Source organism: Prorops nasuta, unplaced genomic scaffold, assembly GCF_024137725.1.
Source record: "Prorops nasuta isolate Cenicafe-Biocafe unplaced genomic scaffold, Cenicafe_Pnas_1.2 PNAS00013, whole genome shotgun sequence".
Lineage (NCBI taxonomy): Eukaryota > Metazoa > Arthropoda > Insecta > Hymenoptera > Bethylidae > Prorops > Prorops nasuta.
The window spans coordinates 5,724,374-5,796,462 of record NW_027116810.1 but is presented as its reverse complement, the minus strand read 5'-3'; the positions used below and the strand labels follow the sequence as shown (position 1 = coordinate 5,796,462).

The following is a 72,089-nucleotide window of genomic DNA, read 5'->3' as shown; positions in this document are numbered from 1 at the left end:
ATTCCACCATTACTTCCCTATTCTTTGATATGATTTCTTATTGAATTCGAAAATGGAGGCAGAGGAATGCTTAGTTTATTCTATGATGTGAAAATTCATCAATGGGATTGAAGTGCCCCTTGAATACAATGTAAGTCTCCACATTTGATAATCCCATTATGGAAACTGTAAGTAAAACCAATTTCTATTTCTTTCTTAAGGACGATTGTAATTCCAAATAAAGCCTCTAAGATTTTCGTACACCCATCTCTCTCGTTGGTTATCATAACTGAGTACGAATTACATAAAGTCTATTTTAGATATCTGTTAGTCAATTGGATGTCTAAAGATGTCTGTAAGATAACTTTTAGTCAAGTGTACTGTTTGGCGCCTTAAATATCACAACTTAACAAGCCTCCTTATTAGTGTTTATCACTTATACAAATTGTTCTAACGGAATTGATCAAATCGATTAACTACATTTTTGGGTTAACATAGATTATACATTTTATGCTGGCCAAAAAGTTGTAAATTAAAGTAAAAGGACTTAGGTTCATTACAATTAAACACAGTTCATTGTTAGAGTGAATAGAATGCTATAGATTCCATCATTAACTCCCTATTCCTTGATATCATTTCTTATTGAATTCGAAAATGGAAGCAGAGGAATGCTTAGTTTATTCTTTGATGCGATATTTCATCATTGTGATTAAAGTGTCCCTTGAATACAATGTAAGTCTCCACATTCGATAATACCATTATGGAAACTGTGAGTAAAACCAATATCTATTTCTTTCTTAAGGACGATTTTAATTCCAAAAAAAACCTCTAAGTGTTTCGTACACCCATCTCTCTCGTTGGTCATCCCAATTGAGTACGAAAGACATAAAGTCTATTTTAGATATCAGTTAGTCAATTAGATGTCTAAAGATGTCTGTAAGATAACTTTTAGTCAAGTTTACTGTATGGGGCATTAAATATCACAACTTAAGAAGCCTCCTTATTACTGTTTTTCACTTATACAAATAGTTGAAACGGAATTGATCAAATCGATTAACAAAATTTTTGGGTTAAGCAGAGAATATACCTTTCATGCTGATCAAAAAGTTGTAAATTAAAGTAAAAGGATTTATGTTCCTTCCTATTCAAAAAAGTTCATTGTTAGATTGCAAAGAATGCTCTAGATTCCACGATTAAGTCCATATTCTTTTATATAATTTCTAAATGAATTCGAAAATGAAAGCAGAGCAGTGCTGAGTTATTCTATGATGTGAAAATTCATCAATGTGATTGAAGTGCCCCTTGAATACAATGTAAGTCTCCACATTCGATAATCCCATTATGGAAAGTGTAAGTAAATCCAATTTCTATTTATTTCTTAAGGACGATTGTAATTCCAAATAATGTCTCTAAGATTTTCGTACACCCTGTAATGGATTCTTCTACCACGATGGGCTGATCGTGATAGTTATCTTCCTATTACCTTCGGCCGTCCTTACATTCGGTACTTTCAGGGCGCCAGTTGGTCGTGTGGGTGACCAACAACCCAGCGTTAACATAGGGGTCTTACCCCGCCATTCCAATCGTATGCATTTTCCAATGGGCTGATTGGTAGTGCACAGAGGAGAGTACGGAAGCCTGGTTTGCTCATGTGCTAGGTCGTGGAGAGAGGGGAGGGTCCCTTACAGGTAGCCCGAGCCTCGCGACAATAGACACATTCTCCCACCCACCCACTCACACATGTGAGGGGAGGTGAGGAGACGAGAACATTATCGAGATCTTTTCTCATAGGGGACTGTCAGGGTGGTGCATCCACGCAATGCCCAAGTCCGCGGTGCCATGCGCGTTGCCATGGACTTAGCGGCGGCACCCGGCATGCAGCAGAAATCGATCATACCTGCACAGGTCCCTTATGCATCGATAGCATACAGTGTGCTCGTTGCGTAGGGAGCAAGCTCACCTCACGCACACGGACACACTCATCGGTGAGCCGGTGTGGTGTACGTCTGCCTTGCGCGACGTCCCAGGCCCGACCCACTCTCTTATTTCCCCCTCCTCAGGGGACTAGAGAATTCGCCTTTTCGCAGGTGTCCCTGTGCCCACTTCTCCTCGTCTCAAGCCGCCAAGTTACTTGGCACAGCTCTGCCTTGCTCGCTTGGTCGGCTTGGACTTTTAAGTGGAGCGCCGTTCTTTTCATCCGGTCTTCTGACGGTCCACAGGGATGTTCCTAGACGGTACTTCCTGTCCACTCGGAAACCTATGCACCGAGTCGGTAATGTAGGGTTTGAAATAACCACTACTAATCGTTAGCTTCTCTTTAATTTCTTTATTAAATCCGGTATCTTGATACGTAACGAGAGAAACTCGTTACAACCCATCCCTCTCGTTGGATATCCCAATTGAGTACGAATGTCATAAAGTATATTTTAGATATCTGTTAGTCAATTGGATGTCTTAAGATGTCTGTAGGATAACTTTTAGTCAAGTGTACTGTTTGGCGCATTAAATATCACAACTTAACAAGCCTACTAATTACTGTTTATCACTTATACAGATAGTTCAAATGGAATTGAACAAATCGATTATCTTAATTTTTGTGGTTAAGCACAGATTACTCATTTGACGCTTACCAAAAAGTTGTAAATTAAAACAAAAGGATAAAAGTCACTTCCAATCAGACATAGTCCATTGTTACAGGGAGTAGAAAGCTCCAGATTCCACAATTGAGTCCGTATTCTTGGATAACATTTCTGATTGAATTCGAAAATGGAAGCAGAGCAAAGCTTAGTTATTCTATGATGTGATAATTCATCGATGTAATTGAAGAGCCTCTTGAATAAAATGTCATTCTTTACAATTAAAAGTCTAATAATGGTAGATTTATTTGACACATGTTTATTTTTTGAAAGGAACATCGTAGCTTCATATTAAACCGCTAGGTGTCTCATTAATGCAACTCTCTCATTAGCTATAAATGATCCGTAACAATACAAAATCGCGTTATATCTGTTTATCACTTATACAAGTAGTTCAAACGGAATTGAACAAATCGATTAACTAAATTTTTGTGGTTAAGCACTGATAATTCATTTGATGCTGACCAAAAAGTTGTAAATTAAAGCAAAGGATTTATGTTCCATCTAATCAGACACAATTCATGGTTAGTGTGTATAGAATGCTCTAGATTCCACCATTAACTCCCTATTCTTTGATATGATTTCTTATTGAATTCGAAAATGGAGGCAGAGGAATGCTTAGTTTATTCTTTGATGCGAAAATTCATCAATGTGATTGAAGTGCCCCTTGAATACAATGTAAGTCTCCACATTCTATAATCCCATTATGGAAACTCTAAGTAAAACCAATTTCTATTTATTTCTTAAGGAGGATTGTAATTCCAAAAAAAGCCTTTAAGTGTTTGGTACACCCATCTCTCTCGATGGCCATCCCAAATGAGTACCGAGTGACATAAAGACTATTTTAGGTAGCAGTTAGTCAATTGGATGTCTAAAGATTTCTATAAGATAACTTTTAGTCAATTGTACTGAATGGGGAATTAAATATCACAACTTAACAAGCCTCCTAATTACTGTTTATCAAATATAAAAATTGTTCAAATGGAATTGAACAAATCGATTAACTAAATTTTTGTGGTTAAGCACTGATAATTCATTTGATGCTGTCCAAAAAGTTTTAAATTAAAACAAAAAGAATAAAGTTACTTCCAATCAGACATAGTCCATTGTTACATGGAGTAGACTGCTCCAGATTCCACAATTGAGTCCCTCTTCTTGGATAACATTTCTGATTGAATTCGAAAATGGAGCAGAGCAAAGCTTAGTTATACTATGGTGTGATAATTCATCAATGTAATTGAAGAGCCTCTTGAATAAAATGTAATTCTTTACATTTAAAAGTCTAATAATGGTAGATTTATTTGACACATGTTTGTTTTTTGAAAGGAACATTGTAGCTTCATATTAAACCGCTAGGTGTCTCATGATCGCAACTCTCTCATTAGTAATAATTATTTCATAACCACAAAAAATCGCTTTATATCAGTTTAACTCGAATACTAGTAGTTCAAACGGAATTGAACAAATCGATTAACTAAATTTTTGAGGTTAAGCACTGATAATTCATTTGATGCTGACCAAAAAGTTGTAAATTAAAGCAAAGGATTTATGTTCCATCTAATCAGACACAATTCATGGTTAGTGTGTATAGAATGCTCTAGATTCCACCATTAACTCCCTAGTCTTTGATATGATTTCTTATTGAATTCGAAAATGGAGGCAGAGGAATGCTTAGTTTATCCTTTGATGCGAAAATTCATCAATGTGATTGAAGTGCCCCTTGAATACAATGTAAGTCTCCACATTCTATAATCCCATTATGGAAACTCTAAGTAAAACCAATTTCTATTTATTTCTTAAGGAGGATTGTAATTCCAAAAAAAGCCTTTAAGTGTTTGGTACACCCATCTCTCTCGATGGCCATCCCAAATGAGTACCGAGTGACATAAAGACTATTTTAGGTAGCAGTTAGTCAATTGGATGTCTAAAGATTTCTATAAGATAACTTTTAGTCAATTGTACTGAATGTGGAATTAAATATCACAACTTAACAAGCCTCCTAATTACTGTTTATCAAATATAAAAATTGTTCAAATGGAATTGAACAAATCGATTAACTAAATTTTTGTGGTTAAGCACTGATAATTCATTTGATGCTGTCCAAAAGTTTTAAATTAAAACAAAAAGAATAAAGTTACTTCCAATCAGACATAGTCCATTGTTACATGGAGTAGACTGCTCCAGATTCCACAATTGAGTCCCTCTTCTTGCATAACATTTCTGATTGAATTCGAAAATGGAGCAGAGCAAAGCTTAGTTATACTATGATGTGATAATTCATCAATGTAATTGAAGAGCCTCTTGAATAAAATGTAATTCTTTACATTTAAAAGTCTAATAATGGTAGATTTATTTGACACATGTTTGTTTTTTGAAAGGAACTTTGTAGCTTCATATTAAACCGCTAGGTGTCTCATGATCGCAACTCTCTCATTAGTAATAATTATTTCATAACTATAAAAAATCGCTTTATATCAGTTTAACTCGAATACTAGTAGTTCAAACGGAATTGATCAATTCGATTAACAAAATTTTTGGGTTAAGCACAGACTATACATTTTTTTCTGACCAAAAAGTTGTAAATTAAAGCAAAGGATTTATGTTCCATCTAATCAGACACAATTCATGGTTAGTGTGTATAGAATGCTCTAGATTCCACCATTAACTCCCTAGTCTTTGATATGATTCCTTATTGAATTCGAAAATGGAGGCAAAGGAATGCTTAGTTTATTCTTTGATGCGAAAATTCATCAATGTGATTGTAGTGCCCCTTGAATACAATGTAAGTCTCCACATTCTATAATCCCATTATGGAAACTCTAAGTAAAACCAATTTCTATTTATTTCTTAAGGAGGATTGTAATTCCAAAAAAAGCCTTTAAGTGTTTGGTACACCCATCTCTCTCGATGGCCATCCCAAATGAGTACCGAGTGACATAAAGACTATTTTAGGTAGCAGTTAGTCAATTGGATGTCTAAAGATTTCTATAAGATAACTTTTAGTCAATTGTACTGAATGGGGAATTAAATATCACAACTTAACAAGCCTCCTAATTACTGTTTATCAAATATAAAAATTGTTCAAATGGAATTGAACAAATCGATTAACTAAATTTTTGTGGTTAAGCACTGATAATTCATTTGATGCTGTCCAAAAAGTTTTAAATTAAAACAAAAAGAATAAAGTTACTTCCAATCAGACATAGTCCATTGTTACATGGAGTAGACTGCTCCAGATTCCACAATTGAGTCCCTCTTCTTGGATAACATTTCTGATTGAATTAGAAAATGGAGCAGAGCAAAGCTTAGTTATACTATGATGTGATAATTCATCAATGTAATTGAAGAGCCTCTTGAATAAAATGTAATTCTTTACATTTAAAAGTCTAATAATGGTAGATTTATTTGACACATGTTTGTTTTTTGAAAGGAACATTGTAGCTTCATATTAAACCGCTAGGTGTCTCATGATCGCAACTCTCTCATTAGTAATAATTATTTCATAACTATAAAAAATCTTTTTATATCAGTTTAACTCGAATACTAGTAGTTCAAACGGAATTGATCAATTCGATTAACAAAATTTTTGGGTTAAGCACAGACTATACATTTTTTTCTGACCAAAAAGTTGTAAATTAAAGTAAAAGGATTTATGTTACATCCTATTCAACACAGTTCATTGTTAGAGTGCATAAAATGCTCTAGATTCCACGATTAACTCCCTATTCTTTGATATCATTTCTTATTGAATTCGAAAAAGGAAGTAGAGCATTGCTGAGTTATTCTTTGATGCGGTAATTCATCAATGTGATTAAAGTGCCCCTTGAATACAATATAAGTCTCCACATTCGATAATCCCATTATGGAAACTGTAAGCAAAACCAATTTGTATTTATTTCTTAAGGACGATTTTAATTCCAAATAAAGCCTCTAAGTGTTTCGTACACCCATCTCTCTCGTTGGTCATCCCAATTGAGTACGAATGACATAAAGTCTATTTTAGATATCAGTTAGTCAATTAGATGTCTAAAGATGTCTGTAAGATAACTTTTAGTCAAGTTTACTGTATGGGGCATTAAATATCACAACTTAAGAAGCCTCCTTATTACTGTTTTTCACTTATACAAATAGTTGAAACGGAATTGATCAAATCGATTAACAAAATTTTTGGGTTAAGCACAGAATATACCTTTCATGCTGATCAAAAAGTTGTAAATTAAAGTAAAAGGATTTATGTTCCTTCCTATTCAAAAAAGTTCATTGTTAGATTGCAAAGAATGCTCTAGATTCCACCATTACTTCCCTATTCTTTGATATGATTTCTTATTGAATTCGAAAATGGAGGCAGAGGAATGCTTAGTTTATTCTATGATGTGAAAATTCATCAATGGGATTGAAGTGCCCCTTGAATACAATGTAAGTCTCCACATTTGATAATCCCATTATGGAAACTGTAAGTAAAACCAATTTCTATTTCTTTCTTAAGGACGATTGTAATTCCAAATAAAGCCTCTAAGATTTTCGTACACCCATCTCTCTCGTTGGTTATCATAACTGAGTACGAATTACATAAAGTCTATTTTAGATATCTGTTAGTCAATTGGATGTCTAAAGATGTCTGTAAGATAACTTTTAGTCAAGTGTACTGTTTGGCGCCTTAAATATCACAACTTAACAAGCCTCCTTATTAGTGTTTATCACTTATACAAATTGTTCTAACGGAATTGATCAAATCGATTAACTACATTTTTGGGTTAACATAGATTATACATTTTATGCTGACCAAAAAGTTGTAAATTAAAGTAAAAGGACTTAGGTTCATTACAATTAAACACAGTTCATTGTTAGAGTGCATAGAATGCTGTAGATTCCATCATTAACTCCCTATTCCTTGATATCATTTCTTATTGAATTCGAAAATGGAAGCAGAGGAATGCTTAGTTTATTCTTTGATGCGATATTTCATCATTGTGATTAAAGTGCCCCTTGAATACAATGTAAGTCTCCACATTCGATAATCCCATTATGGAAACTGTGAGTAAAACCAATTTCTATTTCTTTCTTAAGGACGATTTTAATTCCAAAAAAAACCTCTAAGTGTTTCGTACACCCATCTCTCTCGTTGGTCATCCCAATTGAGTACGAATGACATAAAGTCTATTTTAGATATCAGTTAGTCAATTAGATGTCTAAAGATGTCTGTAAGATAACTTTTAGTCAAGTTTACTGTATGGGGCATTAAATATCACAACTTAAGAAGCCTCCTTATTACTGTTTTTCACTTATACAAATAGTTGAAACGGAATTGATCAAATCGATTAACAAAATTTTTGGGTTAAGCACAGAATATACCTTTCATGCTGATCAAAAAGTTGTAAATTAAAGTAAAAGGATTTATGTTCCTTCCTATTCAAAAAAGTTCATTGTTAGATTGCAAAGAATGCTCTAGATTCCACCATTACTTCCCTATTCTTTGATATGATTTCTTATTGAATTCGAAAATGGAGGCAGAGGAATGCTTAGTTTATTCTATGATGTGAAAATTCATCAATGGGATTGAAGTGCCCCTTGAATACAATGTAAGTCTCCACATTTGATAATCCCATTATGGAAACTGTAAGTAAAACCAATTTCTATTTCTTTCTTAAGGACGATTGTAATTCCAAATAAAGCCTCTAAGATTTTCGTACACCCATCTCTCTCGTTGGTTATCATAACTGAGTACGAATTACATAAAGTCTATTTTAGATATCTGTTAGTCAATTGGATGTCTAAAGATGTCTGTAAGATAACTTTTAGTCAAGTGTACTGTTTGGCGCTTTAAATATCACAACTTAACAAGCCTCCTTATTAGTGTTTATCACTTATACAAATTGTTCTAACGGAATTGTTCAAATCGATTAACTACATTTTTGGGTTAACATAGATTATACATTTTATGCTGGCCAAAAAGTTGTAAATTAAAGTAAAAGGACTTAGGTTCATTACAATTAAACACAGTTCATTGTTAGAGTGCATAGATTGCTATAGATTCCATCATTAACTCCCTATTCCTTGATATCATTTCTTATTGAATTCGAAAATGGAAGCAGAGGAATGCTTAGTTTATTCTTTGATGCGATATTTCATCATTGTGATTAAAGTGCCCCTTGAATACAATGTAAGTCTCCACATTCGATAATCCCATTATGGAAACTGTGAGTAAAACCAATTTCTATTTCTTTCTTAAGGACGATTTTAATTCCAAAAAAAACCTCTAAGTGTTTCGTACACCCATCTCTCTCGTTGGTCATCCCAATTGAGTACGAATGACATAAAGTCTATTTTAGATATCAGTTAGTCAATTAGATGTCTAAAGATGTCTGTAAGATAACTTTTAGTCAAGTTTACTGTATGGGGCATTAAATATCACAACTTAAGAAGCCTCCTTATTACTTTTTTTTCACTTATACAAATAGTTAAAACGGAATTGATCAAATCGATTAACAAAATTTTTGGGTTAAGCACAGAATATACCTTTCATGCTGATCAAAAAGTTGTAAATTAAAGTAAAAGGATTTATGTTCCTTCCTATTCAAAAAAGTTCATTCTTAGATTGCAAAGAATGCTCTAGATTCCACCATTACTTCCCTATTCTTTGATATGATTTCTTATTGAATTCGAAAATGGAGGCAGAGGAATGCTTAGTTTATTCTATGATGTGAAAATTCATCAATGGGATTGAAGTGCCCCTTGAATACAATGTAAGTCTCCACATTTGATAATCCCATTATGGAAACTGTAAGTAAAACCAATTTCTATTTCTTTCTTAAGGACGATTGTAATTCCAAATAAAGCCTCTAAGATTTTCGTACACCCATCTCTCTCGTTGGTTATCATAACTGAGTACGAATTACATAAAGTCTATTTTAGATATCTGTTAGTCAATTGGATGTCTAAAGATGTCTGTAAGATAACTTTTAGTCAAGTGTACTGTTTGGCGCCTTAAATATCACAACTTAACAAGCCTCCTTATTAGTGTTTATCACTTATACAAATTGTTCTAACGGAATTGTTCAAATCGATTAACTACATTTTTGGGTTAACATAGATTATACATTTTATGCTGGCCAAAAAGTTGTAAATTAAAGTAAAAGGACTTAGGTTCATTACAATTAAACACAGTTCATTGTTAGAGTGCATAGATTGCTATAGATTCCATCATTAACTCCCTATTCCTTGATATCATTTCTTATTGAATTCGAAAATGGAAGCAGAGGAATGCTTAGTTTATTCTTTGATGCGATATTTCATCATTGTGATTAAAGTGCCCCTTGAATACAATGTAAGTCTCCACATTCGATAATCCCATTATGGAAACTGTGAGTAAAACCAATTTCTATTTCTTTCTTAAGGACGATTTTAATTCCAAAAAAAACCTCTAAGTGTTTCGTACACCCATCTCTCTCGTTGGTCATCCCAATTGAGTACGAATGACATAAAGTCTATTTTAGATATCAGTTAGTCAATTAGATGTCTAAAGATGTCTGTAAGATAACTTTTAGTCAAGTTTACTGTATGGGGCATTAAATATCACAACTTAAGAAGCCTCCTTATTACTTTTTTTTCACTTATACAAATAGTTAAAACGGAATTGATCAAATCGATTAACAAAATTTTTGGGTTAAGCACAGAATATACCTTTCATGCTGATCAAAAAGTTGTAAATTAAAGTAAAAGGATTTATGTTCCTTCCTATTCAAAAAAGTTCATTGGTAGATTGCAAAGAATGCTCTAGATTCCACGATTAAGTCCCTATTCTTTTATATAATTTCTAAATGAATTCGAAAATGAAAGCAGAGCAGTGCTGAGTTATTCTATGATGTGAAAATTCATCAATGTGATTGAAGTGCCCCTTGAATACAATGTAAGTCTCCACATTCTATAATCCCATTATGGAAACTCTAAGTAAAACCAATTTCTATTTATTTCTTAAGGAGGATTGTAATTCCAAAAAAAGCCTTTAAGTGTTTGGTACACCCATCTCTCTCGATGGCCATCCCAAATGAGTACCGAGTGACATAAAGACTATTTTAGGTAGCAGTTAGTCAATTGGATGTCTAAAGATTTCTATAAGATAACTTTTAGTCAATTGTACTGAATGGGGAATTAAATATCACAACTTAACTAGCCTCCTAATTACTTTTTATCAAATATAAAAATTGTTCAAATGGAATTGAGCAAATCGATTAACTAAATTTTTGTGGTTAAGCACTGATAATTCATTTGATGCTGTCCAAAAAGTTTTAAATTAAAACAAAAAGAATAAAGTTACTTCCAATCAGACATAGTCCATTGTTACATGGAGTAGACTGCTCCAGATTCCACAACATGGAATCCATTCCTCTCCTTTCATTCCTACATACCTCAAAAATCTTATAGACAACTATCTCTCTGATAGAACATTCATTGTACAAATACACAACAGTGCCTTTTCTAGAAATATCAATACTGGTGTTCCACAGGGCTCTGTCCTTGGGCCGATGCTCTGGAACATCATGTACAATGGTATCTTTAAACTTCCTCTCCCCGGTAACACACACATTATTGGCTACGCTGATGACATTGCACTGGTCATTGCAGCATCCGACACTGAATTCCTTCAACTTAAAGCGAGCAATGCTTTCACAACCTTCATTGAATGGCTTGATTCCAGAGGCCTCTCTCTCACTCCCTCCAAAACCGAGGCCATCATCAACCTAAACAAACCTTCCTCTCTACCAATCAAAGATGTCAAGAAAATAAACGTTACTCTTCTCGACTTTCAATTCAAACCAAAGGATCACCTCAAATACCTCGATGTTTTGATTGATAGCAACTTAAATTTTCAAGCTGATATTAACTATGCTTCATTAAAATCTAAGAAGGTTGCTCTTCAACTCTCTCCCTTGATGCCCAACACTTATGGCCTTGAATGGACCGCAAGAGCATCTCACCTCTATGCAATCAATAGCATCACTTTCTACGCACTTCCTATTTAGCACGAGACTCTGAAACTGTTAAAGAATCAGAAAGCCACAAATCAAGTCAATCGAATTATTGCTCTTAGAATCTCTAGAGCTGCCAGAACGGTATCTTACGAGGCTGCATTCGTTATTGCCGGCATCCCTCCCTCCAATCTTCATGCCTCCTTTCTCATGCGCATGGAACAGAGAAAATCTGGATCGCTTATTGACTCATTTAACCCCTTATCCAATAAATTTGACGATGAACTCTACCATCACTGGCAGAACTTGTGGGATGAATCCTCCAAGGGCCGACACACCCATTCCATCATTAAAGATATTAAGAGTTGGGTCGAGAGACCACACGGTGGAAACTCCTTTTACCTCACACAAACCCTGACAGGACACGATAGCTTCGGTCCTCATAGAGTTAAGTACAAAAAAGATAACAGCGATATTTGCCCCTGTACATCTGACGTAGACACCGTTGAACACACTGTTTTCTTTTGTAATCTCTGGGATACCAGGCGCTCCTCAATAGAGCATCTCTTTGACAACCCTCCCACTTTCTGCCATCTAGTCAATGAAATGGTCTCTACGTTAGATAATTGGGGCAGGCCGTAATTAAATTCCTAACTCTAGTCATAAGAGATAAAGATAGATTATATGACAATCGAAACCTTACTCCTAGTACCTCTAGATACAAAAGACGCATTCAGTCCTCTAATATTGCTCCTGCTTCCATCTCTGTTTCACTAGCTAAAAGAATTAGAACTCATTTAACTAGAGATTAATTAATCTTAATACTACTTGTAATCTCACATCGTTGAATCTTTGTTATAAAATGTCTAAATGTCTAAATAAATATTGTTCTTCTTTCTTATTGTACTCTTTCTTTACCGAGAGGATCAAGTGACGACTATATCTCCATACATGAATTATAAGTACTATGAGGAATCAAAAAATCTAAATAAAATAAAATAAATCACATAATTTTATTAAACCATACTATCTTTAATACTACTCCTCCTCTTCTCACATAACCAACGATTCGTGAGGCGGGCGTCCAGTTCAGCGGTAACACACTCAAAGGTACGTAAAACATTTCTGACAAATGGAATTAAAAAATCCCGATATGACTCCTCCCTCCTACAGAATCACTACTCAACAAATGGGGTTGATTTTAGCTTTTTTCAGCTTTTAGTTTTCATCAACATCAAGACTGTTGTTGCTGCTTGACTGGCCTATGCTACGATGACTGGCCTTAATTGGCATGTGTCTTGTGGATAGGACTATTTTCAAGGAAGCACGACGCCTTATGGGATTCTCCCGCTGGTCCTGGTTCGTGCCCCTGGGGCCTTGGTGTATATGTGCACTCTGACTCTTGCCCTTCTTGGACGCGTCACAACTAGTAGGAGTCTCTCAGCCGATCCCTTTAGCCCCTGATCCATCCTCTTGGGTTTTAATGAATCGCCGGCCCTCCTTGCTCTCCCCTTCGGTCACCAGTAGGCGTCGAACGTTATGAGGACTGACCTTTGACCATCGGTTGGGTAGAATAAGCAATGATCACGCCCCGGTTCTTGGGTCTCTGCGGATCTCCCGCGACTGGGGGCATCATCCTTATATAAGAGTGAGATTTGTGATTTCTCTTTAAATGACAAATCAGGAGTAATGTTAAAGGTGGAGGCTCGGGTGGTCGGTTTCCTCGTCCCGAACGGGAATTGCCGTACCTGCTGATGATTCCGATCGATCTGACGCGATTAAATGAATATCCTTGGACTTTTTCGATTCATCGGGGAGGTGCGGTGAGTAGGTCTACCCGGTATCATCTGGATCACTTTCGGTAGAAGTATAGATCCTGGCTGTCTCTCCTTTTTGACCCTTGCACGGCTCTCATCATGGGTGTTCCCTCTTGTGCCCGGGTGGCCTATGATACCCATCCCGTTGGTCTCCCTATCGGTTTTTCACTGGTGAAAGGCTCATTGGGAAGTTTTGGTGCACGGACATCGCTAACTCGCTTGCCTTCCCTCTCTGAGTCAGTTGCACGGGAACTTCTAAGATGGTTGGGGGTTTCTTCGGGGACCGCGGATCTATGCGATGGGATTCTCGTATCAGCTGGAATTACTGCACTTACTGGTGACTACTATTGGTCCGAAGTGATTAATTCAAAATCCACTGGACTATCGGTTTCATCAGGGAAGTGCGAAAATGGGTTCGTCTGGTCTGTTTTTAATCGTTTTCGACTGGAGTATAGATCCTGGCTGTCTTCACTGACCCTCGTACGGCTCTTGTCACGGATGTTCCTTTCCAGACCTAGACGATCCATGGTTCCTGCTCTGGTACCCCTGTATCTGTCCGTCCGCTGTCCAATATTAACCCGTCTCTTGACCGGTGCAGGATCTGCGGGGAAACTTGATGCATGAACACAGTTAGATAAATTTTTCCCTTCCTATGGGGGCTACGGATCTCTTTCACGGTATCCCCATTTCAATTGGAATTACTGCGCCTACCGATGATCTTTCCTATTGGTTCGAAGTGATTATACATACATATCCACTGACCTAACGGATTCATCGGGGAAGCGCGAAAATAGGCTTGTCTGGTCTCGTTGGATCGTTTTCGATGAGAGCAAAAATCCTGGCTGTCTTCATTGACCCTTCCACGGCTCACACCACGGACGCTCCTTCTCAGATCCAGATAACCTATGGTTCCTACCCTGATGTCCTCGTGTCTGTCCGATTGCTGTTCTTCCAACATGCCTCTTGACCGGGCAAGTTCCCCTGGGAATCTCTGCGCTTGGATGACTGTGGGATGGTCCGCCTCCCCCGCCCCCTCTCGGGATAGGGGATCCCCCCCCCCCCTTGGCAGCATCCTTGTTTTTAGTTGGAATTTTACTGCACTTGCTGAGGTTTCCTATTGGTCCGAAGCGATTAAAAGTATATCCATTGGACTACCGGATTCCTCGGGAAGGTGCGTAAATAGACCTGTCCGATCTCGTTTGGATCGCTTTCGATGGAAGTATAGATCTTGGCTGTCTTCATTGACCCTTGTACGGCTCTCATCACGGGTGCTCCTCTCCAGATTCGGACGGCCTTTGATTCCTACCCCGGTGACCTTGTACCTGTCCGTTCGTCGTTGTTCTACTCATCCCTTGACAGACGCGAAGCCTTCAGGGGAACCTTGACGTGTGGGAATTGGTGGATTATCGTGCCCCCTCCCCCCTCTCCCTAAAAGTCATTCTTGATCCCTACGACGGTGTCCCTGTTCTTCTGGTTGGGACTACTGCACATACCGATGATTCTCGTTGGTCCGAAGTGATTAAAACACATATTCATTGGACTATCGGATTCTTCAGGGGTGTGCGAGAATAGACTTGTCCGATCTCGTTGGGATCACCTTCGATGGGAGTACAGATCCTGGCTGTCCCCTCTGACCCTTGCACGGCTCTCATCACGGGTGTTCCTTCCTAGATGCGGATGACTTATGGTCCCTGCCCCGATGATCCTGCTCCCGTCCGCTCGCCGTTGCATTACTCGTCCTTTGACCGATGCGTGGTTTCCGGAGAATCTCCGACGAGATGCATTGACTGATCCGTGTGTTCCCCCCCCTCTTTAAACAACCTCTAATCGCTTCACTACCTTAAATCACGTGGGATTAAGGGGCTTGGATCGAGGATGTACGGATGACTCCCCTCAAGCGCGAGAGTTTGTTCTGCCATAGGATGAATTTGCCTCGGGTGCATTATCGTCTTCAACCATGCAACCATGACCGGGTCGATACGAGATGACTCATATATACGCTGCTGCTGGCTGACGGGCTCAAGGCAGGGTATACGGGGTGAAATTGAAACCTTGGATGGATCATGAGTTTTTATTGGGATCGGTAGTAGTAGCCTAGCTATATTAAACTCACGCTTCTCCTCATACACACCCATTGCTAAACCAGCCCACCTCATCAATATGCTAAAAAGACCCTTTTTAAAATGGTCAGTAGCTCGTCTAATATCACTCATACCCATTCTCACTCACAAACCCATCCTCAACCAGGAGAGACCACCTCTCTCTCTCTCTCTCTCTTATATATTTATTTTTCTTTTAACTATCCTGGAGAGTACATTTGCTATATTTGAGTTCTATCTGGTGCCCTCGCTAACCTGACTATATGTATGTCAATCTGACACACACGTAGAATGGTTTGCCCGGTCAACGATGGAATGAAAACGAATTGAATACTCGCTCTCTTCATGATTGATTCGCTCACTTAGGGGAGTGATTGTTCATAACGCATTTGTGCTCTCCCCCCAATCTCTTGGTTGGAGTGTTTGGTGTTTTCATGGGGAAATGTATACTTTATTAATTCATTCATTGCACTAAAACTCTAATCAAGAGTACTATCCACCCCATTCCCACCCCCATTAACATTGTTTCAGATCTTTATTTCTACTCTCCTCTCTTCAGATCGGGTTTAACCGATCCAAAAGCGACTTAAATATCGTCCCACAGTCCACTGGTAGCTGAAGAAATACTAACAGTAAACCGGCCCAGTGTCGACTCATGGATGGGTTTTGGTGGGTAGGTGCGGAATAACCGTAAATCCTATCGAATGCGCAGATGAATTAGGGTTAAAGGGATATGGTCTTAATTTTCCGCATGCATTCCTTAGGTCGGTAGCAAGTCCCACACTACCTGAGCAAGGGATAGCTCCCCGAGTTATCGTTTGCGCAGGTGAACATGAGTTTTCCCAGCCATGTCAATCAAAAAAAAAAAAAAAATAAGGGTAATCGTTGGTGTCGAATTTGACCAGATCATGTTTCATGACCGAGTAAACATCGTCACACTCGATACTGTACACTAGACTGTCCGTGTCGGTATACATCGCTTTACATTTACTGTCGAATGTAGGAAGCATATAATCGTAATGGAATTCATATAGACTGGTCTTTGAAATATCTAAAATACTCATGCCTACATACACAGGCTTATCAAACTTCGCGGATAAATTCGATAATTGAATAGCGACCAAATTCTCTTTAAATATCGCACGACTGTGAAAATTCGATTTGGAAATCAGCGCTTCCGCCCCGTATCTTCCCTCCCACTTGGTTACGAGCCTCACGTCAACTCTATTCCTAACATTTTCCATAGTCTTACCAAATACTGCGTTGTTCATTAGCTTGAAGAGATTCTTCTCGAAATCGTTTTTCGAGGCTGTCCGCAAACGTGTATTTAATTCGATATACGCCTTCAGCCAGGTGGACTGCCGGAACTTTAAACCGCGATAAATGCGTTTTAAGACGATACCGTTACGTATACACTGCTGTAGAGCACGGTAGTGTATCACATAACGCGTCTTATCGCCGACGGTTGCGAGCAGTTTCTCCTGGCGTGAACCCGGCGGCTTCTCACGCACCGGGCAGAATGGTAGATCGGAGTGTTTGTCGTGAAGCTCGCGTGGATATTCCAAGTCCACCTCTAAAATATAGCCTCCGGACGAATCCTCGGACACATTAAGGATGTCGAGATTGGCAGCGTCATCGATCCATTGGAAACCGTGGGCAGGCAACGATTGACACATTGCCCACCCATATAGATTATTAACGTCGTAATACATCAAGTATTTCGACGGTTCAGCCGGATCGTAGTTTCGCATGTACCGATTGTAGGCCTTCTCGTAGCGGTGGGAGCACTAGCTCAAACCACCGCGTATACCGCGTTCCATAAAAAGCAACATGTCAACGTCTGTGAAGAGTTCCAGGAGGATTTCCGTATGCTTGAGCATCGCGTCCCAAGTGAAGACTGGAAGCGTATAATAGTAAGCGGGATCTAAACTACAATTTTTCATGCAGCTATCGCGAAAACTCTCGAAAACATCGGCCAACAATAGGACATCGGTCTTTAAATAAAGTTCGCTGTACTCCCCAAGTGTTGTCACAGAGAATTTGGTCCATACCTCTTTGGCATGATTATATGCTTCTTCCGTGATATCGCTATCGGGCAGTCTGTTGTAGAACAACTCTCGTGCAGGTAAAACCGTTTCTTCCAAGCGAGTAATGTTATCCACATAATCGTAAGGGAAAATACCTTTTCTTGTAAGCAGGCTGAACTGTTCAATACTTAATTCCGAAAATTGTGACTCTAAATTTTTCAGCTGAGATCTATTCAAATATGAACTCAATTTATCCAAACTGGATGCCATAAATTTGAACGAATCGATGAATCTTAGCTGTATATTATACTTTCGCAGATATTTACTAAATGAAGTATATTTTTCCTTATTTACAGGCAGCAAATATACCGATCCCTCAAGCGTATTCACCATCGCCTCAAAAATAAAATGTGAATCATAGCCGGATAAATTATGGAAAATTACGGGAATAACATGCGAGTCTTTAAAGTTTAAGTTGCAATTATTATGAGCCGGTCCTCTATATCTACCAGTTAGGTGATCATGATCGCGAATACGCACTTTATTTGGAAGAAACGGTTTCCCACAAATGTGGCAATTAGGTTCACTGTAGTGCCGCGAAATTTCAACATTACTAAGAGTATTCATCGGTATTACAGTCTTCAATTTTTCGCTGACGATGCGTGCAATGCTCTCGAACTCGCATACGAACCATTCGATGCAATTAGCACCTCGATGTAAATTATAAAATGAGAGTGACGCATCATGAGCACTTTTTAAATAATACCCTACACTAAAAGGTACATGTTTCTGATAATCGTAACTATTTTTACTATTACTATTACTACTATGGTCAATTTTCTGTAGTAAACATTCAAAGTCTGCATAGACGACAAACGGCACTCTTTCACTGTTCTTCTGGTTCTTAAAAGATACCCAACAGTCTTCTGCGTTCTTTGGCAGTATGACACGGATGTTGTCATTAAGCTGCACACAATCCCTCTCATGAACCTGAAGTTTATCTGCCGTATGAAAATAGTGTAGACAGCTAAATAAAAAAATTAATATGATTTTAGTATGAATATAATATTTATGTATACATATATTTGTACATCCATTACAAACCGTTCACAAATATGAATAGTATGCCCCCTTTTATTTGTCTGGTTGCTCATTAATCTAGAAAGATTTCGTATACATAGAAAGTGTGTATTTCCTTGGTCATCTGTGATAAGAAGGAGGTTAACATGTCTCGATCGCTTGTTCTTCGTTAGCTTAAGAGGTGTGATGTTTATTTTAGTTTTGCTTTCATTTTCCTCCTCCATTTTGAACACATTAACTGAAATGTCATTATCCGATTCAAATTTCGGGATCTGTTTCAGAGTGGTTGGAAAGGTTAAGCTTCCAACGTCTAGAACAGATCGATAATGCGGATAGGAGGATGTGCGGTAGGTTTTGGCGAGTGGTTTTGCCGGAAAAAGCGCTACCGTCACAGCCCATGCAAAACATGCACTATCCTCATTGTCAATGTTTATCACAGCCCTTTTATGTATTATACAGGGCAGTAGTTCGACTCCACATCCAGCACGCAGTGGATTATGATGATTTATATTGACTATCAAATTCAATATTCTTTCCAGAGCCCATCCACTATCGGGTTCTTGAAACTCACTCAAGTCATTCAATATTGTCTCTACAATATTTTGCCTATACCAATCGCTAAAATTATCAGTCTTATATAAAACACTATTTTTTGTACTAATGTTCTTATCATCACTAATATCCTTATTAACAAATTGACCATTTAACACACAGTTTATTTTTACACAATTTACACTACAGAATACTTTATTTACAAGGGTATGTACAATTTCTTCTGCATTTAATAGAAAATGACGTGGTTCTATATAATTTGAGTTTATCACCATACCACTGCATATTCGACTATTAAACGCTGATTCAAGCTCCTCCCAAATGAGTCCTTCCGCAGCATTGGAGCCAGAACCAAATTTAATGAAACTCTTATCCTTTGCCGATCGAAGGAGGAGGCATTTAATGCTTGCGATCTAGGCAAAGTGTTTCTGTCGCGTACCTACTGAAGCATTTCGATCAATATTTCTTAACTCCTGAATATAATCACGACATTCGCGAACCCATGTAGAGTATTCATGCTGTTCTAATTGAGCTAAACTTTTTTCCAAGTTCGGTATACATTTTGTAAATGTATGATCACTGGAAGATCTCTGATAAGTTGCTTCGTGTTCAACAATAAATCGCTGGGTGAAACGATAATGAAACTTTTCACCCGCGATGAATCTTTTTATAATTCGTATAAAGATGAAATTTGATATACTTAGTCATCTATTTGTGTGTATGTGTATATGATAAAATCATTTAAAAATGGAAAAATATCAGATATCAGATATCCAATATGCTGATTCTTCATTTTAAACACGTGTCATGAATCAGAACAGTAAGAATACTGCAGGAGTTTGATACAATAATGCAGATAGAATTTTCAAGCTAATTTATTTATTCCTTTTTTCTTATACATAAATTTCATATAATAAACATTCCTCAATGCACACATAACATTATGGTTTAGACATGTAGGTAGGTGTGTATTGCTATTACCATCTTTCAGTCTAAAATCACCCCACTCATATTCATCGATATCACTTATAACAAAATCGCAGATACTACTAAGCCAATTCTTCTTTTCGAGTCCCTTCACGAAAATCTCTTCATCCTCATTTGAACTCACATATTTCCTTATAAGCTCTTTGTATCTATAGTAAGGCGAATAACCATCCATCCAATTTAAACCGTGATGATTATAATATAACCAGCTAGATGGAATGAAAAACAAGAAATTCATCACTTAAAAAGATATATATTTGGAAAATCAATTATACTTACTTTGATTGCTTTATCTCCGCCTCATTTAACCATGTATATGGAAACGGTGGTGAAAATAAAATGTGAAACTTTTCCATCGCGTAAGACTGCAAATTCTTTCACTATGAATGATTTATCTTTCAATCGAAAACCTTGAAAATCCACAAATGTTGGAGTCATCGTTTCAATCTTCAGGATTTTTTGGACAAATTGTGTTAAACTGTTGTCCCTGCTCCCTCAACCGATTTATTTACTCGAGAGAGAGTACTGGACAGTAAGTTGCACTCCAAACACTCAATGAATAAATCAAATATTTGCACATGCTATTATACATTAGTTTAAAAATTGCTGAGCTATGAAAAAAGTAACACACCCAGCTACATTTAGGGTAAAGGGTGTTCAGCGGGGGTAGTAGCATGCTGCAATGATTCAAGGTTACGCGAGCGAAAAAAACAACGCAGGAAGAATCTGTTTTACCATCTAGGAAACTGCTTTTACCGACTGGGGCCTGACGTCACACGAGTAGGGATGTGACGTCAAAAGGCTGCAAGTATCCTCATGCACCCCCCGCAACCCTCTCGCCACTACTTGCTACGAGCTCACGTGGAGCCTCCGATTTCCCCCACCACCACCACTTAGCATTTCTTGACTCCCCCCACTACCTCGCAACCAGGCTGATCCGAGTGGACAGGAGTGGAGGAAGGGGGGGGGCTAGAATCGGCATAGCTTGCCTACTAATATATAGTACTTCAAGCATTGGACATTATGTAAAATCCCAATATTGGCTGTAATGTGCTATATTCGTCTAAAAGTGAATAAAATAATAATATGAATGATGAGATACTTTAAACAAATATGTTATTGAAGTATATACCAACTTGTAACGGAATATATAGTGTGGAAAATTGTTTGGTATACCAAGACTTATTTAAAAAATTTTGTCTGTGTTAATCTTATAGAAAAATGAAATGTTCGTTGCGCGACCTCTAAAAAAATCGTACAAGCACTACAAGCCCTACTTTTCAGCAAAATTGTTTTGAAGATAAAAGTAACAAGTTAGGCAAGTGGGACGGAAAATAAAAAAAAATAAAAAATTTGAGACGGTCTAATATATATATATGCAGAGGTTTTCTCTAAAATATAGAATTAATTGTATTATTTAACTATAGCACACAGGCACTAACTGTACATTGCCTGACTCAAAAAAATGTTAAAAGATTAATTTTTAATACTTATTTTAATTAAAATATACTTACGTTTTAATACTTCTTTTAAATAAAATATGATAATTTTGCTATAGTAAGAATTGCTATAGTCAAAATTGATATAGTCAAGTAACACAAAAATTCCTATTTCGGTTGGTATTAAATACACCAATATTACCAACTTCCCTAGAACCTTAACGAATTTTATCGTTATCGTACAATTATATTTCAAGCCTCGTACTTCAGATTACAAGGTAGTATCATTCTGCCCTCACTAGATGTCGCGACTATTCAGAGTACAATACACTCTCAGACATTAATGTCTATCTCCTTATACCACTCCCAGTCTATTCCTCGCCATGTTCCTCACTTTCATTTTGTCGCGCTAGATGTGCACACGTGTTTTTATTTTATTAAATTTATGTTACCAAAATGTCCAAGAAAAGAATGAGATTGGAAGATTTGGAGGATAGTGAGTATCACCTCTTAGAGGAGTATGAGAAATTAAAAAAGAAAATTAAAAAATTGAAAAATAAAGATGTTTCGACAATAATTACAAATCACGAAACGGATTCAACCTCCAATATGGCGGGTCAAGTACCAGAGGTTGAAGCTTGTGAGAAAAATTATGGTGAGACCCATTTTCACAGTATAGCTGGTGTACCAGGGCGAGTACCTGGACAAATCCAGACGATAATTATTATTATTAATAATCTGGAAAATGGATAATTATCTCAACAAATAAATTGTTAATTTTTCGAATTCAGGCGTTAATGGCGGAGACCAAGTATGGATATTGGATCCAGAAAATATGCTAGACATACAAGAAAATATAGAAACGGCAAGGTCAGACTCTATCAATCCTCAAGTTAATAATCAATTTGAATTGGATTGTTTAGATGAAAGTTTGTTAGAATTGCTGGGACAAGATCCTACAGAAACAGGGAAAATTAAAATGGAATTGCATCCTTCCCTGTGGAAACGCTGGAAGTTTTGGGCAGAGTCCGGGTTACAGAAGCAGCAGAAAAGGGAGCTTGGCGATAAGTATGAGAGAACTCCTCCTTTTGAGGCTCCAAAACTCAATAAAGAAATTGCAGCTGTGCTAAAAGATTCCGGCCTTAAAAGAGACAAATATTTTTGTGATCAACAGAATTCAGTTGGGTCTGCGTTAGCTTCCTTGGGCTTAGCAATTTCATCCCTATTAAAGGAAGACAATCTGGATAAATTCCTATTGTTAGAAAGATTGGGAGACGCAGGAAAACTGTTGTCAAACCTTTATTTTGAACTAGCTGAGGCTAGAAAAGCCTTTATTACTCCAGGTTTAAACAGGAGTTTAAAATCCCTTCTACTTGATAAGAGCTCGGATGAATGGTTATTCGGTGCCAGGTTAGCGGAAAAAGTTAAGGAAGCAAAAGCCATGGAAACACTAAAAAAGGACTTAAAGACACAGCAAAATTCTAGGAGACCATTACAGGGTTTGGTAAGAGGAAATTTAAACTACAGAGGCCCGTCTGTCAGGAGATACAACGAAGTTCAGGCGGGCTGGAAAGGGAACAATTATCGTCACCAGAACCTGAGTCAAAAATCACAGAAGGAGAATTCATACAGGGGTCGAGGACATCAGAAGAGTCGACAGAACAGAACACCTTGAATGTAAGTCTAAAAGCAGGAAGATTAAGACAGTTTTATAAAAACTGGTTAAAGGTGTCATCCGATCCGATTCTATTAAGTTTTATTAAGGGTTATAAATTAAGGTTTGCAAAGAAAATAGTGTATGTGAACGAATTTATAGAGCCTGTAAGGTCTAAATATGAAAATGAAGAAATTAGTTTAGCCTTACAATCTTTAATCGAGAAAGGAACGGTAGTACCGTGCAGGTATCGTAAGGACCAATTTTTGTCCAATTATTTTGTAATACCCAAACCGAATGGGGATAAAAGATTTATTTTAAATTTAAAAAAGTTAAACGGTTTTATAGAAACTGAACATTTTAAGATGGAGGATATTCGAGCGGCTATTAAAATAGTGGCAGAAGATTATTTTATGACTCTAATAGATCTGGAAGATGCGTATTTTTTAATCCCTATTCATGAAGATTCGAAAAAGTTTTTGCGATTTAAATTTCAAGACACATTGTATGAATTTGTATGCTTACCTTTTGGTTTATGTTCAGCGCCGTGGGTATTTTCAAAAGTTATGAAACCTGTCATGGGATTATTAAGAGAAAGAGGTTTCCTATCGGTGATTTATTTAGATGACATTTTGTGCGTAGGTAGATCTAATGAAGTCTGTCAATCTAATACGGAGGAAACGATTGCACTATTAGAATTTTTGGGATTTATTGTAAATTATAAAAAGAGTGTTTTAAAACCGTCACAAAGATGTACATTTTTGGGTTTTATTATAGACTCATCATCAATGGAACTAGAATTGCCAGAAGAAAAGAAATTAAGTCTTAAAAAATTCATTAAAAATCTCATTAGTAAAGAGGAATATTGCATAAGACATTTTGCACAATTAATAGGGATACTGGTAGCTGCAAATCAGGCTATTAAGTACTCATGACTTTATATTAAGAGTTTAGAGAGAGAAAAATATTTGGAGTTAAGAAAGAATAGAGGAAATTATGAAGCAAATATGAAATTATCAGTTCAGGCACTAGAAAATTTAGGTTGGTGGGAAGCCAATATTTTAAATTCGTCTAATTCAACAAGGAGAGATAAGTTTGATGTAACAATTTTCACAGATGCCTCCACATCAGGTTGGGGGGCAGTATGCGATAAGATTCAACTTCATGGATTTTGGACCATGGAGGAACGTAATAAGCATATTAATTATTTAGAATTGTTAGCAATTTATAATGCGCTTACTTCATTAGAAACTTTACTTAAGGGAAAAAATGCACTTTTAAGGGTAGATAATACAACAGCAGTGGCATATGTTAATAAAATGAGCGGTGTGAAATTCAAAGATTTAAATATGTTAGCTAGAAAAATTTGGAAGTGGGCAGAATGTAATAAGGTGTGGATGTTTGCCTCGTACATACCATCTTTAGAAAATACAGGAGCCGATAGTTTATCCAGAATAGTTAATATAGATACAGAATGGGAATTGTCAGATAATTATTTTGGTAAGGTAGTAGATTTATTCGGTTTACCGGAAATAGATTTATTTGCCTCATACCAAAATAAAAAATGCAAGAAATTTTGTTCATGGTATCAAGAAGCACAAGCATGGGCCATAGATGCGTTTACAATCCCCTGGAAAAGGGTTTATTTCTATGCATTCCCACCATTTTCGATGATTTTGAGGATGATCATGAAAATTATTAATGAAAAAGCAGAGGAAATTATAGTGATACCTTATTGGCCTAGTCAAAACTGGTATCCTTTATATTTATCTATAAGACAAGAACATAGGATATGGGGTCCAGATAAAAATATGCTGTTATCTCCTTCTAGGTTGGAAGTGCATCCGCTATCGAACAAGTTGAAGTTAATTGTAGCGAAGGTATCAGGCAATTTTTTAGGAAAGGAGACATTAAAGAAGATGCGATAAAAGTAATTTTAGCTTCTCTTGCCGATAGTACTAGAAAGCAATATGACTCCAGCCTTATTAAGTGGAAGAATTTTTGTAACAAAACTGGTGAAGATCCATTTATTCTTTCTACATCAAAATTGTTTGATTTTCTTATGAAAGAATTCAAGAAGGGAGCTTCTTTTAGTGTTCTAAATACTCATAAATCGGCAGTTATGTTCATATTTCCCAATAACGATTTAGATATTAAGTTAGTTGCGAAATTTATGAGAGGAATATATAAATTAAGACCTAGTAATCCGAGATATGATTATATTTGGGATGTATCGTTGGTACTAGACAAGGTCAAAGATTGGTACCCATTAGAAGAACTGTCTCTTCAGAGTTTAACGGAAAAAGCGTTAATATTGCTGGCTTTAGCTACTGGACACAGGGTACAAACTTTTGCGGCTATTAATGTTAAGAATATAGAGATAAATGAGAAAGAGTTAGTCATTAAGGTGCCAAAGTTGTTGAAAACATCTCGGCCTGGTAAATACCAACCGATGATGGTCTTACCATTTTTTGAAGACCAACCAGAGATTTGTGTTGCAAAAACCTTAGTTAAATATTTAGAGGTTACTAATCATCTAAGAGGGAAAGTAGATGAGATGTTTATCACACTTAAAAAACCATTTAGACCTGCATCATCCCAAACTATTAGTAGATGGATAAAATTTACTTTATATAAATGTGGGATAGATACATCTAAATTTAAAGCACACTCAACGAGACATGCATCAACGTCAACAGCTCTGAGGAGGGGAGTTGATATAGAGTTGATACGAAAAACTGCAGGTTGGTCAGGAAAGTCACAAGTATTTCATAGGTTTTATAATAGACCTGTCAGGTCATCTAGTAATAAGAATTTTGTATCAGCGATTTTAAAAGAGTAATATTAGTGACTGTTAAACAAGTTATTACACAGTAATGAAAAATTTATGTTTCTTTATGTTTCTTTATTTTGTGAGTAAGGATAAACTCAGAATTCATAAATTCGATTTTTTTTGTTATTGCTCTTAACATCTACCTTGTAATCTGAAGTACGAGGCTTGAAATATAATTGGAAGATCGAACGAGCTTCGCGAAGCGAAGCGAAGCGAAGTTCGATCGAAATTATGTGAAAGCCTCGTACGAAAGATTACAAGTACCCCCCCAAATTTTACTAATCCCTACCCGATTGTAGGTTAATAACAAAAAATCTCATAATTTAGCGCTAAAAAGTGAGGAACATGGCGAGGAATAGACTGGAAGTGGTATAAGGAGATAGACATTAATGTCTGAGAGTGTATTGTACTCTGAATAGTCGCGACATCTAGTGAGGGCAGAATGATACTACCTTGTAATCTTTCGTACGAGGCTTTCACATAATTTCGATCGAACTTCGCTTCGCTTCGCTTCGCGAAGCTCGTTCGATCTTCCAAATATGAGTTGCACCGACTATTGTCGTAAAGCTAAAGTTACAGAATCGCTCATTCGTTAGCGCAAGCGATAACTGTCGGTAGTTAGCGATACCTACAGCTGTCGTTAAGGGGTTTGGACCACTTGAGGCCAAAAACACTCACAATATAATAGTTGATGTGGTATATATTATTTATTACGAGCATTGTGAGTTTTTGGTGGAATGCGTGCAAGGAAAAGCAAAGGTTTATTAAAGTTATTCGTTGGATAAATTTTATATTAGTACCGTTGTGGAGATAGCGCGAGAAATATGTTCCAAAACGCACCAAAATGGAACCAGCTCGTAGGTTCCAGAAAACGCCGCTAGGAGCGTAGTTACAGATTACCCAGTAAAAATTCAAAAATTCTCTCTCTTGCTCATGGAACGTTTCGATGGAAAGGACCGCTCCACGCGCTCTCCCCAAAATCTAGAAAACCGAAATAAGAGATTATTTTATGTGTTACCTAGGAGTCCGCCACATAAAATAAAATGGTGACCCCGACGTGATCTCTGTTTCTAAAAAATCGTAAAATTTAATTACTATTAAGCAGTAAAAATTGAATGTCGTTTTTGTTTTAACTCTTGGCTGCAGTGATTGTATCGTGTGCCCTCATCTTGGTTGATCAAGCAAGGAGTTTAAGAATGGCAGAAGGTAGTGCAGTCGACCGAGTCTCCATTAAGCCTCCACAATTTTGCAAAAATAAACCGGCAATATGGTTTATCCAAATGGAAGCGCAATTTGCAACATGTGGAATTACAGTGGATCAAACGAAGTTTTACCATGCGGTGCAAGCCCTGGATGCTGCCGTCCTTTCGGAAGTTAGCGAAGTGATAATTAACCCACCTGCAGAAGGGAAATACGAGGCATTAAAAAAGAAATTATTGATCGAGTTTCAAGACAGTGAAGAAAAGAGGCTACGTAGCTTGCTAAATCAGGCAGACTTAGGCGACCAACGTCCATCGAAGATGTTAAGACGCATGAGAGAGTTAGGAGAAGGCAAAATTGACGAGTCTTTAATCAAGTCTCTTTGGCTACAACGTTTACCAATGCAAATGCAAACCGTTTTGTCAATTAGTTCCGACCCACTGGAAAATCTGGCAATGTTGGCAGATAAAGTGTCCGATATTACTATGCCAAGTATTAACGCAGTGAACGTTAGCACCGACGTTCCAGCCTCACCTCAATACCACATTGAGGAAATTGTTAAAAGGTTGGAACGGATAGAAAGCAAGTTTAGCAAAAGAAGCCACTCAAGAGCACGTTCACAAAATAGGGGCAAAGCAAGAAACAAATCCCCTGGAAGAAACCGTACTCTCTGTTGGTATCATAATCGGTTCAAGAGCCAAGCTACGAAATGCACTCAACCATGTAGTTGGGTACCAAGCCGTCAGGAAAACTAGAATCCAAGGTTTACTCAGCGGCAAATAATCTTGGAAAATCAGTTCGCCGCCTAGAAGTCAAGGACAAAGGAACAGGAAAAGAATTTTTAATTGATACAGGAGCTGAAGTTTCAGTCATCCCAGTTAGCTACGATTTAGTAGATAGAAAAGCTGATGGAAGACGAAATCCTATCCAGTTAAGTGCTGCAAATGGTTCAACTATCCCTACATATGGACAAAAACTATTAAATCTGGACTTAGGCCTACGCAGAGCTTTCAATTGGCCCTTTGTTATTGCTGAGGTTAAGAGACCAATTATTGGCGCCGATTTCTTATACCACTATGATTTACTGATAGACTTAAGAAATAGAAGACTGATAGATAATAAGACCGGAATGAATGTTGCATGTCGATTTGGAATGATACCTGAAGGACAAATTCCCCAAGTAAGTTTGGCTCAACCATATGCAGCGTTAATAAAAAGGTTTCCTGAGTTGGTCCGCAGTACAATAATTCCTAAAGTCAGGAAACATACTGTGACACATGCAATAACCACAGTCGGACCACCAGTTTTTGCAAAACCTAGACGTCTTCCGCCTGATAAGTATAAAGCGACAAAAGCAGAATTCGAGTTCATGCTACAACAAGGATTATGTAGACCTTCAACTAGTCCATGGTCTAGCCCATTGCATATGGTGAAGAAGAAAAATGGAGACTGGAGGCCTTGCGGTGATTACAGGAGGTTAAACTCTATTACTCAATCTGACAGATATCCTATACCTTTTCTTCAGGATTGTATACAGTTCCTACATGGTGCTACGATTTACTCTACAATAGATCTAGTCAGAGCGTACCAGCAAATACCTGTAAATGAAGAGGATATTCAAAAGACTGCTATCACAACACCTTTTGGGTTATTTGAATTTCCTTTAATGCCCCCAGGACTCAAGAACGCAGCGCAAACATTCCAGCGTTTCATGGACCAAGTTCTCCGTGGTTTGAAATTCTGTTACGCATACATGGATGACATTATTGTTGCATCCAAAAGTCAGGAACAACACATGGAACATTTAGAAATACTCTTTGAAAGACTGCAGGAAGCTAGTCTAGCCATAAATGCAAATAAATGTGTATTCGGTATGCCACAAGTGAATTTCCTGGGACACACCATTACAGCAGAAGGTCTGAAGCCAACTGCAACAAAAGTACAAGCAATTATTAATTACCCTGAGCCTGCAACGGTAAAAGGATTGAGAAGATTTTTAGGTATGATAAATTTTTATAATAAATTTTTACCAAAAGCGGCAGAGGCCCAGATATCACTTCACAAGGTATTACCTCATAATAAAAAACTTAACAATAAGCAAATAGAATGGACAGAGCAGATGAGACGTAATTTTAAAGCACTAAAGGATCAGTTGGCCAACTCCACGTTGCTGGTGTTCCTATCTCCAAGCGATGAAATTTCAATCTATACTGATGCTTCAAGTACAGCAATAGGAGCAGTCCTCCAACAAAAACAAGAAGGAGCATGGAAACCTATCAGTTTTTTTTCCAAGAAACTAAATTCTGCTCAGACCAAATATAGTACCTATGATAGGGAGCTTTTGGCAGTATATGCAGCAGTAAAACACTTTCGATTCATTCTGGAAGGCAGAAATTTCTTTATTGTTACAGATCACAAACCTTTAACCTACGCACTTCGACAACAGGCAGATAAGTCATCACCAAGGCAAGCCCGACAGTTAACATTCATCTTTGAGTTCACATCAGACATCCGATACATATCAGGACAGAAAAACACAGTTGCTGATGCTCTGTCAAGGATAGATACCATAGCCATGCCAATTACTGTAGATACTGAGGAATTAGCAGATGCACAGGCAAGTGATTCTGAGTTGCAGCAGTACCTAGAAAAAGCCAATGCAACACTTAAGTTAAAACAATTTTTATTATCTGGAACTAACTCCAAGCTTTATTGTGATTGTTCACAAGAGAGTGTCAGACCATTTGTGCCACAAATCCTGCGAAGGAAAGTTTTTGATATGGTACATAATTTAGCTCATGCTAGCATACGCAACACTAGGAGAACAATTTCACAAAAATTTGTGTGGCCAAACATGAATGCTGATATTACTAAATGGGCTCGTGCTTGTCTCCCTTGTCAGAGAGCAAAAATAACTAAACACAACAAACTCACACCCAAAAAAATCGAAGAACCCGACGAGCGTTTCGACCACATCCATGTGGATATCATTGGGCCATTGCCAGTGTCCCAAGGTTTCAAATATTGCCTTACAGTGGTTGATCGTTTTTCCAGATGGCCAGAAGCGTATCCAATAAGTAACATTACAGCAAACACAGTAGTAAACACACTGTTCACTCAATGGATTGCAAGGTATGGATCACCTAAGTTCATAACCACAGATCAGGGTAGTCAGTTTGAGTCAGCGTTATTTAAATCAATAGTTGAGTTAGTCGGTGCACAGAGGATGCGTACTACTGCTTATCACCCACAAGGAAATGGATTAGTGGAAAGATGGCATAGGTCATTAAAAACTGCGCTTAAATGCCACCCAAGTACACAATGGACTGAGGCACTACCAGTAGTTTTACTAGGACTACGTACAACCTATAAGGAAGATATGGGTTCGTCAGCTGCAGAAATGTTATTTGGGAAGACATTACGTGTCCCCGGTGAATATTTTGACGACACTGAGGTGACTCAACAGATTCAACCTTTCATCACACCTTTCAAACAGTACATGCAAGATCTACGCCCATCAATATCCACACACCATAGCAAAACGAAAGTACTCACGCACAAAAATTTATATACCTCTACCCATGTGTTTCTACGTAAAGATGCAGTTCAACCTCCACTCCAACCACCATACTCAGTGCCATGATCGTTGTCGACGTGACTAGACTATCATCTCGAAGTGTGTGACCAAATAATATTATATATCTATAAACTGACTATCAGCTCGAAGTTGAGTCTGATAAAATAAAATATTAACCAGTATTTAAAACTATTGTCGAGCTTCCTTTTGACTAATAATATATTTAAATATAGACATAATTCTGACGAAAAATGGATAGCTCAACTAACCTAAAAGCCCCAACGGAAAATATTTCAGCGGCTCAGAAAACTACTGAGGAAAAAAGACTCAAGCAAATTAATTATGCAAAAGAGCAGACCACAAACAGATATAACAATATGCACACAGGACCATTTATAGTAAATATTACATCAATAGACACAATGGAAAACTTAGGTAATCTCCATTTGATGAAAATAAGTAAAACGATCAAAGAGATATACAAAGAGCCTTTTAGTATCACCAAACAAAATAACCACACAATCAGAATAAAAACTAATGAAATGAAAGATGCCAACAAACTAGTAGAATTACAAGAAAAGCTAGCGTACAAAAAATGGCTATTTTATATACCAAACTACGCTATAGCAAAAATAGGTTTAGTAAGACATGTGCTACAAGATATTAAAATTGAAGATATTCAAGAAAACATTAATAGCAATAAGAAAAATACCCCAACTCTAAAGGCTGAAAGACTCAATAGATGGGACAGGCTAAACCAAGTGCAAATTCCCACGAACACTATAAAATTAACGTTTCTAACCAATACACTACCGTCATGGATATATATATATAATGTCAAACTAAAGGTAAAGCCTTACATAGAAAAAGTTAGCAAATGCTTTGTTTGCAAGAGATTTGGACACAATTCTATACAGTGTAGAGGTCATAGAAGATGTGACAACTGTGCTGGGGACCATGACGAAGCAAATTGTAATAATATAACAAATTGTGGAAACTGTAATGGCGACCATAACTGCCTCAGCCATGAGTGCCCTATACTAAAATACATGATACTAATTAAAAAAATTAAAGCATACAAAAATTGCTCCAATTACGAAGCAAAAAAAAATTCTTTTGGAGAATAAATTTACCAATGAAAATGAGATAGAACTTTACTTTGAGGGCCTACACAGAGACTCTAATAATTATCTGTATAACTGGTTAGAAATATATATAAATAAAAAAAAGGAGAATAGAACTCTTCCTATAAAAAGAAAAATAAATTCATACTCAGACATAATAAAAAAAGACAGAAATGAAATAATTAAAACAGTAAATGATGTCAACATTAATAGTGATTTATTCAGTAGTGCGTTTCCGGATATACAAAATAATCGGGAGGCCGATTCTGATGAAATGAGGGCTGATGAAATTGGGATTACTAGCAGTGATGTCATGATTGAGGAATTGGACATTGGAGTGGTGAGGCCCAGCTTGGAGCACGCACCAATAATGAGGGATGGGGCTACTGGTGAGTACGACACAGCAAATTTCAAACTATACACTACAAATAATGACTACATAATTGATACACATCAGCTTGACACAAACAATCTTGAAGAGAGTACTGTGGAGGGGGTAATTGCCCCTACCACCCTGGATTACAATAAAATTAGAGATGAAAATCATTTAGGGGTTAACAACAATAGGAAGTTACAAACAAAAATAAGATCCAAAAATATTAAAACTAATGAAAAAATATACAAAAAACAAGAAGGGACTAAGAAAAGGGACGTTAGAGATTTCCTAAACACGAACAAAAATTTCAAATTTTCATAAACCTACTGAATACACAACCATCACATTTAAGTATACCACAAAACCTTAGAGCCACTAGTTCCTTCAACCCATAACAAATATGAATATTAGCATTGTACTATGGAATAGCAGAAGCGTCAAATATAAAAAAAACTCCATAATACAATTGATACACAAACAGGATCCTGAGTTACTAGTAATAACGGAAACATGGCTCTCCCAAAATGACCATTTTAATATCAATAAATATGACATAGTTAGAAAAGATAGATCTAATATGGGAGGAGGCATTGCAATCCTGATGAAACAAACCACCCTAGTCTATAAAATTGAAAATAGAATAATTATGGAAATACTCCCTGAATCAATAATCATTAAAATTAAACTTAAAAGCAACCAATATCTTTTTGTCCTAGCCATATACAACCCCCCTTCGAACATCATTAATAATGAGGATTGGCATAAAATAATTACCCAAATGGACACAATCACTGAATGGAACACAAACTACATTATCATTGGCGATCTTAATTGTATACACACTGAATGGGGATCAACAAAATGCAACAGAGGAGGTAAAATCCTTAATAAAATCATACAAAAATACGACCTTAAAATAACAAACAAATACACATCTACAATTAACAATAGAATAAACTACAGTAGCATTCCAGATGTATTAATAACAAAGAGTTCCTCTCCTTTCAGAATTAACTACGTGGTTGATGAAACCAATTTTGATAGCGATCATTTTCCAGTTACCTACTACATTAAAGAAAACTTGGTCACAGCAGAGGGCCAATCCAATAACGGCAGAGAAAGAATATACAATAACAAAGTAGACTGGACAAAATACTACAATAAATTACAAAAATACCACACCGAAGACCCAAATGAACTCAACTACCTAACAAAATACAAAGAAATAGAAACGACAATAACTCAAACTCTTATGGAATGCGGTGCAAGGAAGAAAAACTATACTAACCATCACCAAATCTACAACAGTAACCTATATAAAAACAAACCAACGAATTACTGGTGGGACAACGAGTTACAAAATCTCTGGAAGGAAAAAAACTTAGCATACAAGAAATATTTAAATACAACTTCTGAAGCAAACATGGAACTATATAAGTTGAAAAAGAAAGAATTTAAAGGGCTTTGTATACAAAAAAAAGCAAACTCTTTCAAAGCATTTGTAGAAGAAATCAACCCTAACACTAGTTCAACTATAATTTGGAATAAAATAAGGAAACTTAAAAACTCCAAATTTCTTGATGGACCCAAAATAAATGAAGCGCTAAATGAAGAAAACCTTAAAACCTTAATCAACAAACTGATTATACCAGGACCTACTCCGCTACCAAAATATGAACTCACGTGTAATACATTCAGATACAACTTTGAAGACAAACCAATTGGATTAACCGAAATGACCAATATAATAAAGAAGCTTAAAATAAAATCGTCTCCTGGATCTGATTGTATAAATAACGAATCAATCAAAAACCTCCCGCCAAATATCATAAACAAGATTTTGATTATATTCAACCTCATCCTATACAGTAGCATATACCCTGACAACTGGAATAATATAGATACAATATGCTTAAAGAAACCAAACAACAATAAACTTAGACCTATCGCCCTTCAGAACTGCCTGAGAAAACTTTTCGACAAAATTATAGCTAACAGAATAAACAAATATTTAGAGATCAACAATATACTCCCGGAATACCAATTTGGATTTAGACCGAGAAGATCATGTATCGATGGCCTCATTTGCTTAACAAGTAACATATACTCCACTTTTATAAAGAAATCGAACATGATAGCTGTCTTCCTAGACATCGAATCGGCTTTTGACAGAGTATTACCGGAACTATTGACTCAAATACTAGGTAAGCACAAAATCCCTATTAACATCCAAAAATACATATTCAACTCTCTAACCGAAAGAAAACATAGATTTTATATAAATGATAAATTCATAGATGAAGGCATAGCCACAAGAGGACTCCCACAAGGATCATCGCTGAGCCCAGTACTATTCAACCTATACTTAAAGGATCTACCAAAAGTAATAGATAAAGAAAGTAGTTATATTCAATTCGCCGATGATATAGTGTTACTTAGTACAAACAATGATGTTAAACTAGCTGTTCACTCTGTTACTAGTTCAATCAATAAATTTAACACGTACATCAAAAAATTAGGACTGAGTATATCAAAGGAAAAATCGTCTTTTATTCATTTCACTAGAAAAGCATCAGTTAACAAAGTCTGTAGCTTCAAATGCGATTTAGGCAATATTAACTACAAAAAGGAACATAAACTACTTGGTGTAGTTTTGGATGAAAAACTACTATGGCAAAAACATCTAAACTACTCTAAAGATAAAATTAGAAAAGTAATGAATATGATTAATTGGCTTATCAACACCAAATGGGGTGCCCACCCGGAAACGCTATTAAAAATAATTAATGCATATGCAAGACCCAAACTAGAATGGGGATCTTGTGTCTACCTAAACCCAACCAACAGAGGATATGAAAATAGCTATAATTCCATAATATTAACCCTACTTAAAAAAACTATAGGACTTACCAAAGCTGCTTCTAACAAAATCACATGGTTAATGGCAAACAATTTAGACATAACCACAGTAGCTAGAAACAAATTATCGAGGTTTTTTCTAAATAGAATGTCAACCTTCAATCACCCCTCAATAGAAATAGTAAACAAATTTTTAAACATATTCAAAACACAAAATACAGTCTCTACTAGATACATTCCCCTTTTTCTGGATGTCTATATAGATATTTTAAAATGGAATAAATTCATATTTAAACTAAACCACCCCTTTATGTTACATGATATGGACTACAAACAAAAAGTACTGATTTTTAATGACAAAATAGGAAGACTTTGTGAAAAAGCTGATAACCCCAACATGGTCTTTAATAATGAATTAAATAAAATTAAAAATAACAACACTGAAGTAAACAATATATTTTACACAGATGGATCCAGGGTGGAGGGCAAATATGCTTCCGCTGCAGTATTTGATTCTTTTAATAACGGTAAATTTAGAATAGGATTAAATCCTCTTACAAACATTTTCTCAGCAGAAATGGCTGCACTTTGGTTCACCCTTAAACTAATAACAAAAGAAGTAAATAAGTCAATTATAGAAAGAAAAAAATATATAGTTGTGTCGGACTCGCTAGGTGCTGTCTGCAGGCTCCACTCCAGTGCCATGGACAAGAAGGGTGAGTTTTTCTTGTTTCAGTCTGACATCATGCTACACCACTTGTCGACTCATGACGTTAGGATTATCCTCTTGTGGGTTCCTAGTCATAGGGGTATATGGGGAAATGAAATCGCTGATGACATAGCCGGAAATAATAGTCTCCCTAACACGGTTAATGTCTCACTACTAAATGTTGAAACCATCTACAACCATCTAACAACTATTAACAACTCCAACTTCTGGGGTAAAATCAACATACCTAGTAATAACTCTGAAAACAGATTCCTGACCTATTACAACAAAGTCAAATTCAAAAAACCTTGGTTCTACAACACAAGTCTCACCAGAAAAGAAATAACGATAGTAAACAAGATCTATTCTGGCCAATTTATATGCAATTACTACCTGAACAAGATTGGAATAAAATCTAACCCCTTTTGTGAATGCGATAATCAATCTATACAAAACTTGGAGCACATAATGTGGAATTGCCCAAACAAAAATGGAAAAAGACACATAATAGTCAAATTGTTGGAAAAATGCCCAAGCAAAAAAGAAGACAAACCAATCCTATTTTTAAATCAATTAGACGTTAATGACATAAAATTATTTATAGATTTTTTAAGCTAAAAAAAAAATGGACGATATAACATAAGTTAGATTATAAACTAAATACTCTAACAGAGAATAACTAACAATACACACCAGTTGAAATTGGCGCCATTCGTTAATAAGCACTAAGCTCTCCAAAATATATAGATGGCCGTGCGAGCGCAAGATGGTCGCAGGAACCTATACGATAAAAGAGTAACAAGCAAGTTCCCAAAACCATTAATACCTAAACAGTTTTATAACTATCTAAACCGTCAGAAATTTTGAACCACACAATAGTACCATTAATGGTTAATCGCTTAGATAGCGAAGACCAATATAAATAAGAGAAAAAAAAAAAAAAAAAAACCACCATACTCAGGACCTCATAGAGTGCTGGAAAGAATCTCGGATCGTGTTTTCAAGATAGACCTAGAAGGAAAACCTACCCAAGTGACAGTTGAGAGGTTAAAACCTGCATACTTGTTGGCGAACAATGACAATGAAGTTGACAATCCCACTCAAGACAGTAACACGCAAAGAACTTATTCTAAAAAAAAGACTGTTAATTTTAAAGAGTAATTAGTCTATAAGATATATTTTGTTAACCTGTAAATCATTTTATTAATTGTTGTAATAAAACTCTTGGGGGGAGTATTGTGGAGATAGCGCGAGAAATATGTTCCAAAACGCACCAAAATGGAACCAGCTCGTAGGTTCCAGAAAACGCCGCTAGGAGCGTAGTTACAGATTACCCAGTAAAAATTCAAAAATTCTCTCTCTTGCTCATGGAACGTTTCGATGGAAAGGACCGCTCCACGCGCTCTCCCCAAAATCTAGAAAACCGAAATAAGAGATTATTTTATGTGTTACCTAGGAGTCCGCCACGGTAGAGGGTAAAGTGCCATAATATTTTCCTATAGCAAATTTAAGGAACTTTGGGTGAGTAGTTTATATTATGCAGCACATGCCCTCTACCGTCTCATCAACTATAAAATAATATGATATAGTAATGTTCATCCTTCCTTAAACATTTATGTACTGTATGAGGTTAATTTGGAGATTATGAAATCATATATTTTTTCTTTCAGTTACAAAATGTTGACTGTATAATAGTTTTGAAATGCAAACTATTCTTATTTTTTATTGAAATTAAATAAAACTTATTCAGAAAACATACAAACACATTTTGATTATGCATGTCTACACAATTTAGTGGATACATTGACGTGTTTAATATTATCCTTTACTAAGGAGCGAACTCATAAATAGGTAAAACTTGTATGCATGTTTAAACAAATATTTGTATTCCTTTTTTAGTGTTTCTTCGTCTTCAATAAAATAATTTTTTTTTCATAAATTACGTAATGCTTTACTATTATTTTTTATGATACCATATAATCGTTTACAAATTCCCCTTTTCATATTACACAATTTTAATGTTTTCTACACTAAAGCTGAAGATATTTTTGATGAAGAATAATAGTTATAGCCTTTCTAAACACTCGCCTTTGAGAACCTTATAATTTCAGCATCACTTATCTACACCCAGATTTTAACAGTCTAATCTCACTAGTGTTATAGCTGTTACTTATTGTATTTTAAAGTTGCTTTTTATATTCCTCTTTTTTATAATATGAAAAGTAATTAATACACTTTATTTTAATAAATATTTACACAGACGTGCCAAATCTCATTTTCCTCATTTTTAAAAATGGTCGGAGACGATTCTTGTAGATCTTATTGTGTTGTAAACGAACCTGATTTTGAAATTACTCCAGTACATCAGATTTTTTTTTAATTTTTAGCTTAAATAGTACAAAATGGCTTTTTTCGCCATTTCCATTATTTTACTTCAGAGAACGAATTTTGTTTAAATTCCACAATTAAACCATATAGTATTATTCGTTAGCTTTAAAATCCATTTTCAAAACTTATTATACTAGCAGAATGCGATGCAATAGTGGTAATTTACAAAAAGAAAATTTGTTCTCTAAAATAAAAATCATAAACTGAGGAAAACAGCCGTTTTTCAGCCATTTAACTGATATTTCAAAACACCTGATGTGATAGAGAAATTTCAAAGCCACATTCATATTCAGTAAAAAAAATGGAAGAATTGCCCCCCCCCCCCCCTCCTTCCCGTCCATTCTTGAAACTGAGAAAATTGAATTTTCCAGGTCTGTGTTATTGTTGAAGATATAAAGTCGTAGCAAACTATACATATTACAATAATAGCATAGATACCACACATGCTACCATAGGAGTTGTTGAATTGTTCTCATCTTTTCACACCGTTCAGAAAATACTTGTAAAATTTCCTTTATGGCTGCTGGTAAAAATTCCTCCATTTCCTTATCTCATTCTTGTATGACAATTCCAAATATTTTCTTCTTTTATATATAAGTTGAACTTCCTGTAATCATTAAACACGGTATGAAGATCTTAATTGCAGCTTCGAAACTCGACATATAATAATAATATGAAAAATACATTAGAATATTACAAATAATATCAAATCAACAGACCTATTAAAGACACTATCTCAACTAGACCTAAGACTGTATGATGAAATTTTTCTAATTAAATAGTCAAGAGTACTTTCGATATGTAAAGTATTAGTGTTAATCAAGCATATAAACACAATATATAACATGCTATTGTTAGACAATATGTCAAAAATTACTAAGTTGATCTTTCACTCTTTGTCGAAGGGTATGGAAATTATTCTGTGGGAGATTTCCATTCTATGTAAACTTTAGATCAATAAAAAATTGAAGATGGCTTACAATAAATAAATGATTAAATCTGTAAAATAAACAAAATACATCCACAAAGCATACAAAAGATTTATTCTTGAATATGCACTTATTATATACAAAAGATATACTTATCTAAAAGTATTTTTGTTATATTCTTTGTGCATATGCCATATGGCATCAATATGTATAGTGAATGACAGGCCATTTCTCTTTGGTTTTCTTACAGAGATGGTTATTATACTTTTAATTCTTTTATGCCTCAAACTTTCTATATTACTTATTATAATCTTTTAATTTCAGCTGTAAGTATCAATGCACACACATTTACATGAAAACATTTTTGGATTACTTGTGTTCGTAAGTTTCTTCTACTCGCACGCATGCGCACAAAATACATTATAATATAGTCTACTCATCGAAAGCTCCATCCCTAGAAAGTAACTATAAAATTTTATGGCACTTTACCCTCTAGGTACATACTAGATTGTCCGAAAACTTTTGTAGAAGTGAGTCGACTACCTATATGACTAGTGAATATGGCCGAAATCTAGTAATATATTGCTATAATGTCGTAAGGCATTTATTGTAGTATTCATTTAGATATCAAGATGAGAAAAAGATAATTGAATAATCTTCAAGATAACGTCAATTTAAAGAAGCAGAAGAAAAAACTGCAAAATAAATGTAATTAAGAAAAACTATGGATCTTAGATAAGTAAAAACGTTTGAATAATTTAAAGTATTTATATATTGAATTTACTAGTGTTACTTTGTGGAAATATATTTTGTACAAATATGATTTAGGTGTTTGTGGCTTTCGCAAAGGATTAAAGAAATGCAGCATAAATGTTTATCAGAATAATAATGAGAGACGAGACAAAAATGACTGATAAGTGTAATTAAAATATTCATGCGTACTTTATTGACATATATGTCATCTGGTATAACTTTTACTGCTACGATGTTCATATTAATTATGATTTTATGATGAGAAACGCATGGGTCAAAGAAGGCAATACTTCTTACAAGGTAAATGTAAACAATTTGCAAATGTATTATACTTTCAATTTCAAATATAAAACTGTGTCTTAACTGTTTAGTTGATTAATTATTTAGATATTACTTTTATCGCTGGAATGATATCTTGCTCATATCTACGATGAGCAGAAATAAGAAGATATGAAGGACTTTCGACTAATCCCATCCATGTAAATTGCTTCCTTTGGCACAGAGTTTATGGTTAGTAATCGCAAGGTATATGTAATTTTTATTACAGTGTTTATTAATTCAAAGTTACTTTTAATTTGCTTAGCTTAATGAGTTTATATATTAAATATGGTCTGCTTTGGTTTTTCAGATATTACTGAGCGACTGAAGTGGAACTTTTATCAAATAACCTATTCAAGGATTATAATAAATATATAGAGTATGGATATATATATAATTATTAATAATCATACGCTGCAAGATTTGTACAGATGACAAGTGTCTTTATAACAGTGATTTTGCAATACTTAATTAGAACAAGTTCAAGCAAAGTTAAATTATACAAGTTAATATTGAAATTTTATCATTTTCACTATTATTAAATATATTTAATAGATATACAATATGCAGGGCGTACCACTTAAATGCCCCAGAGCATAGATACAAAAAGCGTGTATTGCGTTAATTATAAGAGATATTCAATTTTTTCATATGACCCTTTTGGAAGCAAATAACAAAAGGTTTCGAAAAAGTCCTGTGCAAACATTGAATATCTCTTATAGTTGAAGAGGTACGCGTCTTTTTGTATCTATGTTCTGGAGCATTTTAAGTGGTACGCCCTGCATATTGTATATCTATTAAATATATTTAATAATAGTGAAAATGATAAAATTTCAATATTAACTTGTATAATTTAACTTTGCTTGAACTTGTTCTAATTAAGTATTACAAAATCACTGTTATAAAGACACTTGTCATCTGTACAAATCTTGCAGCGTATGATTATTAATAATTATATATATATCCATACTCTATATATTTATTATAATCCTTGAATAGGTTATTTGATAAAAGTTCCACTTCAGTCGCTCAGTAATATCTGAAAAACCAAAGCAGACCATATTTAATATATAAACTCATTAAGCTAAGCAAATTAAAAGTAACTTTGAATTAATAAACACTGTAATAAAAATTACATATACCTTGCGATTACTAACCATAAACTCTGTGCCAAAGGAAGCAATTTACATGGATGGGATTAGTCGAAAGTCCTTCATATCTTCTTATTTCTGCTCATCGTAGATATGAGCAAGATATCATTCCAGCGATAAAAGTAATATCTAAATAATTAATCAACTAAACAGTTAAGACACAGTTTTATATTTGAAATTGAAAGTATAATACATTTGCAAATTGTTTACATTTACCTTGTAAGAAGTATTGCCTTCTTTGACCCATGCGTTTCTCATCATAAAATCATAATTAATATGAACATCGTAGCAGTAAAAGTTATACCAGATGACATATATGTCAATAAAGTACGCATGAATATTTTAATTACACTTATCAGTCATTTTTGTCTCGTCTCTCATTATTATTCTGATAAACATTTATGCTGCATTTCTTTAATCCTTTGCGAAAGCCACAAACACCTAAATCATATTTGTACAAAATATATTTCCACAAAGTAACACTAGTAAATTCAATATATAAATACTTTAAATTATTCAAACGTTTTTACTTATCTAAGATCCATAGTTTTTCTTAATTACATTTATTTTGCAGTTTTTTCTTCTGCTTCTTTAAATTGACGTTATCTTGAAGATTATTCAATTATCTTTTTCTCATCTTGATATCTAAATGAATACTACAATAAATGCCTTACGACATTATAGCAATATATTACTAGATTTCGGCCATATTCACTAGTCATATAGGTAGTCGACTCACTTCTACAAAAGTTTTCGGACAATCTAGTATGTACCACCCTCTACCGTCCGCCACACCGTTGAACCTCTAGCGACATCTATCTCGGTCGTTGTTAAGTTATAACGATATTATTTGTTTTCCTTTCAATAAAAAACTCAGTGAAATATTAATTCTCAGCTAAATGATTCGGTTTAGTACAATTTATATTAACTTCAATTGTTCGTAACTCCGTCGCTTAACTAAGATTGTACTGAGAGTTTTCTTAAAAAGGAAAGGTACGTTTATTCGGTAGGATTCGGTAGGTTACTGACAGTACCGACATTACAAGCGACAATCATCGCTGACTCTGAGTTACAGAATCGCACTTAGCGATTTCTGTCGGTAACTGGACTTAACGATACCGAAAGTTGTCGCTAAGGCTGACTCCTACCAGGGCGGATTAAAAAAGTACGGATTAACTAGTGGGGCCAACCTAAACCAGAGTATATCAAATTTTAGATATTTAAAGTTGGTGATAATGTAAATTTATATTTACGATTACTTTACGCAGTTTAACGTAGGGAGTAAAAAGGTCAAGTGGAGGGGATATTCACAGACTTATAATAACTATGTATGGTTCAGTCCCTATCCCTCTGCCACTAACGTACAGAAGAACCGGAAACTAAATTCCCCCGGAACGGAAGGAACTTAGTTACTCCAAAAGGAATTCAATTTCACACAAACCTAGATACACATTTTAAATATTATTATGCAGAATGTTGAAGAGAATATTTTAGAATTCTTACTTGATGATGACGATTCTGCGAAGATAGAGAAAATAGTAACCCGATTTTTCAACGGAGAACCAGAGTTATAAAAGAGAGGGTTAACTGGTTCAATATTTATGATGACATTGATTTTAAACGTAGGTTTCGTTTATCGAAAAATAATTTTCAAATGGTCCTGGAAAAAATACAACACAAATTACAACCCAGTTCCGAAAGGTATTTTTTAAATAAAATATTTCAATTTTTTTATAGTTGTATCTACAACATTGCAAAATCTATATAGTCTTTATTAAAATTTGCGTGCAACTTATTTTATTTGATCTCGGTACTTTTGTATTTAAAATATATTTTTAAGCTTAAATTTTATTTGTGCAGAAACAATGCGATTCCACCAGAAATTCAACTGCTATTAACATTGAAATTTGTAGCAAGTGGAGACTTTTTTATCGCAATAGGTGACTTATTTGAAATTAGCGAAAGTAATGGTCATGTAATAATTCACAAAGTAATAACTGCAATAGCTGAACTACATGAAGAATTTATTAACTTTCCTTTAGATAGAGAGAGCATGCTAAAAACTCAAAATGCTAATTACCATTTAGCCCGATTTCCTCGAGTTTTAGGTGCAATTGATTGCATTCATATTAAAATTCGGTCTTATGGTAATAAAAATACATCATTTATTACCATTTATGTACTGCACCACGGTAGCAAAATTGGTCAATTTGACGTTATTATAACAAGAAATCTGGTTATTTTGACGTCAGTGGAACCAATCTGTTTGTTTTATCAATTTAATGTAGATACGAATTACATTTAAGGCGGTGAGGAAAGTGAACTTTATCGCAACAGAAAGGGATTCTTCTCTATAAATGTGCAGGCCATCGTAAATTCAAGATTAGAATTTTTGGATATAGTTGCACGATGGCTGGATCAGTTCATGATTCCACCATTTTTGATAACTCCAGCATTAAGACACGAATGGAAAATAAAGAATTTGGCAGTGGATTAATACTTGGAGATTCAAGTTATCCATGCCTACCATATTTATTGACTCCATTACAAAATCCTACCACACCTGCAGAAGTCTTATACAATGAATCGCAAATTCGTACTCGATCAATGGTGGAACGATGTTTTGGGGTATTAGTAAAACAATTTTCAGTTTTATCTAGGGGATCCCGGTTTTGGACACCCCAAAAAACTATGCCATTGATCGTGGCATGTGCTGTTTTGCACAACATTATTAGATTATCAACTACAAATGAAGATAATTTCAACCCGGATTCACTATATAATGTTAACAGAGAAGCAGATAACAATAATTTACATGACAACGAGAGAGCATTTTTGATTGATAGTCATTTTCAAAAGTTAGTATGGTATTTCTTTCTTATTGCACTCCACGTTTCAATAATGACCTTATGTCTGTGTATGTGTGTCTATGTTTGATATTTTAAAATGTAAATGACTATGAAGTACTATGTGCAGAATATACACCAATTTTTTTTGTTTCTTTGTAGGCTTCTATGAAATGTATATTACTTTCATTATTCTACCTTTGTATTTCAAAGAATAAATGGTTATCTCATTTTCGATGACATTGACATTGTTGCCATATATAAATTGAGGACTCTTTTTCTTTACACTATTTTCTATATTGGTATTATAGATTGTGTTATTAGATGAACTTGTTTTTATGATTCGATTACCTTTGATGACGTTATTACATTAGTTACATTAGCATATTTGTTGAAAAGAGACTCCGTGCAAGATTTTTTTGAACTTATCAGGAACGCAGTGCTAATTGGATTATACAACCTTTACTGAATAAATGGAATCTTGTTTGTATACATATACTAATAACAGATCTGAGTTCGTAATCTATATACGATTAACATTCATGAATTATATGAGAGATAAAAACTATTTAAAAATAAATAATAAGTGTGCTACTCAGCTAATGTCCATGTAGCGTATATATATAAAATATTTGTTATACATATATAACGAAATTTTATACTATACGAATATTTTTCACTGGTGGAAAAATTATGTTGAAATGAGCCAAGAAATGGACATGGAGAATTACATACAAGGAATAGTGAAAATTGATTATAATTAGAAAGATGACGTGAAATAGCAATTTGTCGTGGAGTTTTATCAGTCGGCTTATAAATACAAAAGAAGTTTGGCGAATGGAATTAAGACTTTTATTGACTGAGTAATGTTGACGAAATGAGATTGAAGCTGTAAAGTATATAGTATTTTGGTTGAAGACTTCGGTGATGATGGTTTTTACTAATATTTTGAGCAACTTATTACAGGGGTCATTTTATCGTGTTCTGAAATTTTTAGTTGAAGACGCGGCTGTTTTCTATTCTCGAGATTTGGACAGACAAGCATCCTTACATTACACGGCTTTCTGCTACCACCTGGAAATTTTAAAAAATTGACTACCAGTTAGATCTGTAATACAAGATGATGATGCAACAGAAAAGCAAAATGCTATTGACTAAACAAATGCAATTTTATTTTTTAAACCATTCGAATTATATTTTATCAGCCTTTCGTTCTGTAATTATGCCTTACCTTATTTCAGTCATTTTGGTATTCATTTGTTTTATTTCCGCTTCACATTAGATTTTGATTAATATAATATTTTTGTGGTTATTTGACATTTGGTATAAATACTTTTGTCTGGCTCTCGTATTTGGCAAGGTAATCCTATTTATTACATGTTAAAATACTCAATAATTTACAGTAATATTAAATCAAATTTTGATTATGTTGGCTTGTATAATAAATGGCTATCATTTATTTCTAATATTTTCCGTTTATTCAGTTATTTTGTAATACACTTTTCTGGACCATGCGTCCTTTAGCACGCCATGCTATGTAACATAAACCATGGCGCCTCACGACGACCAACCAGGAAGAAGGAACAACCGTGCTGACACCATGGACGATCTCTGGAACTAATCTTACACTTATGCGTTTACCAACCCAACACCCCCACATAAACGCATAACGCATATGAACTCTACTTATTTTTATTCTTTAACCATCAGACGAGTTTTTTAAACCTAATCGCCGCATACATTGTTGATGTTTTACTTTAGCCAATCCTTTTGTCAAAAGGTCTGCCATCATTTCATTAGACGTTGTATATTCCACAGAAATAATTTTTTCTTTTACCAATTGTCTAATAAAATGGTGACGTACATCAATATGCTTAGTTCGTTGATTATTTTTTACATTTTTGGTTAGACATATCGCGCTTTTATTGTCACAGTAAACTTTAACAATTTCGCAGTAATGTTTTTTGTCTAATTCTAATATCAATCCCTTTATCCATTTGACCTCTTGTGCACATGATGATAATGACATGTACTCAGCATCAGTTGTTGATAAGGCTACTGTAGGCTGCTTCTTACTTAACCATGATATAGGACCATTTTGCAGCATTAATACATTTCCAGAAATTGATTTCCTGTCTTCATTGTCATTCGCCCAGTCGGCATCTGCATGAGCCTCTATAATCCTATTTCCGTGTTTGTTGTATTCTAGTTTAAAGTCAGCACTACCTCTCAAGTATCGAAAAATACGCTTTACGGCAGTCCAATGCTGTTTTCCTGGATTCTTGTTAAATCGACTTACTTCCCTGACTGCGTAAGCGATGTCCGGCCTAGAAATCTGACAGGCATATATTAAGCTGCCAACAGCCTCCTGATATGGAACTTTTCTCATGTAATCTCGCTCCTCTTCATTTTTGGGCTCCATGTCTTTTGTTAACTTCTGGCTGGAATCTATTGGTGTGGACACTGGATTTGCTTCCGACATTCCAAAACGTTTGATCATACGTTTCACGTATTCTTCTTGATCTATCCAAAGTTTTCCTTCTTTCATATTTCTTGTTATTTTCATACCTAAACATTTTTTGATAGACCCTAGATTTTTTATGTCAAGGTGTTTCTTTAAATTTTCTATCAATTTATTCTTTGACAATTTATTTGTTGAAAAAATTATTATGTCATCCACGTAAATACCAAGGATTAACGTATCATTTTTGCTTATTCTATAGTAGATGCATGGATCTGTTTCAGACCTCTTCAAGTCCAATAATTCAAGTATGTCATTCAATTTTTTATTCCAACAATATCCACTTTGTTTCAACCCGTAAATTGCTTTGTGTAGTCTTAATACTTTGTTAGGATTTACTTTCATTTCATTAGGAGGAATAACATAGATTTCTTCCTCTAAATTTCCATTCAAATATGCAGTATTTACATCTATATGATCTATGTGCCAATCTTCACGTGTGGCTAGTGCCAAAAGGTATCTTAGTGATGCATATTTGATAACAGGAGAGAAAATCTGTACATAGTCGATTCCCTCCTTTTGTGAACATCCTTTAACTACTAGTCTTGCTTTATACTTACTTGTTTGCCCATTTTCGTCTTGTTTAGACTTGAATACCCATTTTGTTTTTAAAGCCTTTTTGTTTTTGGGCAGATCAGCCAGATCCCAGGTATTGTTCTTCTTCAATGCATCTAGTTCATTTCTTATAGCTTCTACCCATTTTTGTTGGTCCTGAGACTCCAAGGCCTCCTTTACTGTTTCAGGATCATATTCATTTTGATCTGTAACAAAGAAACCTAAAAAATCTGTAAATATTTTTGGTTTCCATGGTCTTTTCGAACGGCGCAACGGAGGTGAGTCTTCATCATCGTCGGACGCTTCATGTTCTGGTTGACTTTCTGTTTCTTCTTCCAACTCTTGGTGATCTCCGTCAGATTCTTCGTCTTCTGTTACTTGAGTATGATCTTCCTCTTGCTGTGGTTCCTCAAACGATACCAATTTTGGTTTTTGTTCTTCATTGTTTTCTTTATTATCTGAGTTCTTAAGTCTCGTTTCTACGTTGTTTAGTTTATTCTCCAGGAATACAATGTCTCTTCCAAATGTAACCTTATTTGTTAACTTGTCGACTAATCTGTATCCCTTTTTTACTTCACTGTAACCTACAAATATCATCTCTTTAGATTTTTCATCCCATTTGGATCTTTTTTCTTTTGGAACATGGAGCATTGCCACGCAACCAAAAATTCTTAAATGTGACAAGTCCGGTTTGACACCAGACCATATTTCTTCAGGAGTTTTACCATGGACTTTAGTTGGAGTTCGGTTAATCAGATAGGTTGCTGTAGACACAGCTTCTCCCCAGAATCCCTTATTTAGTTCAGCTTCTATTAGCATACATCTAGCCTTTTCTACCAAAGAACGATTCATCCTTTCAGCGGTTCCATTCTGTTCTGGGGAGTACGGTATTGTAGTTTGATGCTTGATTCCATCCTTCTTTAAGATATTTTGTAATTTTTCATTAACATATTCACGACCATTGTCCGTGCGTAAAACCTTTATTTTTTTATTAGATTCTTTTTCTACTAATGCTCTAAATTCTTCGAATGTTTTTGTCACTTGATTTTTTTCTTTTAAAAAATATACAAAGACTTTCTTAGAGTAATCATCTACGAAGGTCATGAAGTATCTCGAACCACCAATTGATACATTTTTCATGGGGCCGCACAGGTCAGAGTGCACCAATTCCAATACATCCTTGGAATACGTTTTCCTTACTTTAAATGGTTGTCTGTGTTGCTTCCCTTTTATACAGGTTATACATTTTTCTTCAGAAATTTGCAGGTTCTTGATTCCTGTGGCTGCACCATTTTTTAGTAGGGCCATGTTTCCCCTGTTCATATGACCTAGTCTTTTATGCCATATGTCAGAGTTATTTTGTTCACTGTAACAACATTTTTCTGAATTACTTGTGTTTAATTTGTATACGCCATTGACTAATGACATAGTTGCAATGACATTTCTGTTTTTGTCTTTTATTATACTGTATTCAGGAGCAAATATTACTGTATTACCCTGCTTGGTAATTTTACTTACAGAGAGTAAATTAGCAGTTAGGTCGGGTACGTATAGTACGTCATGGGTGACTATATTGTCCACTTCCCCATTTACTAATACATCAATATTCACTTTACCTGATGATTTTGCGTTCAGAATTTTATTATCTGCAATTGTTACAGTTGTATGTTCCACCTTCTTTGTATCTATTAACAAACTTTCATTCTTTGTTAGATGTCTACATGCCCCTGAATCTATAAACCAATCTTGTCCTTTATTTTCTGGACTGATTTTAAATGCTGCAAAAGTTTTTTCTGGTGAACCTTTGTTACCACTGTTTTTGTTAAACACATTTTTCTTATTTTTGTTTCTACAATTGGCCGCTATATGTCCAAATTTGTCACAAGCATAACATCGGGGTCCTCGCGTATTCCTTTGAGATTGCTTTCTTTCTTTGGTAATTAAAGCAACATCACTGTTGATTGACTTCGCATCCTCAAGTATTTTTATATCTTGAAGTAATTTTATTTTGATAGTATCTCCAGTGATTTTCATTCCAGAATTTTCTAGAGCCATTATCATTGGTCTATATTCATCTGGCAAACCAGCCAATAATAAGGTTCCAGTCCATTCGTCTTTAATTTCAAAACCTAAGGCATTTAGTTTTTGTGCCGTGGTCATGATCTTGTTTACATAGTCTTCTACCGAGTTACACTTACTTAATTGAGTGTTGATCAATGTTTTTAGTAGTCCTACTTTCCTCGCCAAACCAGAATCTTCAAAAGTTTTTTGTAGTACTTCCCAGGCCTCTTTTGCATTCTTCGTCTCGCGTATATAAGAGTAATTAATGGAATCTACAGCCAAAATTATTTTAGCTCTAGCACGCTTCACTTTTTCCGCGTCCGTCTCTGTTCCTAGGACTGCGTTCCATAATCCTTCGAGCTCTAAGAGTGCTTGCATTGCGAATTTCCATACATTGTAGTTCTCTCTACCCACCAATTTTTCAATCTGGGTAATACTTGCTTGCGCCATATTGGGTCCTTTGTTCCGAGCTAACATGTATTTTGTTGAGTTTCACTTCGTATTTTTACACTTTATTATGTCCGGAAAATATTATCTGGCGACTGGGCCCATAACCTGTTGGCTTGTATAATAAATGGCTATCATTTATTTCTAATATTTTCCGTTTATTCAGTTATTTTGTAATACACTTTTCTGGACCATGCGTCCTTTAGCACGCCATGCTATGTAACATAAACCATGGCGCCTCACGACGACCAACCAGGAAGAAGGAACAACCGTGCTGACACCATGGACGATCTCTGGAACTAATCTTACACTTATGCGTTTACCAACCCAACAGATTATTTAAGTGTTTGTCCATTAACAAAATGAATCAAACTGAAAGAAGAAAAGGCAATTTTATATTGGATGAGAAAATATGTTTTCTTCGAATTATAAAAACATATGCGAATATCCTGGAAAATAAAAAAACCGATGAAGTTGGTTTAAAGCAGAAAAACAAAGCTTGGGATCGGATAACATTAAAATATAATAATGAAATGTCAAACGTTACTAGAACGAAAAACTCTTTGAAATTATTGTAGAAAAATTTAAAAGCAAATTGTAGAAAGTATTATGCAGCAATACACCGTGAAACATATAAAACAGGTGATTAATTTATTAATGAAATTGTAAAGTATTTGCTGTAATTTATATAGACAATTTTATGGATACAATGTAACTTTGAATGTATAGGTGGTGGAATTAACGCAGTAAAACCAGATATTATAATGGATGAAGTACATGCAATTATAGCTAATCAGATTGACGGACTGATTAATCCTTTTGATAAAGATTATCGACCTCATCCTGCTACTAGTGCTACTGCCGATTTAATGGTTGCAAATTGTGAGGATGATAATTCTGACTTCATTGATGATCCTGACAATGATAATGTAGATGAAAATAATTTGGATTCTAATGACCCGGTGTTTCAAGTAAATATATATTTTGAGGAAAAAATTTTAATTAAATTTTACTCTTAATATTTGTATTCAACAATATATATATGTATATATATTTATTTATTTATTTATTACGCACAGTATTTGCTTGCTAATGAAGAAATTGAAAATTGGGATAAATGGAATCCCAAGAAATTAAAGACGCCACTAAGCTAGCCTCTTAAAAACGCTGCTACAAAACAGTCAAATGCAAATAAGAAATGTTCTATAAAAAGTAGATTCTGCAATGACGCACAAGAAAATTTGATAGAAAGCAAGAAAGAACTTGTACTATTAATGCAGAAACATATGACGAACAAAGCAGAATTGGAAACAAAAATATTACAAGCCCAATTACGAAAAGAAAAATTAAACATTAAATTGTTAGAGTTACAAATAGAAAAAGAGTTGGAATCATCAATGACAATAAGCGTCATTCAATATTACGATAAATTTGAAATAACTGATAACGAATGCTTATACATAATTTTCTCATAATTTAGCCTTACGATCGAGAAGATGTAAATATTTAAGGGGCGCTGTCCATCAAATTCCATTTTCAAGAAGAGTTCCTGTTTTCAAATAAAAAATGTAATAAAGTTAAAATATAAATGCAAAATAGAATTAAGTCATTAAAAATGTTATATTTTTAATTATACATTTCTTTTCACATATTGAAGGAATTAAATGTAAATTGAACTATTTAAGACCTATAATATCAGAAAATTATTTATTATGTTTATATATAAGAAGCGTTACGCCGAACGAAAAAAAAGATCGCTACCTCGGAGAATCTTGCTGATTCTAAGACTGTTAGGCCTTTAATCCGTACTATTAGAGAATGCTTAGTTACTATCTTGTAGCAAAAATGCTTCTCGCAAAATTGATTCATGTCCATCTCAACTCCTCTATACTATCTTATAGCAAAAATTTAAAGACAACAGCAGACGAAACGCGACATCGACAAATATGAAGATGACGTTTTGGACTTAGTAAAAGCATTATCCAAAAAGCATATTATTTATTTTGGAAACGTAGGGATGTCGAAAAATGGAATGGAAAATAATGCAAATATGGTGCATATATATAATATTATTTATCAAGTATAAAAGGGAAGAGATCGGATGTAATTTTCAGCCTATAAAGAGAAAAAAGCATCAGATAAGTATCGGGAGCAGTAAATCAAAAGAAAGATTAAAGAATATTTTGCTTTGTTAAATTAATCTTTCTTCTGACTTGCTGCTCCCGATACTTATCTGATGCTTTTTTCTCTTTATAGGCTGAAAATTACATCCGATCTCTTCCCTTTTATACTTGATAAATGATATTATATATATGCACCATATTTGCATTATTTTCCATTCCATTTTTCGACATCCCTACGTTTCCAACATAAATAATATGCTTTTTGGATAATGCTTTTACTAAGTCCAAAACGTCATCTTCATATTTGTCGATGTCGCGTTTCGTCTGCTGTTGTCTTTAAATTTTTGCTACAAGATAGTATAGGGAAGCAGAAACTATACCTGTACATGATTCAGTTTTGAACAGTGTATACGAAAATATATATATATATATCAAACAAATCATCTGGAAGTCATATATTTAAATTTAAGAAGGATATTCATTGCTTTCCTTTTACACCTAAAGTGAGTCTGATCGACTCATTTGCATACAGTTTAAGTTACATAAACTGTACTCAACTGAGTCACATAACTGATATTTAACTGAGATTTCGTGAAAAAGGAAAGCACCTATTGTAATAATAATGTAGGGTATATGTATAATAATTTTATTAATTTCGTTTGTTAACAAATTAATGCTATTTTCGTGTATCTTTCTACGCTAAAATAAAAATATTTTCTTAAATTATAAAATTATCTAATGTAGATCTGTTTTACCCTATTCGAAGTTCTGCCGTGTTGTTTCGCATCAGTTTCGATAGATGGCGCGAGGGCATAATCATCTGGAAGCTAAACGATGGGATCGAAGCGCCGCCTACCGGCAAGGATTGCTTCGGGACGAGCAATCTAAATCTAAGGCCCGGTCTTACAGGTCTCAATTAAGTTAATTTCGACATTAAGTAGGGATACCAACCTGAAAAATAATACCTAACTATACTAATATTTTTTTTTTGAAGTTTTAAGCCTGGAAATGTGTAATGTGAAGTTTTGTGTACGTATATGTATAATTGAGCGGGTAGAGGAAGATGTTTTGAAATACGAATCATACGGTTTTCTGGTAAAAGTTATACTTATCTAATATTTTGTATGTAATAATGGATTTTGAGATGGCATTTTGTTGTATAAATGATCAGGAAGATATTGATGAACAGTTAATTATTAGAAGAAGATCAAAAAAAATACGTCTACGAATGAATTGGTATGCTATTTACGATGATATTGACTTTCAAAGTAGATTTAGACTTCGCAAGGAGCATTTTGAATTGCTATTGAATACAATTGGCTGTTCATTAATTTGTAGAAGACAATGGTATGTTATTGTGATAATTAATAATTGGTTAAAGTGAAACAATAATTTAATTTATTATACTCATATTTTTTTAAAGGAATGATGCAATTTCACCAACTACACAATTACTAATAGTATTAAGATTTTATGCAACAGGATCGTTTTTGATAATTATCGGTGATTTTTCTGGGGTTAGCAAAAATTCTGCTACCAAAATAGTACATAGAGTCTCAAATGCTATAGCTAAACTAAGTAAAGAGTTTATCAAATTCCCAATGCAGCAAGATGATATCATACAAACTCAAGCAAGAAATTTCAAACAGGCTGGTTTTATAAGGGTACTAGGAGCAATTGATTGCATTCACATCAGAATACAATCCTATGGTAAATATAACATTAGGAGTTGTAGCAAGAAAATAATGTATTAGCTCTATATATGTATATTCTTATTATAATTTTTTGAAATGAAATAATTTCAATAAAATAATGTAAGAATTTTATATTATACAGGAGGGGAAAATGCAGAATTATTTCGTAATAGAAAAGGATTCTTTTCACTTAATGTGCAAGCAATTGTAAATTCAAAATTACAATTTATGGATATTGTAGCACGATGGCCAGGATCTTCTCATGATGCTACGATTTTTAATAATTCTGTCATTAAAGCCCGATTCGAGTCTGGCGAATTTGGCAATGGTCTGCTTTTGGGAGATTCTGGCTATCCAAATATGCCATATTTAATGACCCCATTAACAAATCCAAATACACCTGCCGAAATTTTATATAACGAGGCACAAATTCGAACAAGAACCATGGTGGAAAGAGCATTTGGTATTTGGACAAGAATGTTTCCTGCTTTGAGTAAAGGAACTCGCTTCAAAACTGCTAATAAGACTATGGACATTATTATGGCCTGTGCTGTTTTGTATAATATTATAAGAATGGATATTGAAGATAATGTAGATATTGCTGCATACAATAATTTATTGGTAAATTATAACGAAGATTTCCATCAGGATGAAAGGAAATTTTTAATAGAAAATTATTTCGAAGCGTAAGTCTAACTTTTCATATTATATTAATATGCATGTTAATAATAAAATATAACTTAAATTTATCTTGCAGTTGCCTCTAACAAGCAAATTTATTTAAACTTCAACAAGAATGAGAAATAGTATATATGTGGGAAATAACAAATTAAACAAGTATATATATTTTGTATAGCTGTAAATTTGTGTGAAAGAAGAATATTTTATTTTTTCTATAATAAAAACTTTATTTGGAAAGAGAGGTAAAGTGTTATTGGTCTACATAGTGTGTTTTGTAAGATAAAATTTATATTTGTAATGGATAACCACTTTTTATTGAATAAATATATATTTAATACTTTCTGCTCTTTTAATTTTAAATCATTAAATGTCAACTATGGTTCATTGAAAAACTACTTTAACATACCAAATAAAATAATTCTTGGTACCTATGATTTATGAATATTCTTTTTCAAACAAACCTGATATTTCGATCATTTGTACAAAAATTAAATGAAAATTTGTATCAACGCAATTGTCTAAAATATTATTATAATAAATTTTATTTAGAATAAAATTTAAAGTGAGCTAGGTTAAGAATCCTTGTACTGTATTTTAATATTAACATAAACTTAAAATTTTATAACCTTTGTACTTCAGTAAATAAAACATAACATTTAGAGAATTGAAAAAACTTAAGGACTTAGAAACTGATAAATGTCTCTCTCATATAGTAACGCAAATTATAACAAGGAGTTTCATTTAATTTAAATATCACAAGTTTCCTATAAAACTAACTTGTTATTCTGATATATCAGAAATATCAATATTTTCAACAACGTTGTTGTTATTTTCTTTATTACCTCTTATTGTAGATTCTAGCAATTTTATTTTTAAGGTATTTTCTGTCAACTTTTGTCTTAAAATTGCTTTTTCTAAACGGCTTTTTTCTTTTAATTCTTGAGTCATCAAATTAGTCAGCTCAATTTTACTTTTAATTAAAATATTGTCTAAGTTCTCATGTGTTGATTTTTTTTCAGGCATTGCTGCTTTTTGTTTTTTAATATTTGTGGAAAGAGGATCACTTAGGGGAGCTTTCAATGTCCTTGGGTTCCACTTCTTCCATGTATTAATTTGGTTAGTATCTTTTAAATACTGAGAAATAACCAAAAAAATTACATATATGAAGTGCAATATAATAATAATATTAATAAAATTTATAATAACCCTACCTGAAAGACATGTTCATCTTGTTGCAGATTTAGATCATCTTCTATTTCTTCATCTGATTCAATAACATTAGAAACAAACGTTGCAGTTTCACCCATGTATATGCTGCGATCACTATCATTGGAATTATATAATCCATCTACAGTAGGTTGAATAATTTGATAAACTTTATCATATAAAATATTCGGTTTGGTTTTATTTGATCCACCTCCTACAAAAATATATTTATAATTTTCGTTGTGAACAAAAATCATTTAGAACTTTCCAAGATTACCTGTTTTATATATTTCTGTTTTTAATTTAGAATAATACTTCCTTGTTTGTTGTTTTAAGTTATTCCAGCAATTTTTTAGTTTTTCGGGTTCCACATTTGATTTGCTTATGCAATTAAATTTATTAGCAATTTCAGCCCATGCTTGGGTTTTTGCATCCCACCCAACGGCATCCGTTAGTTTATTCTCCACTACTTTCGAAAATTCGGAGACAAGTTCAACCAACCTAATTTTTTCCTCTTCGGAAAAATTGTGATTTCGTGGTTTTTTATCCATGATACTTCTTCTTTATTTTATTGTGTTAATTGCATTTCTATATTGTGAAATATATTTGATCCTTCCCTGTTCAAATTTCGTTCACACTAACACCTGAACTGAAGCTGGGCACAAAACTTCCATTTCCAGGCTTAAAACTTCAAAAAAAAAATATTAGTATAGTTAGGTATTATTTTTCAGGTTGGTATCCCTACTTAATGTCGAAATTAACTTAATTGAGACCTGTAAGACCGGGCCTAAGCCACGTAGTAGTATGTATGTACTATAGTCAACTATACAGCGTAGCATAATTCAAAATGGCGAAGTTGGCAACGCTGCCTGTAAATACGGCCGATATAATCTGTAAACGTCCACAGTGGACTACAATGTTTATTTCGTGTATAAATTGACTTGATTTTTGTTATTAATATTTTACTCTGGTTTGTGAATTGTACATCAATCATTTTGCATATTTTCTTTGAAATTTTCGCATGAAGGTAAATTCAATATATAAAAATAAATTAAGTACATAGAGTTATATACTATCTTTATATAGTAATATATATGCACTAAGATACATGTTTTTTCCTTAAAATCTATGTTGAAACTTGTATATTTTTAAAGACAATATTAGTAACATATGCAATTGGAATAATACACTTATTATGTCTTGGATAACACATACAAACTAATTATAATATATAATTTAATCATTTACAGAACATTAAAGTAGAATGTCGTCAAGAAGGAAACTATTTACAGAATATTCTAAAAGACATCAGAGGCGAATTGTCAAGCAAATGACTGATGATGTATTATTAGGGAGGAACTTTGTTACTGAACCTATTAAAACAGAATCAATTGAAATTGTAGGTCAATTTTATCAGCATCCTCAATCACAACAAATTATAGAACTAAATGATAAGGTAAAATAAAATAATATTGTATATAGCAATAACAGCAAAATATATAGTAATTATACTATCATATAAAGGATCTACAAAAGAATAGCAAATAACGACAGATTTTCATTATAATGATTTATATTGTTTATAAAACTTTTAGTTTTTTTAATTTAACATTTGTCTGTAGAGAATTGATGAAAAGTCTTCTAAAAAAAGAAAAGTAAAAAATAGGTTAACAGATACTGGGATTTTGAAGATCTATTAAATCTGAAGTATGAAAAGAATACCTTATTTAATCAATGCATTCAGTAAGCGATAACTAAATTAAATACTGCATTATCCTATTGATTTTTAAACCTCTTTAAGCAAGCAGTGATAATATATAATAAAAAATAAAAATCTCCATTTACAGAACTGTTACATAGCCATGATATGTAACATACCATTATTCAATGTACGATTGATCAAGTCAGGTACAATTAATTGTTTAAACATTGAAGTTAAAATATTTGACATAACATATTATAAAATCATGTAACACATCTCAAATATTTGTCAATAATAAAAATAGATAGTAATATAATAGTAACAAATATTTATGAAAAATAATCAATCTCACATATAAATGACTAATTGAATCCAGAATAATGGTATTTGTATTGTTTCTTTATAGCAAAGCCAAGAGTATTAAATGTAATACTACTTGAACAGATGAATTTTATATTCTGAAGATTTGTGTATGTCAACTAATTTAGATGGATCTGATATGTATCAGGCATAGAGAGAGAACACAATGTTAAATTACTGTAATGTAGCATTCATGTATATATGTAAGATATTTTTATTTATATTCCTTACATATCATATATGGATATATTCAATGTGTAGTGAGTGTATGAGCAAGAGCGAGCACTGACAATGGCAGTCCCCTCGACTCTCTGATCCTCCCGATCTCAAATAATCATATTTGTATATATTCAGAAGCTCTAAAATATTACATATATGGTTCTGTTCTTGAATTTCCCATTTCATGTAACAGATATGTAATGATTTGATAGGCTATATGTGACTGCTTATGTGTCTTTACAAAGTAAGCTAATGTTAAACCATAAACACTATCTGATATTTTTTAAAAATACTATAATTATATATATAAAACATATTTTTTCAAAAATGCTTAGTTTTCAAATTATGACACCATTCTAGGACATTTGTAGAGTTCAGTGTTTTTCATTTTAATTTGTCTATTTATTTTTAATATGCATAATAAAAATACTGTTTATATCAATCCTTAGCTAAGAAATTATACTTACTGTTAATCATTAATATCTTTTAAATATTGCATCATAATTTAATTATTAGATTTTTCTTTTACTATGAATAATATGTTCTTAGTTATACTGGTATATAATCGTTACAACAGCTGTTTTAAGTATTATAGTATTCTAAGTTTTTATTGAATATTTAACATTAATTAATATAATGTTTTTATTTCTTTTCCTTTTTTGTTTCAGAAAATGATATTTTATATTGTGGAATTTGAAAATGGTTTGGGTATAGTACCTGAAACCTGGTTTCTTGAGGACAAAACAATGGCATTTTATCCACTATGTTCTTTAAAATTACTTCATTATGCAATACAAAACAATTTAAAGCCAGAAATAAAAGATAAGAAAATGAATTGGAAATTGTTAGACATTAAACAAATTTTTGGGACATCAGGTTTGTTTAACTAACTACCAAAGATATATGATATTATTTGATCTATATTTTAAAAAATACCATGTTTAAGGTTATTTATTGATTTTATTTATATAATAGATAATTTTAAATGTGGGCTGGAAAAATTGAGAATGGCTGAAATTCATTCAAATAATGACACTGAAAATGAACAGACATTAATCAGTCACGAAGGAGCTAACATTTCTCTTGTATCAGATGAGGAAGAGAGAGATATTGATCTTTTACAGATGTCTATATTACCTATGATATCAAAGTCAAAAAAATTGCCCTCCCCAGAAATGAATAAAAATGTATTGAAGCGTAATGAAGAGTATCACGGGGTGTCACACATTCTGAAGAAACAAAAAGTGAATGACATTTTTCTATTGCCTTCATCAAGCCAAATAACGGACGAAATGCCTAAATTAAGTAAAGAAAAATGTGACTGTGGTAAAGTATTTCAATTTATATTTATTGTGAGTATAGGATCCTATACCCAAATTCATTCCAAAGAAAAAATAATTTATAAATAGAACGTAATTTGTGGCTATTACATATGCATTCTGTTTTAGCTACAAAACTAATGCAAAAAATGAATAAAATATTATTAGAACTAAACAGTATGAATTATAGATTACAAACTATCGAAGAGCATATTCAAAATGTTCAGTATAAACCTTCGTATGTAGCGTCGACGTTTCAAGATTTTGATGAATTACCAATTAAAGATGTCAAAGAATTGGAAGAATTCGATGCAAAACTAATAGATGAAGATTTTTCGAAAAAAATGGTGACTTTATGTATTTATTTTGCTGTTATATTATATTAAAAGTGTGTCTGAAAAGCTTAACAAAAGAACACATGTTTTAAAAACTGCAGTGATCAGTATGATTCATCCGTGCGTACGAATTGAGAAATGTCAAAAAGTGCTCCTTGTTGCTCAAATCACCAAATTGTAACAGAATTACATACTGTGATTAACCTGACGCAATCAATAGAAGAACTAGTGTCATTGCTAAATAGAGCTCAAAGTGGGCAACGCGTTAAAATTTCAGGAACAATTTAGGGTGGGGAAAGAAACAGAAGTATTTCTACTCTACATCTGAAGAGTAAGAAGGATTTGTTGGAAAACAGTTACTTTAATGTAAACGCGTTGCAAAATCTTGGGCTACATTTTGCAAGGACAAAAGTTCTTAGATTTATATTATTAGATTGATCGTTGTATGCAGCTCTGATTCACTTTGACGCCCTCAGACAATAAGAGGCGCATGTTTATGTGTCTCTTAATTCATATTCCCGGACGCCTTATCCTAATCAACAGAGTTTTTAAAATGAAGGAACATTCACCTAACTTTTCCGACACACTTCGTATATAGGGTGTTCATACATTTTTTACGCCATTCCCCCTATTCTTTCGGAAACTATAAATTTATGAAAAAAAGAAAAAATCATTTTTTTTTCATAAATTATGTTATCATGGTATTTATTTGATCTTGAAATGTCACGCAAAGGTCAAATCTGTTTTTTTTTTCTTTTTAAATAGAGAATACCTTATTTTTTATTACATATTCATACGAATTATCTCAATAGTTTTTTCGAACACACAGTTCACAAATGTATCGTTCAATCCAGTCATTTACTAGATATTTTGAGTTGAATTTGAATATAGGTCTTATGAGACAAGCTACATAAGAATGCAATAAAAAATAATGGATTTCATTAGAAAAAATTGATTTGCTCTTCGTACGATCATATGATTTTTAAGGATCAAATGAATAGCACCATAAGGTAGTTTCGGAAAAGCAAGTCATAAGTCTACAAAATTATAGATTTTCTAAGGTAAAGAAGATTTAGAGATGCTTTCTTATATAATTTTTGTCGTTTAAGCCATATCCGTCCATAAAATAGCTCTACTACATACTTGGTTCCGATATGTTTGAAGTTTTATGTGTGAAAAAGCTTTTTTGGAATGTTTCTAATAATCTACATTCTATACTATCGGCTGCATTGATTGTGTTTTGCGCCGCTCTATATTTTCCAAACAATATTGGATTAATGTTTCAAGAAATGTTTAGTTTACGGCAATATCATTTTTCTCTGCCGATATACTTCAATTTTAATATTTTCAATCTTAAGAAGCCGCAAACGTAACGTGTTGAAAATATAAGTTAAAAAAACAATTTTTCTATTGATAAAATCTTAATGATATTAGTATGCATGTTAAACTTCAAGGTCATCACAACTTTACACGTCACTTGTGGGTCACGTATTTTTATAAAATTATTAAACTCAAATAGCTCTAATATAATACAGACATTCTTTTAAGTTTTGTAATTTTCGAAAGATGATTTATAAGTATTCTGTACAATCGTAGTAGCCGTAAAAGTTAAGGTATATGATAATATCATGAAGACTCTGACCAGAGATTGGATTGCTATCAAATTAAACTTTGACTGTCTTGTTGATTGTGTCTTCGTGCTGAAATTTTAAACAGATGTTTCGCGGCGAAGAGTAACGATGTCACCGTAAAATGAATAATGTTTGAAACGTCTAATCTAATATTATTTGAAATAATATGAAGCAACTCAGCATATAACTAATGCTACAGATAATGTAGATTATTGAAAACACTCAAAAGCAGCTTTTTTGCACACACCAGCTGCACCTAAAAATTAAAATATTTTGAGCGGTACACATAAAAGAACAATTTTGTGGATGGAGTCGATTTCAATAGGAAAAATTGCATCAGAAACAGTTGTTAAATCCTCAACATAGTATTTCGAGTAGACTTGTGTACTCGATGGGATTGGTCAAACTGAAAAAATGATGACTGATTAATCAATCGCATGAGTATATTTCTCTGCGCTGAAAGCGCTAAATTGGTCGATTAAAACCATTGTTTTCGAGATTGTAGAGTAAGGAGAGATATTTCATAAATACTTTGTACATTAATTTATCTACTGGTATTTTCCCATAATTGCTGTTTCTTTAACATAATGATAATTTATATTTATATTTATATTTGTTAATTCAATATATAATATATAAGATAGAAATATGTTTCAGGAAAATATCTTATCTTTATCGGGAGGTTCAGGAACAGAGCAACTAACTAAAGGAATTTTAAAAAAATTGGCTTTAGATGATGTTTATCAGCACTACAGTTTAAAAGGGAAGAAACAAAAAAGATGTTTTATGGATTTGAATAAAATTATGTTACTTATTTATCGTAAGTTACAGATTATTAACATATTGACGAGACTGAAGCTTAGTGACCGATGTCAATAATAATTGCTCGGTGGTTGTACCAATAGACCGTTGCAGAGCAAAAAGATAAGTCATTTCTCCGCTAGCACGCAATATGTAGTCAAACTGAAAATAAGTATACACGTGGCACTTATTGCAAATAATGACTATATTTTCCAATAAAGGCAAGAAATAACATTAAACAAATGTCCATTATATTCCTAATGTAATAAGGAAACATATACAATAATTAAAAAATAGAGCCGCGTACGGAAATTATTTATAAAAATTAAAAAAGGCTCAATTTCACAGCGCGACTAGGTTTTAAGTTATCTTCTCTGGCTATCGGTACTGTGTTAGCGGAATAAAATACATTTAGGGGATTCCTTATCGTATAAGGAAGAAATCCATATACATACACTGCAGGCCAAAAGTTTAGGACCACCTGACAAAATTGTCAGAATGACATGCTCTTCTTTATGTGCGAGTGGTTTAGCAGCCCTAGGAGTTAAAAGAAATTTAAGAATACCGTTGGAAAGCTTATAAAATTCCGCATCCAACCATAATGATTTGATCTAAAAAAATCCAATAATTGCCCATATTATAGAATAGAGATATCATACAATTTTTTATGTCTCTTTATATATGGATACTCAATTTCAATGAATTGCACCAGGTATAGTAATAGTCTTACAAAGTTGAAACTTAAGTATGTGAAAGCTTGAAACTTAAGCTTTCATTTAAGACCAAAAACATATATAAATTGTTATTTGGTCCGCAGTTATTTGACAATTAGTCGAGCAGTGTGCGACCAGCATTTTGTCCGGAAAACATCTGCTCGCCAAGCTCTAAGAACAAATGCAGGTCGGTATAAGTTATGGGTGCCAAATGGGTACCACTTTTAATTTTTTTTATTTTTATTATTAACAATACTACGTGTTCCAATTCAATCAATAAAAGTATAAATATGTTAATTGTATTTAAACTTTCATTGATTTATTTGAAACCGTAGAATAGTTGTTAATCAAATGAAAGAAAAGTTAAACGTGGTTCCCCCTTTTTGCACCCATAATTTATACAGACCTGAATTTACTTCAAGAGCTCAGTGAGCAGATATTTTACGGAAAAAATGCTGGCCGAACACTGCTTCATTAATTATGTAATAATTGCGGACCTAATAAGAATTTATAAACGTTTTTGGACTTGCATGAAAGCTAAAGATTCAAGCTTTCACCTACTTGAATTTCAAATGCCTCAGACAATTATTATGAGCGGTGCAAAGAATTGAAAATTTATATCAATAATTAAAGAGACGTCGAAAATGTTGTCATGTTCCTCTCCTTGAATACAGACACCCTTTAGATTTTCTTAGGTCAAATTAATGCAGTGGGATGCGGAATTTAATAAGCTTCACGACGATATCCTTAAATTTGTTCTACCTTTTAGGGTTGCCAAACTACACCCACTTAAAGGAGAGCCTGTCTTTTTCACAATTTTACCAAGTGGTCCTAAACTTTTGGCCTGCAGTGTATATTAAAAATGGAACCAAATACGGAAATTGTTTAAAATAATTAAAAACTGTTGAATTTCTCCAAGTAGCTGGTGGTTTCAGTAAACTGCTTGCATACTAGCAATATCTCTGTGAAGCTAGCAAGACGTTTAATGTAAAATGAATTTTTTGACGGAGTTCTGACTTCAGTTATAAGAGTTCTACAGTTTCTTAGTAGAACTCTGACTGAACTCGAAAAGCGGATTATTTTATTAAAATGGAAAATAGGTTTAATCTTAAAAATATAACGTGATAGGAGAAGAAACAAATGCAAGATTCGTTTTCATCGTAAAACATTACGTAAAATACACTTGGTTTCATCTCGTTTGCTGGAAAATATTGATAATTTGTAGACTTGTGTTATTATTGGCATCGACCGCTAGGAATCGGTCGCTAACTTCAACCTCATAACATATTGCTTTCAATTACTACTTTGTATTATTATTTTATGTAGGTACAGTACGCCGTGCGCATAGAGGTGCCACTGATGTAGATATACATAAAACTATGAGCAGTTATTTAGTTAACGCACCTAAAAGGCTGACAAGAACATTGTAAATATTAAAAGAACATAATATTTGACATTAATAAAAATATAATTTAAATAATATTTTGACTTTATTTTCAGAGAAAAGACGCAGTTAGAATAACAGGGGAAAAAGAATGAGTATATGATTTAATATCATTCAAAAAAGTTACATCTTATCCGTGGACTCTACAGGTATCTCAGTAAAATAATGTAGTACAAAAAAATGGTTAATGATATTTTATTAAAAATTGATGATGCATTTTTATGTAAGCATTATTGAATAGAGAGCTTAAATGCTTAAAAAATGTTATCACAAGAAAGCAAAATATGCTTTGCTTAAATTATACTACTATTCTGAATGGTCTTTTAAGCTATTGTCTTCACTGAAGATGACAGTCTTCTATTTTATTTTAATGGGCCAGACATACAAGTTAATTTATTTAGTAATACAAACATTTTATAATGTAATGATTGTACAAAAATCTGAAACGGTATTAATATATATATATATATATATATATATATATATTTTTTTAAATTGAATATTTTAAGTTAAAGATTTTGCAGCTTTAAATTCATTTATGTCATACATAGCTCATCATGCAAATTCTTAACCAAAACGTAATCTTACTCCTCTACCGATTAATTCCTGAACAAGTTAAGTAGTATTTAAGTTGAGTAATTTCCGGGTCTAAATTTCAAAAAGTAGTTATTATATATAGCTGTGCTTTAAGACAAAGCAACGATCATGGCTAAAGATTGCACCAGTATATTTTTATAAGTCACTGCAATAATCATTGCAAATCTTGAATGGCAATAAATTTATATTATTATTTCCTTGTATGTGAGACACATTATTTTAAAAAAATATATGTTGAAAACAATGCTAAGCCTTTCCTGAACGTTAAACAACCTAGCCACTAGCCAGCCCTTGGATAGCCGGACATCCATCAAGCATCTCGGCTGCTGTGGAGTCCCGTGGAGGACGGAGAGGCTGCCTGAATTCGTGTAGATAGTAAAGCAGGTAACGTGGAAACCCCACATCTCTCGGGGAAGTATGTACACACTTTTCTCTTCGTTGCCGTGAGGTTTTCGGGGCAGCAGCGGGTATAGGTGGTAGAAGGAAATCGTCTTCCTGTCGTGAGAGAGCCGGCGAGTGGTTTCGTCGTTATTTAGTATTTTTGATTGTTGTTCGGATGCCGATTATTAGGCGGGCCATACTGTAGGCGGCAGCCACCTGAGGAGTCGACTCCTATTACTTCGTTATTATTGTCATATTTTTCGGGTTTTCAGGTTATCCAGGACCAGCGCCCTCCTTTGAGTTATCGTGTTTCGTCCTATTATTTTCAGGTCATAGATTCATCCAACGAATAGCTAAATGCGGAGTGGATTTCATTAGCTTTGTAGGATGTTCTTAAATGCATTTTAATTTAGGTAATCGTAATTCAGGTTCCTAAAAGCATCGGATTAGGACCTGGTAAATAAACTTAGTAGAATTTGTACGGATTCGGTAAAGCCATTGTAATTTGTAGCACGACCTGAGACGGTCTCAGCCGGTCAAGTCGCGGAATGAAATGGGATGCCTGGCGCCCAAAAAGAGATTTTCACCTATGTAGTTACTGATTAAAATAAATTATTGTTAAAGATAAAATTCGCATTCATTTCTTGTTTAAAATTCCGTGTGCCTTGTGCACTTCACGTTCAAACTCGTGTTCCCATCGCGAGTAAAATGGCGGAAAAGTCCGCCCTCGAAAGGTTGTCGTTACAATATATACTATTAAACACTCTCACTCTTTATAACTACAGAGAACGTCTCAGATTCAAATAACTTGGCCTAGTAAATCGAAATAATTCCATCTTAGGCCCGCCACGATATACATAGTTCTTCCTAATAATTCTATAACAATCGATCTCAACAAGCGCAATAAAGAGAACGTAATAATTTTACAACTTATTATTCGGTAACGCAATAAAACATAATGTGAAGATAATCCTAAAAGAAATAGTAAACTCTAAATGAATGATCATGAAAGTTCCTATGATCATGGCTCAATACCGATATCGTTGATTCTTTAACTTAAATATTAACTCAAACAAGAATCTACTGATGTCACACGCCTCGAAAGCGGAGACATTATTCTTCAAAACGGCAAGTGAACTGGTGATAGAGTTGATGTCCTGCGACACTCAATCTTGGCTCATCAACTCACGAAAACACGGGCTATTTCGTCCCTGAAAACTACGAAAAATACGAAAATTTTATCGAGCCTACAAGAGGCAGGCCTCGATGTGCGTGCACCGCTAAACGATACTTAAGTGCAAGAAAATGTTACTAATTTTCCCCAGTTAACTCTCAAATTATACATATTAACTTAACTCAACATAACATCGTATAATATTCGGCCGTGATCATAAGAAAGTAAAATCTCGAGGATTTATGTTGCGGAATAAAATATAACATTATGTACTAGTAACTTAGTGTAGCTCTGGCATGGTCTACCTGACTGAGGCACTCACCAATCCGCAAACTCTCGTTTATTCGGTATTCTAATTCTTCCTCTCGGATACAGGAATCAGCGGTAAACAGCAGCCAGGTGATCGTCAAAAAGCCGCAGAAGAACGATGTAGGTTCGGTTCAGGATGTTCCAGAGCTCACGCCAGACTCCAATCAGAACTAGATTTAGAGTGCGCCTTTTGTAAGGACTAGGAGACTAGTCAATCTTCTCAGAGGTAGATTACGAGTGTTACTGCTCCAAGAGCTAGATTCCGAGTCTTGTCAGAGCTAGGTCTCGACTTATGTTGCCGCTAGTAGGACAGTGATTATGGTAAATTTCAATCATCCCCACCTACTGATTAAAAGATTCGGATATCGATCGTACTTCCGAATATTCACGAGGATCCAGGATATTATGTGATCCTGGTCTATAGCTCGTTTTCTCTTCTTTCCGTCGCCAGGAGTAAGTCTCCATCCTGAACGACTCTAAATATTTTCCTCAACTCCATCGGTAGTGTGAAGTTGAGGCTGTCGACGTTCGCGAACCAGCGATGGATAAAAGCCGCAGGAGAGTATGAGCAAGTGACGATAGCCCATTCTGATGCAATTATTCCTTAAATTTGGAGGACTCCACGATAGCTCTATTATTGTTCAGATGCAGCTCCTCTCGCACCCTGACCTCGGTATATCTTCTCAAGTCCAGATGTTGCCCTTCAGCAGGCCGAAATTCCTCGTAAGTCCGCAGCAAAAAGACGAAATTGCGGTATTTTCTCCGATGATTTTTCCGATGACGCAGTCTTCCCCTGGGTTGGTGATGGAGGAGAAGAAGGAGTGGCAAGGCCCCCACTCAGATCGACACACCGTACAGAGAGTTTAATTTATAGAGCGAACACTTTACAAAATTTAAGCTAAAAAGCACGGTACAATACAAAATTAAATAATATATGTCGTTATCGACATGAAACGGAAGTGGTTGAATAAATGAGTTTTGTAACCTTTTATTTGTGGCGGTATTCCAAGGTGATTCTGGAGCTTCCTTTCACCTTGAACTGTAAAATCTTACTCTAACATGCTCTTAGAATTGCAAGTGATAGAGGGCCATAATATTACAATTATTGAATATTTATGTGATTTACGGTATTAACTCAGGATGGTATATCCGAGAGTGTGCGGAAAATCTTTATACTTATGTTTGGTGACGACACCAATACGCATAGAACTGACCACATCACAATATTTCATTATTTTTTAATCTTATTCCAAAATAACTACTATTTTTTCTTAGTGTTACACGAGGCTACCCCATTGAAGTTAAATTGCTTTATTTATTGCTCTTACGGACTAATAATTACCCACCCTGCGACTGTTCATATAGGAATGAGGACTCGCTGGCCGGCTAATTGAGATAATAGACTACCAGAAAACATCAAATGTTATAAATACATCTTTTAGGTGTCTTTTAGTCAATTGGATGACTAAAAGATGTCTATATATCAACTTTTAATCATGTGTGCTATATGGGTAATTGCAGGTTTTCTTCTACCTAGATTTATTTTTTAGTAGAGTTTGAATTTACTCGTTTAACAGTGCTTAAGAGCGTTATAGGCTCAGAATTTCATTAAAACAATTTTATTTTTTATAATAAATATAAACAATAATATATTTGAAAATATTTTAGTAATATTGAAAAAAAGGACGCTATAGCGCCCTCAAGAAAAGTTCTATGAGTAATTTTAAACCAGAAATAAATAAATACGTTGAAAAATGTCGAAGATCCATTTGAAAAACTTAGTAACAGCTACTAAAGAAAGGAAATGAAATTTCTCTCAGAAAGAACGGATTTGATGGTTTATAATTGAATACAGGGTGTATTTTGGAAAGGATAGAATAGCATAAGGTAGTAAGCGTGAGAACCGCTGACTAGCGTTTCTGAGAGAAAAGCCTTATGCAATAAGTGGAATGACTAACAGTGGAGTTCTGAAGATAACAAAAAGAGAAAATACAAAGATTTTTAGTAATTGTTAAACAAATTAATCCGAAGAGGTGAAAAAATATGTAGAATTTTATATTTGTACAAAGTTTTTGACCTTTTTATTCCGGAGAATTGTTTGGATCTAAAAGATTATTTGAGTTTAAAATGTTGCATACCATCCTTTATTCATGATGTTATGTCCCTAAACAATTATTTAATTCCAAAAAATTAATTTATTTCATAAAAGAAACACGATAACAGAATGTGCAACTCCATATAAGTCAGGAAATAACACTATAATTAATGGAAACTAAAGAAAAGCGTTAACATTTTATACGATCAAACGGGTAAAATAGTTTTCGTTAGAAAATGATTGTGAAAGAAATGAAATATTGTCTAACATTTGAGTTAATTTTTTCATTTCGGAGAAAGGGGGAGAAATAGGAGCTGGGTCCGCGTTGCGAACGTAAGAACGGTCGCCAAGCGCACGTTAAAAGAATATACTAACATTTTAATATCATCATTATTAATAATAAAACATTATAATATAAACATTTGAAATAGTTAGTGGGAAGTCGCCTAGTACCGGACACACATTGTAAATAATTCTTCTACATTTGAAAAGGCTTTTTTAAATTTACATTCATCATAAATATAAACCCTAAATACTACGAAATATCAGTGCAGACTCAATTGCCCAGCCTTTAAAATTTGAACATTAAATACAATTAATCTGCGTCATTCGTTTATAGGCAGATTACACAGGCTATTTCATTAATAACATTTTTCTCATCTAATAACTTTTTTTTCATATTTTTATGCTTAGTAGTAAAATTCTAGAGTTTTTAAAAATAAAAACATCAATGTCAAGACGTACTGATTTAATTTTGCTCTTTGGTTCTATAGGGTCCGTCCGGACTCCGGCGTTAGTATGTAACAATGACCGCCACTAAAATGGCCTGCAAGATTTTTTTGATGCGTTTAGGAACCATACTTCCTCATGGATTTTTCCCCGCCTGGACTGAGTGACTGGAAAGAGTGTAGGATGTGTATGATAGGCTATCCTTGTTTAAATGCCTTAAAGAGAAAGAGAGAGCCTTATACCGCGTTCAACGTGGTTTCTCCAGGCCTTCGTTTCTTATTTTCCTATCTCGAACGTCGCCATTGCTCTTCTCTCTCTAACTCATAGATTTCTATCTGCGTCTTTGTCTAAAATAATTCTACGCCACTGGGTGATTTTTTGGTGAGTCTATACCACTGGACCTATCTGTGAGTCTTGTGAGAGTGTGAAAAGTGCAGAAATGTCAGTCTGGCAGCGCGGATTTTTAATCAAACGAGTGTTAGTATAAATTGTTAAAGAGTTTTAATTTGTTGGAAAATGTTAACCAGTTATAGTGAAGTTATAAAATTTTTAATGACTTTTCTGGATTATCGAAAAAAACAGGTATAATAAATTTTTTATACTTTTAAAAACTTACATTACGTATTAAGGAAATATATTAAGTTAATTCTTGTCAAAATTAACTTAATATATAAATGTATGAAACAAATAGATTCATGAATTTAAATAAGAAATACATAATAAAAAATATTATTATAATTTTTTAAATAAAATGCAGATCCTAGCGTATTTATTATAATGTATAGTTAATTGGTAAAATTACTGCTAATTATAATGTCTCTTTTTCCTAGGTGTAAAGGTTCTATGGAAGGTCCTACCAGGAGTAAAGTGCATACGTCATACTGATTTCAGCCAGAGGAATTAAGCAACGCTAAGGAATGGAACACAGATTCAGATCACGCAGCATGCTCTCCACATCTATAATAAGCCAACCTGTTTTCTTAAATAAGTAATATTACTGATAACCATATATAAAATGTATTCAAACATGATCCTTTGTGGTTTCCCTTATGTTTCGCAGGTCAAATGTTCTAATAAGGCTGATGAGCTGCATCCAATTGGTGAATAAAAATGAGGCCAGGCTATGTGTCAATTCTGCTGCTTCAAATTTGGAATCTCCATGCAGAAGCCAAATGGAAATATTAAAAAAAGATTTGTTATTCAGGTATTATTTAACAATGATCTAAATGCATCAATATGGCTATTACTGGTAGTCATTTTTCAAACTTGTTTATATCTAAACTTATTTTCTTTGCTGGTTTAGGTCCAGTAAATATTAATAGATTTGGCTGTCAGTATTTGGTCTCAATAACTGTCCTGCATTATAATAAATGGAGACTAATAAAGCTGATGAACTGCATCCAAGTGATGAATAAAAATGAGGCCAGGCTATGTGTAAATGCTGCTGCTTCGAATCTGGAATTTCCATGCAGAAACGAAATTGGAAAGATTAAGAAAAGATTTGTTATTCAGGTATTATTTAACAATGATCTAAATGCATCAATATGGCTATTACTGGTAGTCATTTTTCAAACTTGTTTATATCTAAACTTATTTTCTTTGCTGTTTTAGGTCCAGTAAATATTAATAGATTTGGCTATCAGTATTTGCTTTGAATAACTGTCCTAGATTATAAATGGAGATGGAAGAAAATCTTATATATAAAAAGTAGGGTACAGGATAATGAATTAATCTTTCAAAATATTTTTCTTTTCTTTATTTAGATTACGTTTATATATTATACTGTGAATTATAGCAGATTTATTGCAATAGGTTCAAGAGCAATATACCTTTTTCTGACGATTTTAATTAGCTTCTTACTTTTTCTCCTTCTTATGTTTAAACGTCGTCATTTGTCATGAATCCCACAGATAAATCTATATTTTTACTTTCCTATGGGTAATTCTACTTTGCATATGTATTTGCATCCATGCTCAAAATAATTATAATCATAGTAAATGAATGTATTTATTGTGTTCGGGAAGTAAAGCTTTGTAGATTATGGTAAAATGTATTAGTTTATTGAAACATTATTAATTGATAAATGAAATTATTACTATTTTATAAGGTATTAACTATATGTAATTTTAATAAAATAAAATGCATTGTATAAAGATTATTTTAATAATTTTATTTATTATAAATAATCGTACTTTATTAGTGTATATTAATAAATTGTTTTTACAAATAATATTAATTAAAAGAGACTATCCATTCAGGGAATATCAATCACTTATTTCAAATTGAAAAGTGTAAGATAAAGAGGATAAGTTTACTTAAATTTGTAAATGAAATTAGCCATATGGATGCATTTAGATCATTGTGAAATAATACCTGAATAACAAATCTTTTTTTAATATTTCCATTTGGCTTCTGCATGGAGATTCCAGATTCGAAGCAGCAGCATTTACGCATAGCCTGGCCTCATTTTTATTCAACACTTGGATGCAGTTCATCAGCTTTACTAGTCTCCATTTATTATAATGCAGGACAGTTATTGGGACCAAATACTGACAGCCAAACCTATTAATATTTACTGGACCTAAATCAGCAAAGAAAATAAGTTTAGATATAAACAAGTTTGAAAAATGACTACCAGTAATAGCCATATTGATACATTTAGATCATTTTTAAATAATACCTGAATAACAAAT

At 34.0% G+C, this 72,089-nt stretch overlaps 5 protein-coding genes across 5 annotated transcripts; 4 read left to right on the top strand and 1 right to left on the bottom strand.

Annotated features, from left to right (window-relative positions):
- Positions 1-22,038: 22,038 nt before the first annotated feature.
- Positions 22,039-26,078, top strand: LOC136778146 (uncharacterized). Its single transcript, XM_066734759.1, has 6 exons — positions 22,039-22,237; positions 22,374-23,086; positions 23,128-23,259; positions 23,311-24,138; positions 24,184-25,067; positions 25,136-26,078. Exons 1-6 carry the CDS (start codon positions 22,039-22,041, stop codon positions 26,076-26,078), a joined length of 3,699 nt encoding a protein of 1,232 aa, XP_066590856.1.
- Positions 26,079-43,862: 17,784 nt separating this feature from the next.
- On the top strand, positions 43,863-44,471 carry LOC136778145 (putative nuclease HARBI1). Its single transcript, XM_066734757.1, has 2 exons — positions 43,863-44,311; positions 44,462-44,471. Exons 1-2 carry the CDS (start codon positions 43,863-43,865, stop codon positions 44,469-44,471), a joined length of 459 nt encoding a protein of 152 aa, XP_066590854.1.
- An 8,736-nt stretch (positions 44,472-53,207) lies between these two features.
- LOC136778039 (putative nuclease HARBI1) lies at positions 53,208-54,696 on the top strand. The gene is made up of 4 exons (XM_066734648.1): positions 53,208-53,353; positions 53,430-53,716; positions 53,843-54,386; positions 54,458-54,696. Exons 1-4 carry the CDS (start codon positions 53,235-53,237, stop codon positions 54,465-54,467), a joined length of 960 nt encoding a protein of 319 aa, XP_066590745.1. The 5' UTR covers positions 53,208-53,234; the 3' UTR covers positions 54,468-54,696.
- Positions 54,697-54,896: 200 nt separating this feature from the next.
- LOC136778047 (myb/SANT-like DNA-binding domain-containing protein 3) lies at positions 54,897-56,374 on the bottom strand. Its single transcript, XM_066734661.1, has 4 exons — positions 56,361-56,374; positions 55,865-56,275; positions 55,593-55,801; positions 54,897-55,515 (listed from the first exon to the last, which is right to left on the bottom strand). Exons 2-4 carry the CDS (start codon positions 56,136-56,138, stop codon positions 55,162-55,164), a joined length of 837 nt encoding a protein of 278 aa, XP_066590758.1. The 5' UTR covers positions 56,139-56,275; positions 56,361-56,374; the 3' UTR covers positions 54,897-55,161.
- A 46-nt stretch (positions 56,375-56,420) lies between these two features.
- LOC136778046 (uncharacterized) lies at positions 56,421-65,423 on the top strand. The gene is made up of 8 exons (XM_066734660.1): positions 56,421-56,614; positions 56,838-57,043; positions 58,537-58,744; positions 58,844-59,194; positions 59,317-59,534; positions 61,811-61,973; positions 63,994-64,093; positions 64,168-65,423. Exons 2-8 carry the CDS (start codon positions 56,852-56,854, stop codon positions 64,187-64,189), a joined length of 1,254 nt encoding a protein of 417 aa, XP_066590757.1. The 5' UTR covers positions 56,421-56,614; positions 56,838-56,851; the 3' UTR covers positions 64,190-65,423.
- The last annotated feature ends 6,666 nt before the right edge of the window (positions 65,424-72,089 follow it).

What these genes read in the sequence shown, in the direction of transcription:
- LOC136778146 (XM_066734759.1), top strand. Translation starts at nt 22,039, where the DNA reads ATGTCCAAGAAAAGAATGAGATTGGAAGATTTGGAGGATAGTGAGTAT. An exon ending in GGAGACCATTACAGGGTTTG is followed by an intron (nt 23,087 to 23,127) that starts GTAAGAGGAAAT and finishes GTCTGTCAGGAG; the next exon opens with ATACAACGAAGTTCAGGCGG. An exon ending in CACAATTAATAGGGATACTG is followed by an intron (nt 24,139 to 24,183) that starts GTAGCTGCAAAT and finishes CTTTATATTAAG; the next exon opens with AGTTTAGAGAGAGAAAAATA.
- LOC136778145 (XM_066734757.1), top strand. Translation starts at nt 43,863, where the DNA reads ATGGCTGGATCAGTTCATGATTCCACCATTTTTGATAACTCCAGCATT.
- LOC136778039 (XM_066734648.1), top strand. Translation starts at nt 53,235, where the DNA reads ATGAATTGGTATGCTATTTACGATGATATTGACTTTCAAAGTAGATTT. An exon ending in TTAATTTGTAGAAGACAATG is followed by an intron (nt 53,354 to 53,429) that starts GTATGTTATTGT and finishes ATTTTTTTAAAG; the next exon opens with GAATGATGCAATTTCACCAA. An exon ending in CATCAGAATACAATCCTATG is followed by an intron (nt 53,717 to 53,842) that starts GTAAATATAACA and finishes TATATTATACAG; the next exon opens with GAGGGGAAAATGCAGAATTA.
- LOC136778047 (XM_066734661.1), bottom strand. Translation starts at nt 56,138, where the DNA reads ATGGATAAAAAACCACGAAATCACAATTTTTCCGAAGAGGAAAAAATT. An exon ending in AACAGAAATATATAAAACAG is followed by an intron (nt 55,802 to 55,864) that starts GTAATCTTGGAA and finishes ATATTTTTGTAG; the next exon opens with GAGGTGGATCAAATAAAACC. An exon ending in AAGATGAACATGTCTTTCAG is followed by an intron (nt 55,516 to 55,592) that starts GTAGGGTTATTA and finishes GTTATTTCTCAG; the next exon opens with TATTTAAAAGATACTAACCA.
- LOC136778046 (XM_066734660.1), top strand. Translation starts at nt 56,852, where the DNA reads ATGTCGTCAAGAAGGAAACTATTTACAGAATATTCTAAAAGACATCAG. An exon ending in TTATAGAACTAAATGATAAG is followed by an intron (nt 57,044 to 58,536) that starts GTAAAATAAAAT and finishes TTTTTGTTTCAG; the next exon opens with AAAATGATATTTTATATTGT. An exon ending in AAGATTTTTCGAAAAAAATG is followed by an intron (nt 59,535 to 61,810) that starts GTGACTTTATGT and finishes AATATGTTTCAG; the next exon opens with GAAAATATCTTATCTTTATC.